The sequence below is a fragment of the Zea mays genome, chromosome 2 (genome assembly GCF_902167145.1).
Source record: "Zea mays cultivar B73 chromosome 2, Zm-B73-REFERENCE-NAM-5.0, whole genome shotgun sequence".
In the NCBI taxonomy this organism is placed as follows: domain Eukaryota; kingdom Viridiplantae; phylum Streptophyta; class Magnoliopsida; order Poales; family Poaceae; genus Zea; species Zea mays.
The window spans coordinates 57,732,228-57,802,997 of NC_050097.1; the positions used below are offsets into that span (position 1 = coordinate 57,732,228).

At 52.5% G+C, this 70,770-nt stretch overlaps 3 protein-coding genes and 1 long non-coding RNA gene across 6 annotated transcripts; 1 reads left to right on the plus strand and 3 right to left on the minus strand.

Moving 5' to 3' along the window:
- Window positions 1-3,960: 3,960 nt before the first annotated feature.
- On the minus strand, window positions 3,961-5,094 carry LOC103646489 (copper transporter 6-like). Its single transcript, NM_001347194.1, has one exon. The coding sequence runs from the start codon at window positions 4,877-4,879 to the stop codon at window positions 4,349-4,351; it is 531 nt and encodes a 176-aa protein (NP_001334123.1). The 5' UTR covers window positions 4,880-5,094; the 3' UTR covers window positions 3,961-4,348.
- Window positions 5,095-10,647: 5,553 nt separating this feature from the next.
- Window positions 10,648-12,096, minus strand: LOC100279468 (uncharacterized). Of its 2 annotated transcripts, none has more exons than XM_008669564.3 (2): window positions 11,428-12,096; window positions 10,648-11,320 (listed from the first exon to the last, which is right to left on the minus strand). In XM_008669564.3, the coding sequence occupies exons 1-2, from the start codon at window positions 12,085-12,087 to the stop codon at window positions 10,880-10,882; spliced, it is 1,101 nt and encodes a 366-aa protein (XP_008667786.1). In that variant the 5' UTR covers window positions 12,088-12,096; the 3' UTR covers window positions 10,648-10,879. The 2 variants fall into 2 exon arrangements, with proteins under 2 accessions (XP_008667786.1, NP_001152151.2); NM_001158679.2 differs by having other exon boundaries at window positions 10,677-11,329; window positions 11,428-11,999.
- Window positions 12,097-35,986: 23,890 nt separating this feature from the next.
- Window positions 35,987-46,781, plus strand: LOC109943996 (uncharacterized). Its single transcript, XR_004856212.1, has 3 exons — window positions 35,987-36,351; window positions 36,634-36,721; window positions 46,101-46,781. It is a non-coding gene; the product is annotated as an uncharacterized lncRNA (long non-coding RNA).
- On the minus strand, window positions 45,399-46,616 carry LOC103646490 (uncharacterized). Of its 2 annotated transcripts, none has more exons than XM_008671215.2 (2): window positions 46,507-46,599; window positions 45,399-46,424 (listed from the first exon to the last, which is right to left on the minus strand). In XM_008671215.2, the coding sequence occupies exon 2, from the start codon at window positions 46,407-46,409 to the stop codon at window positions 46,035-46,037; it is 375 nt and encodes a 124-aa protein (XP_008669437.1). In that variant the 5' UTR covers window positions 46,410-46,424; window positions 46,507-46,599; the 3' UTR covers window positions 45,399-46,034. The 2 variants fall into 2 exon arrangements, with proteins under 2 accessions (XP_008669437.1, NP_001314859.1); NM_001327930.1 differs by having other exon boundaries at window positions 45,858-46,399; window positions 46,507-46,616.
- Window positions 46,782-70,770: the final 23,989 nt, after the last annotated feature.

Sequence of the window (70,770 nt, forward strand, 5' to 3'; positions counted from 1 at the left end):
AGATAGTATGGCTTGGGCGCCACGGCTGATCCTCAAAATCTTCATCCCCACTTTCCACGTCATAACTATCACTGTCATCAGAATCTTCGGACAAACCCTCCATGATCTCCTTAGTAATTTTCTCTGTGTTCGTCTTCGCCATAGATTCATAAAATCCAGCAATGAAAGGATCTGCAACTTTCTTTTCTTCATACAACTTCTTCTCCTCGGTCATCTTCTCCTTAGCCATCTTCTTCTCCTCAGACATGGGGCAAATGTCTTAAACCGAAGCTCAAAAAACTCGAAAACCAGACAAAAGCTAGTGAGCAAGAGCTAGAAATTTGAGAAAATAACGCAAATAGCAGAAATAGTGTATCAAATGATGCCGCTATGGGTTCATATTTATACGCCTGGCGCTTTGCAACTTGGCGGGCCCCGTCTGTCATTGACTGTCGCTATTCTAGCGAAGGGAAGGTGTTTTTTCGGACCTTCGGCTTAAGGCCTTCGTTCACGTCGCAGTCTAAATCTGTTATAACAAATTAATACTGCGAGGGGCTACTGTTGGGAGGCTTCGTCTTCTGAAGGTCCTCAAAAACACGACTAACATGTATCCCAAGTATAATATATGTACAGAAACCTTCAGACATGGGATAAAGCTATACATGATATGAAGAGCGCAGTTCAGGAGAAGGATGAACCAATGCCAAAGCTACTAGTGGAAAAGCTTCGGCTCAGCAGTGGAAAATAAAACCGACTTAAATGGGGAAAAGGTTGTCTAGTCCTCGATAGATTATCCCTAAGTCAATAGTAAATGTCAAGGGCATGAATGTAATTCCACACAGGTTGCGTCCTATGCCTATAAATAGATGAACAGTGACACCATACTGTTCACGCTGACCGATATTCACTCGCGTGTCATATTTGGACCCTTGCCTTCTATCAGGCCGAAGGTACAAATGTAATTCAATATTGTTTATGTCCATTCATGATGATATAATAAAGATATATTAATAATGTCATATGATTATTCATGTTATTTCTCATTCTTTATATGCTTCTACTTCCATTAAGATACACTATGATGATGAAGGTACGTCCTTCACAACCTTCGTCTGAAAATCATTATATCCTAAGGGAGATAATGCTTCGAAGGACGAAGGACTTTAACCACTAACATTTTGTGTTGCCTTGTTCTTAACTCATAGCATTTGAGAACAAGTCCCCAACAGGCTCTTTCTCGCAAAACTTCAATTTAGAACAAATACTATGAAGAGCATGGTTATATTCTGCAACAGATTTAAAATCTTGCAGGCGAAGGTGGTTCCACTCATGGTTGGCGGATGGCCAAATGAGTTCCTTCTGCTGTTCATAGCGCTCTTTGAGAGCTTTCCACAAGTTGTGAGGGCATCGCTCCATAAGGTACTCCTGCTTAAGGTCCTTATGGATATATAGCCTCAAAAGGAAAAGTGATGTGTTCTTTTTCACTTCATTAGCTGAAGCAGTACCAGTGATAGGTGCTGCTATAGCATCAATGATCCCACGAGAAGCAAAAGTTATTTCAATATCTGAAGTCCAAGTTGGGTAAGTATGCCCATCAAGGGCGAGTTCCTCGAACTCTTTGGTTGACATGTTCCTACAGTCATGACCATGGACATCCATTAATTTACGCATAAATTAATAGTCACAATGGTGATGTTATAAGCTCAAATGCAAAAACCTTAAAATTACATGTGATATGAGTTGTCTGAAGGTTCCAAACCTTCTAATTGAATAAACACTTTGAATATTAGTGAGCATTGTATAGATAATCCTCAAATTAATGAGGTAGATCTCCTAGTAGTGGGCAAGAAACTTGCTGCCTAAAAGCACGGTCTCTGGGCTGATAAGTTCATAGATGAACAAACCGCAACCAATGCTTAGGTTTCCACTACCCATGCTCGACTAATTATCAAAGTAAAATTCAAGAACTCTATATCCCGTTATTTTGGATAGCACGTATAGGTACTCATCCCGAAAGATGTAGACCTCATAGAGATAAGCATTGAAAATGCTGCCTCAAGCACGGTCTCTGGGCTACTAAACTCTATAAAAGAATTTAGCGCAGCCAATGCTTAGGACTCTATCTCCCTATGATCTTAATCCAAAATAATGTAATTTTATTTTGCACGAATATTATTAAGTATGAACTTAATAAATGCTATATTTATATGTAAACATAAAAGAATGCGAAAATAATAGCAAGTAGAGATATGTGAATTATAAATGTAAAGACAAAAATAATTCACGAACTAAAGTCTCGTATATTCACAATAAAATAGACAGGTATTTAAAATATATGTAGCAATCCGCAGTCTAAATAACAAATTTAGACGCCTAACATAAGCTTGAACTGAAATTACATATAAAACTTAGTCTTATACTTAAATTTTAGAATTAAAATGGTAAAATAGGCAATATTGGGCTCCTGAAAGTAGCCCAGGCGCCCTATCAGGCGGGCCAGGCACGGCCTGGTGGCCAGCACGCCGGCCCAGCCTGGTTGGCCAGCCCAGGCGGCTCAACAGGGACAACATGCCCATTATATTATGGGGCGGCTAGGGTTTCAAAAGAAAAACCCTAACCGCCCAAGGTCCTCAGCAGCCGCCGCTAGGGGCTGTCCCAGCCCCCAACCGCCGCGCCGCCGGCCTCCAGAAGTCGCGCCGCCATCCTGCGCTGGGGAGCCATGCCCGCCCCCTTGCCTTGCCGTGGCCGAACGCGCGGCCGCCTGGTAGCAGCCGCTAGGCAGCCGGCCGAAGCACCACCGAGCCCGTTCCGGCGTCCGCGCCGTGGAGGGCGCATACGCCCGCACCGAGCGCGCTACCCGCGCGACCCTCGCTGGAGACCGAGCCTGCCGGGTTCGAGCACCCACGCCTGGGATGTGCCGAGCCCGCGCCGCCAGCAGCCAGGGGGTCGCGCCTGCGCCGAGTCCGTGCGTTCCTGCGCCGCGGTCCGCGTGCCGCCTGCGCAGGGAGCCACACCCGCGACCGCCAGTCGATCTCGCGCCTCCAACCGAGTGCGCGCCTGCGCAGGGGGCCACGCCCACGCCCACGCAGGGAGCCGCGCCAGCACCGCCGCCAGGGATCCCGTGTGCTAAGCCTTCACGCCTTGGTCCGCGCGCCCATGCTGTAGGGCCAACAAGGCGTCGGCGGGACACGCGGCCGAGCGAAGCAGGGCCATGCCGCCGCTCCCCCACCCCCCTTCCCCCAACGGCCAACGTGGCAGCAACCGCCACGGGCCGGATCGAGGGCCATTAGGCCCTCCCATTGGAGGAGGAAGATGGGGCCACCTCGTTTGTGCGGTGGCCAGTGAAGATGACGCGTCCTTGTGGAGCGTCGATGGCGTGAGGGCCTGAGGGGGATGCTCATGACGGGCAGCGATGGTTCCAACAACCACCAACGCCGGCGGAGATGGGGAACGGTGTCCAACGACCCCTGCAGTGGGTGGAGGCAGCAGTGGTACCGCTAGATCGACATCCATGGGGGCGGATGCAGATGACCCCGCGTCACCCATCGGCACCGGTGGTGACGGGGACGCAGTGGGGAGGCCACACTCCACCGCTGGCAGCGGAACCACCACTGTCCACCCGTGAAGCACACAGAAGTGCACTTTTTGCACTTGCACCCGGCGTTCGGGGATCTCGTGCACTGGTGGAAGCGCTGCGGCTTGTCCAGCGGCGAATGCCTCCAACATCGCATCATCAACAATGTGCAGAACTTCACGCATACGACTTATGCGCATGGAAATGGTTTGCTCCATACCTTGTTGTTGATTTGCAGATCGTTGTTACTGTTCTTGTCAAGAACAACAAGTGTTTTTCCTTCTTCTTCCTCTGATCTTCCTTGAGACAGTGCTGATAATGTGTTGAATTATTGCAGTGCTCAGTGGCAAACAAAGAGAGAGACAGAGAGAATGAAAATGACAAGACTAGAGATCTTTATTGCACAATGTCATGTATATATATACAGGGGATACAAAGTCTCCCAAGGGGTGTGTCCCTTGGAAATAAGGGTCAGTTCATCACAGAACAATATTTTGTAACACTTATAATACTTTTGCCATAACTTTAGTGGTTTTGATATATTATCTATCATTACTAAACTAATAAAAACTTTTTAACCCACGTAGCCTGTTTCGTTACCTCATAATTTATAACAAACTTAGTATATAAGATAGATTAATCTAGAGAGATTAAAGAAAACGTGTGGCGTGGGATGCAAAGGCTCCATCTAATAGGTCATGATTTTGCAAAGACTTAGAATAAGATGTTAATCTTGCGAAGACCAACAATAAAAACGCTAAATTTCTAATTTTCTCGTGCATTTGCCCTGCAGTCTTATGCCTTGGAGACATCCGGAGGGTGGACGTCCATGCCACCGAGCTCGCGATCACGGGCGGCGGCCGCGGCGGCACTCCCGCCCCGATTGTGCACCCTGCTCCGCGCGATAAGGAACCCGAGCGCGTGGCCGGCCACGGCGGCGAGGAGCACTCCGCCGTTGAACGACATGACGGCCAGCATGACGAGGTAAGCCGTCCCCATCCTGGCAGCGTGCGCCGCCGTGAGCAGCGCGGCCGAGGACGCCGGCACGCGGCCTGCCCCCGCACCCGCGCCACGGCGCGCGACGCAGCGCGAGGCCGCGGCGAGCGCCTCGGTGAGCGCGGCGAGCGCGAGCACGAGGAGGAGGCAGAGCAGGTACGCCCCCGCGCCGCGCGCGCCGGGCCATCCCGGGAACAGCACCACCGCGCGGTTGCCCCAGAAGAAAGACATGTGCATCATCGGCATGCGCGAGGCCGGAGCTGCAGCCGCCGCCTTGCCCGCGCCCGCCGGCGCCATCTCCATCGGGGCCATGCCCTTGATTTGTTGCATCTTTGGACCGGATCCGATAAGGACGAGTTCTAGGCTACAGCGAAGCAAGCGGAACTGTGCAACCAAGTAACCAACTCCGGTCGAAACAGGCTGAACTAAACAAAAAGGCCTGAGGCGCGCGAGGACGTGACCAGGGGGGACAGCGAAGCAGGGTTTTGGCCTCGGGCACTGGCAGCGCCCGTCTCGTGACCGAACTGAACGCAGGCACACCGCACACCGCACACAGCTGACCCAGGCCTAGGAGGGAGCCGCGCATTTGTACGCGCGCGTGAGGCCGAAACCGTCGGGTGGTTCTGGTTCACCTGCGGCCCGTGCCGTGCCAACAGCGTGGGCGTGGCACTCCTGACGGCACCGTGTGAAAGTGTTGCTGGCCAGCCTGGCCCCGCTACGGCGCTACACGTAGTCAGGCTGCCATCGGGAACGAGTGATGTCCCCACCTGGCAGTGGCACTTGTCCTGTGCTCCTGGGTGGCTGCAGCCGCCTGCAGGAGACCTCGAGGGCTAGTTTGAGAGGCAAGTTCCACACTTCCGAATCGCACGGCGGTACCGTAGGTCCGGCAGCGTCTCGGCGTGTGGCCCGTGCTGGAATCTTTCGGAGCCCAGCTGTCATAACTGCGCCTTGTTGTGCGCAGTGGCGGACCCAGGAACGGATGACAGCCTAGGCGAGAATACGGTGTGATCTCCACGCCTGTGCTCGTGCCACGTGCTGCTTGCTTCCGTGCACTATGCTCGCGTCTTGCCCTCCATTGCAGCCGGCGAGCCAGCCCAGGCCACCGCCTGCGGTGCCTGGGTGGTGAGTCCGCCCCTGGTTGTGCGGGTTCAGCCGTTGGGCTTTGGCCGGAACCATTAAGTCATTAATAATACCCTTTCCGTCCTTGTAACCACTTTTATTTTTTTCTATAATATAAGATTATAAAGTGTGCTCTATTTAAAAATATATACATCGATACAATATTATTGAGAGAATTAAATATATTTCTTTGCCTTTAAATAGCTGAACCAGAGGTGGTTATAGTTTATATATTGGGATGGAAGGACCCTGTGGTGGCTGATGGAAACGATAACCTCCTTCACTAAGACTATCTACAACGTCCTCTCTTAATTTTTCCTCCTATATCGCACTATGCAGCCACATCACTTAGATTCCACCATCTACTCTTCTAACTCCCGCAACGGTTCTCCCTAAATTCTCTCCCTTTATCCCACTACAAACACAAAATATCATTTCCATACTTTTTCATCATCTATTATCAATTTTTCCCCAATAACCAAACAACGGCGTACATGAATAGCGAGCCAAGAGGGCTACACAGCGCTCAAACGCTTCTGGCATAGTACTGTTGGCTCCACTTGTACTGTAGCGTCGAGGGAAACACATAGCGTACGTCGTGGCTAAGCTTAGCGGTGTTCCTGTAGCCGTTGCAGCATTGTAGGGGAGCGGACACAACAGGTGCTGCAGGTAGTCTAAAGCCAACCGCTGGACCTTGTAGCCTACATTTAGATTATTTATAGGGTATTTAACTCTTAAATATTAATCCATGCCCTTACTAGTCTGCAATTTTACAGCTCGCTTCTCCTCTCTCTTCTCTTCTCTTCTCTTCCCTCTCCTCTACCTCAGCATTTATGTCGTTTATAGCCTCTTATTATATTTGCTCTTAGGGCATGCAGAACCCTAAAACTTTGAATCAGTTTTTCAAGTATAATAGACAATTAAGAGACCGCATAGCCTTAACCCTAGATTATAAATGCATTTGAAAAACAATATATATATATATATATATATATATATATATATATATATATATATATATATATATATATATAGAGAGAGAGAGAGAGAGAGAGAGAGAGAGAGAGAGAGAGAGAGAAAGACATGAGGAAATGTTGCTGTTGCCGCCGCCGCGTCGCGCGCGCTACCAAGCACCACCAGCGCAATGAAATGGGGGCGTGGGGCGGATCGGAGGGAGGTGAGCAGTGCTCTACACGCTGCGCTGCAGCTAGCTATAGCCTAGCCCGTCCTGCGATCTGTTTGGGGGCCGCGGCCGGCGGCAGGCAACGATCAGGAGGCGCGTCCCCGACGGGCTCTTGTGCTGCTGCAGAGGTGGCATGCCTGCCTTGCGTCAACAGGCGGGCCGTGCAAGCAAGCAAGCACCTGTTGGCCTGTGAGCGTGTGGCTCCATCCAACCGTCCAAGCATCGCAGCAGCGGTCTAGAAGGCTAGAACTAGAAGCTGCAGTGTTCTCCAGTGCCAGCCAAAGAGGAGAAGAGGCGAAGAGCTGTGAAGAGGTTTTATACTTGGGATTGGAAGGACAGTTGAAAGTGGTGTAGTACTACCGCCTCTGCCTGTTGTAATGCGGTAAAACAAAATGAAGATTCGTGCGGGCTGCGGGCCGGGGGCTGTAGAAGTAGAACTAGAACTTGGAGTCCAGAAGTTTTAAAAGTTCCTTCGAAATCTACCCCCGCATGTAACTTTTTTTTTACATGGAAATGTGACTGACTCCTGACGACCGGTCAACATGAGGCTCGCGTTGGCTGCCTGCTCGCTTGGATCGGACATTTGGACGGACGGAAGCAGCTGCAGAGTATGATGAGGACGATATCGTGCAGTCGTGCTCGTGGCGTGCGCCATGTCCTGTGAGATCGTCAAACCAAGGTAAACAAAAACAGCTATAAGGTTCGTTCATGCAACCGCCGGTGCCGGAGCCGGACACCGAGAGGGACTGCCGGACTGCTGGTAGCGGGCGACGTGGGGACAAGCCGACGACCAGCAGGAGTACCTCACTTCATCCCGTAAGGCGTATTTTAATTAATACTGTATCAGAAGGTGTTCGGTAAGATCACAGTCGTTTACCTATCAATTTCTCTCTCTCTCTCTCTTACAACATTCACTCGTATCAGTTGTTGTAAGAAATCATAGCCGTATCGAAGTATTTTTCTGAAACCATCCTCTTAACTTTTAATATAACTTCCATACAGTAAGTGGGTATATACTCCGTATTAAACTTGAATAATTAATCGTTAGTCAAGCTCAGATCCTAATTTGCGCCATAAAAAAAGGGGATGGTGTGTATTTCAGCTAGCGACGGGAATCGTCCCGTCCGTGGACGTGGGTGGGTACCCGCCGTTTTCGTAACAACGGATTGGTCAGCGAACATGTACAAATGCTGCCCCAGCGTCCATATAAGGGCTTGTTCGGTTATTCCCAAAACACATGGATTGGATGAGATTGGAAAAAAATGAGAAGAGATTTGACTTGTTTGGGTTTCAAACCCATCCAATCCCACTCAATCCACATGGATTGAGAGCTAACCGAACAAGCCCTAAAGGTTACGATCCTGTTTGGATTTCTGCATAAAACACCATAACTTGACTAACATTTCTGCGTAAAGGTGGATTATATAATCAAGATAACTAGACTATGATGATCTATAAATAGGTCATTAGATGTTTAAATAATCTATGAGCTGGATTATATAATCATATAAAGAAACAAACTTGGCCTTAGTTTTTTTAAATTCGAACTATTAAACTTAGGTATGTTGGGAAAATAAATTCTATAGACACCAGAGCCGTCCCTAGATCGATGACACGTACAGTCGCACAGATCTCGAAGCATGTTGGTTGCTTAGCTCCAGCTCAGCTCAGCCCAATCGTACGGCCCCGATCTGTCCGGCTCGTCGTTGCGGCTACTTCGCTTCGACTAGAGTCCTGCTCGCCACCGTGGGCCTCCGCTGTTGCCGCCGATTCCATCTTTTCCAGCCGTCGTTGCCATCACATATACATCACAGAGTTCACGAAATCATCACATACATCATAGAGACCATATATCTCATAAAGACCACAAATCTCACAAGTTTTTCACAAACATGTCTAAGTTAACACTCACAAACATAGAAAAACTGGTATTACAAAAGGTTATTAGCTAGCCCAATAACGTTTTTATGCATTAGTTGTACTCTAATACCCTCTTGTATAAATAGAATGCCCTCGACATCAGAGAAACGCCATTGTATTTTAAAAGTTGATCTATTGTTTTGAATTCTTTATATTTCAACTTTTTAGCAACTCTATGGTAGAAAAAAAGGTGTCTTACAACTTTAACATGTGTTTGTACAGTTCTCTCGTAAAATTTGGCTAAATATTTTATGTTTTTTATTTTATTTTAAGAAACGATGTGTCATAATGATGTGCGGTGTTTTACTTGCGTGGACATAAACTGATAAACACCATCTAGGTATGCCTTGAATAGAGGGGATTATTGGAAACTTGGTATCACGAAAGGTCTTAGCAAAGCTCAATAATGTTTTTATCTAGTAGTTGTACTCTAATACCCTCTCGTGCGAATACAATACCATCAATATCATAAAAACACAAATTTGTGGTTATTTGCGATTTAAAAGATCTATTGTATTGAATTCGTTGTTCTATAATTTTTTTTCTAATTGTATCATGACAAGCATGTGTCTTACGGTATTTAACAAACATTGGAGAGTGCTTCCATACATTTTGGTGATGTTTTTCAAGGACTTCATTTTTTTACAAGAAATGTTGCCTAATGTTGTGCGCTGTTCTACACGACTTGACAGAAAACATTATAGATGTATACCTTCAGTACAAGGATTATTTGGAACTTGATATCACAAAAAATCTTTAGCATAGCCTGTAAATTTTTCATCCTCCACCAGCATCATAATACCCTCTGGTGCAAATAGAATGCCATCGGCATCAGAGAAACGCCATTTATGGTTTAAAAGGTGATATATTGTTTTGAATTATTTATATTCCAATATTTTAGCAACTCTTTGGTAGAAAAAAGTGTCTTACAATCTTAACCAATGTTTGGACAGTTCTCTTATGAAATTTTGCTAAATTTTCTATCATCATTATTTTATTTTGAAAAACGATGTGGCATAATGATGTGTGGTATTTTACTTGAGTGGACATAAACATTGTCTAGTTATGCCTTGAATAGAGGGGATTATGGGAAACTTAGTATCACAAAATATCATTAGCTCGCCCAATAACGTTTTATCCACTAGTTGTACTCTAATACCCTCTCGTGCGAATACAATGCCCTCAATCTCATAGAAACATTATTTTTAGTTTCAAAGGTGATTTATTGTTTTAAATTATTTGTTCTACAACATGTTTTTCCAAATATATCATGACAAACATGTACCTTATGATATTGATCAAACATTGGAGAGTGCTTTTATACGTTTTTAATTTGTGTAAAAGAGTTAACTTAGGATGATGTATCTAGGTGACACAGATTATAAGATGATAGCCCCATCAATCACAACCACATATTGTCGAGCTTAATAAAAACTATTAACATGCTAGACCCCCTTAAGGGTTGTCCTAAACAATTGACCACAGGTACATGGTGTACAAGTCTATATATGAGAATATAAACTTTACTACATTTAAAAATACATGTGTTAAACGCTGAATATAATAAAATTGTTTATATATTAAGTTTTTTTTAATTATAAGAAAATCATGACATGTTGATGAAGCATTTATACAGAACTGAGGCCAAGACCAACAGTGCTTAATGCTTCTGCAATACTAAAGGACAAGTGTTTGATTCAGCTTTCTGCTTAACTTGGGCCAAGCTGAGCTGCTCAAATGCCATGAAAATCGTTGAGAAAACAGCTAATTGCAGCTGTTGACAGCAACAGACACAGAGACGAACATGCTTCAGAGTTAGTAGACAAGTTTAGTTCACGCGCAAGAGACAGGCATCAAAAGACAAATAAAAAACATGCAGAGCAAATAAAAATGGTCAATTAGTTGTCTAGGCAATTAATCTATTCTGATGGTCAGCATCAGGTAGTTTAGCAACTGTACATCCATGGCACCATTCAGGCCTCACCTCACCTTCCATTCTTCCATAGGCGCACAAAATAATTCACAAAAACCGCTATCTCTGAATGAGACAAAAAAAAAAGATTAGAAATGGCGAACACGGAGCACCCTCCGCCTCAGTTCAGCTCAGCTCAGCTCTTGCAGTCATCCTCGTCAAAGGTTGCCGAGGAGCACTCCTCGAAGGTGATGCACGACGACGAGGGCGACTGGGACGGCAGCGACGGCGGGGATGACGCCTGCGGCTGCATGCTTACGAGAAGGTCGACGAATGCACCGACTATGGCAGCGTGGACACCCTTAGCGTTGAGCTTGAGGTACCACGCCAGGAGCTCCTCCAGGGCCTCCCAGTCGCGCAGCCCGTGCGCCGCCACCATCTCCGCCATGGACGCCCTGAAGTCGCCGTACGGGTCTTTGGACTCCACCGTGACCACCACCGCGCCGCCCTTCGCCGTGACGGCCTCCGCCGGCGGCTCGTCCTTGTCGTGCGGCGCGTCTGTCGTCGCTTGTTCCTCGCTCTTGACGTCCGCCGTGGCCGCCTCGTCCTTGCCTCTCGCCGGCGCCACCGCCACGCTCTGAAACCTCTGTCGAGTTAGAACTTAGAATTAGAACCGAGCCGAATGGTGCCTTCTCGTCGGACGACGGGCGGTACAACAAGACATGCAGAAGCAGAATGCGTTACCTGATTGGGCAAGAACTCTGCGCCGGCCGGTTCGAAGAACAGTCGCTCCGAACGCATGCCGCGCACGACGGCCGTCTCTCGCAGCTCCGTCTCCTTCTCCTCCTCCTCGTCCACCGCCTGCTCCGCAATGGCCTCTCCGAGCAACGACAGTGGGCGCCGGTCGATGCACGCCGCCTCATCGATGGAGGAGCGCCGGAGGACCTGCTCCGAGCCCGAGATCGTGTCGTAGTCGTAGACGGTGTTCACGGTCCGGAACACCGCGGCGGCGTCGTCTTTGGGCCCGCGGAACGAGCTGGTGCGCGGGTGCCGGCACGACGGCCAGGGCCACGCGGACAGCGGCGGCGGGTAGCAGCGCTGGGCGTAGTGCGCGGACGGGGTCGACGGCGGCAGCGAGGCGGAGGGCGGGCAGTGCACGTCGCGGAACTTGTAGAGGATGGCGGCCAGGCCCTTCTTGGCCATGGCGGCGGGGTGGTGGCGGCGCTTGAGCTTGTGGAAGTGGAGGTGGGGAGGGTGCAGAGAAGGAGGCATCGTGCCGCTCTCGAGTCTAGACGAGTGGCCGGCGGGAGCTGGTCTTGCCGTTGCCGCTCTCTTCTGTTCTTTTGTTTTATAGAAGGGCAGAGAAGAAGACGGGAGGAGTTCTTGGTCAATCGTCATGCTCATTTACTGTAGGGGTTGGAGAGGTTTCAGTGAGGAAATGAATACACTGCACCAGCTATTGAATACTAGTAAAACATACAAGACCACGTCAAACTTTTTCTATTTGCTCCTGAAAATCTTTGCCAGGACTATAGATGAGCAAACGGGCCGCCCGGCACGGCACGGCCCAAATTGGCACGGCACGACCAGGCCCACGGGCCAACCAGGCCGGGCCTGCACAGTCCTACGTGCCTGGCCAGAGGCCCAGGCACGGCCCTTCGGGCCGTTTTTCGGGCCGTGCCAGCCCGAAAAGCCCAGGCCCAAAAGTGGATCGGGCCAGCCCGAAGCCCGGTGATAGAAAAACATAATTCAACACAGTTTAAATAGAAAACAGAGAACAAATTGAATTCAGCACAGTACAACAAAATATACAGAATTTTGAGCTGTTAGTGCAATGCCGCCTCATTAAAAACCTTTCTAGGTAAAACTCACACCTCGTGAGAAACCCTAGAAAGGAAAAAAGAGTACGGCCAACTCAGTTTATAATTCAAATGTTCAAAGTTATTACAATTTACAAGCCCAAAGTATCAGGACAGAATATAGATCTAGCCAAAGTATCAGGACAGAATGAGTATCAGGATAGAAAGAGTGAATGACAGATCAAGAATGTTGTGTCCAGACAAAGTATCAAGCCAAACTGTCAGTAGCACCAGCAGCTTCATCCAGCCAGAGGTCCTTGAAGGACTCCTCTAATTCATTATCCACCACAGCATGTTGTGCCCGCTGTTGGCCTAGCTCCCAATCTTTGATGCACACCAACATCTCCACTGTCTCTGAGTTCAAGCGCCGTCGTCGATCCTCAAGAATCCTGCCAGACAAACTAAAAGTAGACTCCGAAGAAGTAGTTGAGGCAGGAACAGACATAATATCTCTAGCCATAATTGAAAGAATTGGATATGTTAGTTTATGCTCATGCCACCAATTTAAGATATCAAAATCATCCTCATAGGCAGCCACATTGTCACTGTCAAGGTAAACAGTTAGCTCACAAATACCCACACCAGGTCCACTACTACCTGAAGAACCTGATGCAGTTGAGGATCTAGAAGAACCTGTTCCTCCAAAAATTTTACCCCAAGCCTGTTTTCTCTTACCTGTCATACCTGATTGATGTGTGGTTCTAGATGGCCTAGCAGCACCAAACTTAGTTTCATACTTGGCATATAGCTTATACAACTCAGTCTTAACATCAGCAAAATAAGTGCTGTAATTATAATTGTTAGATTGAGAAAGCAGTTCAAGAACATTATACAAACCCCTCATTTTAGCTCTAGGGTCTAGAACAAATGCAAAGGAATATAACATTGGTATAGACTTCCAGTACTTCATGAACTTAGCTTTCATTGGAACAACAACATCACTTAGATTAGTATCATGTTCATGTTCATGCAGGTGGCTAGCAAATTCAAGTATGTGATGGATTACCAAAGGACTGGTGGGATAATAAACACCAGACAAGACAACAGTTGATTCATAAAACAGCTCAAGGAACTCCAAAACCTTTTCAGCTACATACCAGTGTTGTTCATTCAGTAGAGGATAGCCATAGTGTGTATTAATGAACACAGAAAACACAGACTTATACGGCAAGAGATGTTTTAGCATAAGATAAGTTGAATTCCATCTAACATCCATGTCTAAACCAAATTTTCTAGATCTACAACCTTTTGCCTTGCAGTAATTACTAAATGAACCAATTCTCTGGTTAGAAGAGTTTAAGAAATTAATAGCAGTCCTAAACACATCTAAATAATCCTTAATCCTTTTCAAGCCACATTTCACTATCAAGTTAATAATGTGACAGGCACAACGCTGATGAAGCACACTATAAGTTTTGTTACTAGTATCTGTTGGATCAACATCAGCACCCAAATAACCAGCAAGCATAGGTGACAATGTGAGCATGGCAGTTGAATTAGAAGAAGCATTATCTAAGGTAACAGAGAACACTTTATCAATCATGCCAAAGTATTGAATCACACAAGCAATGCGTTCAGCAATGTTAACACCATTATGAGACACTTGGATCAATTTAAAGCCTATCACACACTTCTTTAACTCTCAATCAGCATTAACAAAATGAGCAACAACAGTAATGTAGTCTTCCTTGGCATTACCAGACCATATATCAGAAGTCAAGCAAATAGAAGACACAGTAGGAAAAACAACATCTTTTAAGTTCTTTAATTTGTCATTGTATAACTTAACCAAGTCTCTAGCAGTTGTAAACCTAGATACTCTAACATATCTAGGGTTGTGAGCATGCTGAATGTAATCATCCCAAGCATCTGTGTCAGCTATCCCTAAAGGAAGATCAAGTCTAGCAATCAAACGACAAAGCTCAGTTCTAGCCACTTGAGGATCATATTCCCAGTTTCTAAAAGACCCATCAGGGTTCAAAGCAAGTCTAGTTTGAACCATAGCAGCATGATCAGACTTCTTTTTACATGATTTCTGGTGCCTAAGCAAATGTCCAGTGCCAGCATTAGAATTAGCACTCAACCTAGCTTTGCAAAATTTGCAAATACCCGCAATGCGCACCTTCTTACCATTACGGTTTTCTGTGACTTCAGTGAAGTCATCCCAAACAGCAGATCGACGTTTACCAGTGCTAGAAGAAGTCAATGAATCAAGTTCATTAGAGCCAGCAGCATCACTTACTGGTCCGGGATGAGTGCTATCGACACCAAACAAGGCAGCAGCAGCATCTCCCATGTCGTCGACGTCATCGGGAAGCTGCCCTAACTCAACGAGCTCCTCGTTGATGGTTCTAGGGTACCGACCGTTGTCGTCGTCGTCATCCATAACCGCCTTCGATCTCGGCACCGTACCTCGACGGCAGTGGCGGCACTAGCACGACTACGTAGTCGGCCGGCAACCTACAAGCAAGCAGCGAGGCTTAGGGTTAGGGATTGAGATGGCTGACTGGTGGTGAGAAACTGAGGAAGAGTGAGTGAGTGACATACCTGCCAAGCCGGAGCCCGGAGCCGGAGACGGGGGTAAAGTGCACGACGACGGACGACGCGAGAGGGAGAGCCGGAGAAGAGGAGATTAGGGTTAGGGTTAGGGATTGGGATGGCCGACTGGAGAGAGAGCCGGAGAGGGACTTATCTGCCAAGCCGTAGCCCGGAGCCGGAGACGATGACGCGGGACGGCGGGAGGGAGAGAGCCGGAGTCCGGAGAGCGGAGATTAGGGATTTAGGGTTAGGGATTTCACCGATGCAGAGCCGGAGCCTAGAGAGCGGCGCCGCACGGAACGGATCCGGCAGAGACTACGGCGACGGCCGACGCCCGACGGTGAGGCGGTGAGCAGCAGGCGGAGCGAGCAGCGACGGAGAGGTCGAGGGCGAGAGGCGACTGGCGAGCGAGACCGCGAGAGGGAGAGAGCCGAGCGAGCGGACAGCGGAGAGACCGAGAGACGGAGAGTGAGAGACGGAGCGGAGAGTGGGGCCAGCCGCGCAGCCACTTGCCCACTTGAGCGGAGAGAGGGAGAGAGCCGCTGGCCGCTCCCGGGACCGGGCCGGTCCGTGCCTGCCGTTTTTAGGCGGGCCGGGCCGTGCCGCCCGACGGGCGTAGCCGGCAGCCCAGGCACGGCCTGGTGGAATGGTCCGGGCCGGCCCGGGCACGCATCCAGCCGTGCCGGGCCGTGCTTGGGCCGGGCCAAAAAACCGGGCCGCGTGCCGGGCTACCGGGCTCTGGGCTGCATGCTCATCTATAGCCAGGACCGCCCAATATTCATGGGCCAAGTGAAAAAAAGAAATGATTAGGAGTAAATATCGAATACTATTTTCTAAACGTTAAATTCGGCTTGCGTAGGATTAACGTGGTATGCCCAATGGTTAGGGATGACAACATATCGAATTCAGATAGGCACCTGCAGCTATATACATATACACGGTTGCAATTCATATCCATGCCTATGTCTATCGGGTTTCAGATATACATCAAACATGACACATCGGACATGATAGAGTCTAGAGATAATCATTTCTAAGAATTCAATAACATAATTAATCAAATGTCTTCATAAGTCACCATCATATATAATTAAAACTTAATAAAATAATTATACAAATATACAGGACGTTAAACAATTATTATTTTCAACATGTCAACATGAAAGAAGCGCTAGACTAAAAAGAGATGGGAGTTGAGGACTGCTGAGGAAGTGGTGACCGGTGAGGGAGGTTCACCCCCGTCGGACTAGGAGTGCGAAGGGGCATCAACGACGTGGATTGAAGAGCCGAGAGCGGCTGGCACAATTGAGTTGAGGCACATGCAGAAAAGGGCGCGACCATGGACGCCGAAAGGGACGGTCTGCAATGCGCGGGCTACTGACAGGGGCACTAGAGCATGAAAGGGGCACGTGGTGCAGCATAGGAAAGCCATCAGTAGGGAATTTGTAGCGTTAAGACATGGAGGCTTAGGGAGTTAACAGATGTGGAGGGATAAAAACATATAACTATATAACCCTTGGGCAATCGAGGGGGTGAGTGAAAATGGCCTATGCCAAGCAGTCGAAGCTCTCTGTTCTTGTGACAGATTGACAGAGCTCCGTCCAGAGTAGAGAGTAGTTAATTCCTGGCAGAAAGTCATGTGCAACTTTCCGACCTTTTTTCTTTTCTTTTTTTTTCCCTCTGAGATTGACGTGTTTGTTGCAAAGGTCGGATGTGCTCATCGTGTTTGTAGTTCCTTGTCGTGCGGCTCTGGTCACCAGCTTTTTGTTTGAGGTTTTTTATAAGTGCATTTTCTATTACGTACCAAAGCTGCATTTCCTTAGTAAACTATTCTTGCCTGGCTTAGTAGCAGTTTTTTTTGGCTCTTCCCGGCAGATAGTGATGTAATATGGTTCAAAAAATATCCGGCCACATCTAGCTTCGAAGATGGTGAATACTGGTTCAGGTGAAATTTTTTGATATTCAGACTTTTTTCGGATAACAGATACGAATATAGATATTCTGTTTGGATATCGAATTCGAACACAATATGTCTGATATCCGTCGGATATCGAATATCCGGATATATTCTCGGATAAATCTTCTCGGATATTCGGATATCGTATCCGGGTAGCCGTGTGCATTTTGTTGATTTTTTGTAGAAAGAAACTAATAATACACAAATAGCCTCAGAAATTTATGAAATTTTATGGAGGCACAACATATGCCCACTTATAACCCTCCAAAATATCTGGACCATAAAATCCATAATATGCTAGTGTTTCTTTCATTCCACTTTCACTTGTTGCATGAATTACACGTGAAATCACTCTAAGTATCCAAGTTTTAACATAAACGATACTTCATTCTATCATTTTCATGTGGAGACTTGAGGTCATCTATTCTTATATAATGTTTATTAGCCTCGGTAACTTTTTTACATTTTGATGATTTGATGCGAAATAAATTAATAATACGCACATAGCCTAAAGCTTCATGAATTTTCACACAAAAAACTTGACATATGTACACATATAATGCTAAAAAAGATCTTTGGACTTAAGGAGTGGATAAATGATTACAACCATAATATGTGTGGAATGATGTCTTACACGACACCTGACAAAAAAATTCGTTACCGATAATATCTGTGTCCGACTAGTTCCGTATTCGACACACAACTATCTGTATTTGTATCCGAGAACATTCGTACATGAAGTTATCCGTATTCGAATTCGAATAAAAATATAAAAATAAATATGATTTCAGTGATATCCGTTCGTATTTGATTCGATTACATCACTAATGTCAGAAGGGAAAATCCAGTCATTTATGTATTTATTTATTTACTTACTTATTGAGGGAGAGCAGAAAAGCCAACACGGCTGTGATGTCATGCTGCCTAGTACAGGTCTCGTGGGCATTGGGTCCTATTTTGACCGTCTCCCTCCTGAGAGCATTTAATTACAGTGCGCCCTGTGCGTTTCTCTCTGCTTCCCCTGAATCCCACATTCAATATTTTCCCTGGACTACTGCCGGCCGGTTACAGTGCTCTGGTCTGATTTCGATCGTAAAGAAAAAAATGTACAGGATGCCTGGCACCATCCCTGCAAGCAATTGAATGGATGGATGGATGCGAGGTGGCAGGCGCCGGTGCAGGATGCTACTACCATCTCGCATGCGTTTTATTTTATGGTCCTGCAAGTCTAAAAACTTTGCACTGCAACAGGACATTCAGCCATCTGAGTGAACTTCATGCTCAGCTCGGCTCAGCTCAGCTCATCAGGTGTGCGCCGTGCGTGCCTGCGCGTCAGGCGGTGACGTTGACGCGTCATGCCATGCGTGGATTGGATGAACGCACGCACGTCGATCTCGCCATCTCGGACGTCTCTGAAGAAGTGTAAACGGAGACCCGGCCGAGAGCGAGAGGTCCATGCCTGACGCTGACGGGCAATCACAGACACAGGGTTTGGTTGTTTGGTTGGTTGGGCAATGTGACAAAATTTGAAACGCCCCATATATAGTCCATAGAAAAATCTCTCCCTTGGCCTCTTCCCACAGTGGCCGTCGCCATGCCTGCAGCTGTCTCGAGGCGAGCTTAAGACAGACCTCCACACGCGCGAGCGTGTCGTCGTTCTCAAGGGCGAGGAAAAAAGGCCGCGCTCGATCGCTTAACTATTATTATTATTATTATGCGTAGTAGTCCGCCATTGCTGCTTTTCAGGAGGAGGGGAAAAAAAAGAAGCTTTGTGTCACTGTCGTGGTTAAAAGGTACACTACTGTTTGCCACTAGTGTTCTTTTCAAGTCGGTGTCGAGTGGGAGTTGTGCTTGTGCACGTACGTACGTGTCACACAGAGCGAGGCCGCAGCCAGCCACCTAGCCAGTCGGGGCCGTCGGATCAACCGAACCGACGGTGCACCGGAGATGTATTGTCTCCCTGCGAGGCTTTAATTTCCCGGTTCCTGGAGCACACAAGGACAGGCTTCATTAGGTTGGGACGGAATATACAAACAACCGGCCACTTGCACGTACTGGATTGGTTTGGTTCCACAGGGAAAAGCTGCAGCATGATGGCTCTTTCCAACCAGGGCCTAATATAACGGCCTGCAGTTCCCTTGGCGAGAGAGAATGACAAGGAGGGTTTTAGAGGAGCTTAGCTAGCGCTCCATGTTTTTTTGGCCGTGTTTGGCGTTGCCACCTTCTTGTTTGTTCTCTTGTAGTGGTGTTCTTCCTTGCCGAAAGCTTTGTTGTTGTTCAGAGAAGCTAAATTATATGTGGGTGGAGCAAAAGCCGGCCGGCCGGGGTGTCTGTTGTTGCCGGCGTTTAAAAATGAGATGAAACGAAGGAGCTACTAGGAGAGAATTTGAAGCAGGCAAGTGATGTACAGTGTGGTATTTTTTGAGCCGCCGTGTATAGCAGATGTTTAGTGTGCTGCAGCGAGCTGATATATGTGGATCCAGCTAGCCTGCTCAGCTTCTGTCGTATGCTAAAATCCTCCTGTGAGAAATCCTGGGCCGAAGATCAGTGAGTGCGCGAACACTATGATGTATATACAGCAGATCTTCATAGAGAACAGCTTCCACTTGCAGACCAGAAAGTTAATGACGGGGGACGGAATCAGCAACGCTACACGTACGTACGTACGTGCAGCAAGGAATTCACAAGGTCAATGATGCTCCGTCATCTGGAATCGACATGCAAAGTTGACTAGCTAGAGTCCCTTGTCTCTAGCACATCAAGCTGGTAATAATACTATACAAGTAGCTAGCAACCACGCTGTCGCCCGCCCCCTGGGACTCCCACCGATCACCAGCTTCGACGCACGCTGGAACTGAGAGCCTGCTGCCGGCCAGGCCATGTCCATCCATGGCACGCACGCACGGTCGAAACGAGCAGCACCAAGCGTGCTCATTATAGTTTTTCCACTATATATCGGTGCTTGGCGAGTCGAAGTGGCAATGGAAGTGGTGAAAATGGCAAAATGCACATGATCCTTTGAGCCGACAAGAGTGGCCTAAAAAAATCAGAGGTTGCTGCTGGTAGTAGTAGTTGTTGTTGTTGTAGGCCAGGTAGGCCTGTTTTGTTTTGTTGTGGCATGCCAATTATAGGGAGCTAGCATGTAGGCTGTGTTTTCTACTGTATCTATGTCTCGTCGGACCAGCAAGATTCACTGGCATGGCATTGGTCGTTTGCCTAACGTTATAGCTTATCCTCCCCAGATTCCACGATCGTTTCGTTTGTTTATAACCATGCGATTCCTTTTTTTCTCTCTCCATTGTTTTGTTTATCCCTAGGTAATTTCTTCTCGTGTCTGGTGGAGGAACGTAACGCACCGAGAATCATACAGACCCCCTCCCTCGCTCCCTCCTCCGTTCCAAAATAGTATCCGTTTTATGTTTATATTTCAATACATAACGATGAATCTAGACACATCTATAAAACACATATATCAGGCATTATATGAATCCACCGCTACTCTCAAACGAATAGTAAGTTGGGATAGAAGGAGAGAGTATACATGGTAAAAGATGCCGAGGTTTGCCAGCAAACCACCAAAAAAATAAACCAACCACACTGGCCTAACAAAAAGATCATCAATCCACACACTAGGGTAACGAACTGCTAGTTACTGGATAAACTAGTAAGGAACCGTCAAAACTCTTGCTCACGAGGGACCCCGGACCCTATCAAATAGGACCGGGTCCGGCAAATCACCTGCAGATACTTTTGGAACGCGCCTCTAGGCCACTAGCCGACCCTTATCGAACGGGGCACGAGCATCCACTCGGATCACCCGTTAGCAACTCACTGGCGCTTTCCCCCCTCCTTCTTGCGAAAAGGCGACGAAGGGGCGTATGAAAAAAGCCGAGTCAGTCCTTGACCGTCCTCTCGCTCTGTGCGGAGGCTCGGGGGCTGCTCTCGCAAACACGGCTCCGGCCAAACCGTTGACAGCGTCAACATACCAGCCCGAGAATTCAGAACCTGACTATGCACCCGGGCAACGACCAGTTCGCATGAGGGAACAACCAGACCGGCCAAGGCGTCACGAAAAGCGCTAAGACCTCGGAGGAGTCAAACCACTCATCCGAGGCCTCGGGGGCTACACCCGGCGGGTGCGCTTACGCACACCCACCAGAACGAAATGCAACCGAGAAAGGCCGGTCCCCTTGCAAAAAAGTGCGACAAAAGCCTCCAAGCGAGCACCAACACTCCCTTCGAGACTCGGGGGCTACTGTCGAGGACCATAATTAGGGGTACCCTCAAGACTCCTAATCTCAGCTGGTAACCACCATCAGCACAAAGCTGCAAAGGCCTGATGGGCGCGATTCTGGTCAAGGCTCCGTCCACTCAAGGGACACGATCTCGCCTCGCCCGAGCCTAGCCTCAAGCAGGAACAATAGACCAAGGCAGATTCACGCCTCGCCCGAGGGTCTCCTCAAGCAACGGGCGCACCTTCGACTCGCCCGAGGCCCAGTTCGGGCAGGCTTCACGGAGAAGCAACCTTGGCCAGATCGCCACGCCAACCGACCGTATCGCAGGAGCATTCAATGCAAGGATCGTCTGACACCTTATCCTGACGCACACTCCTCAGTCGACAGGGCCGAAGTGACCGCAGTCACTTCGCCGCTCCACTGACAGATCTGACAGGAAAACAGCGCCGCCTGCCTTGCTCCGACTGCTGTGCCACTCGCCAGAGTGAGGCTGACAACAGCTAAGTCCATCCTCGGGCGCCATAGGAAGCTCCGCCTCGCCCGACCCCAGGGCTCGGCCCCCGTCTCGGCCTCGGAAGACGGTCTCCGCCTCGCCCGACCCCAGGGCTCGGACTCAACCTCGACCTCGGAAGACGGTCTCCGCCTCGCCCGACCCCAGGGCTCGGACTCAACCTCGACTCCGGAAGACGGTCTCCGCCTCGCCCGACCCCAGGGCTCGGACTCCACCTCGACCTCGGAAGACGGTCTCCGCCTCGCCCGATCCTAAGGCTCGGACCCCACCTCGACCTCGGAAGACGGTCTCCGCCTCGCCCGACCCCAGGGCTCGGACTCAACCTCGACTCCGGAAGACGGTCTCCGCCTCGCCCGAGCCAGGGCTCAAACTCAGTCTCGACCTCGGAGGAGTCACCGCCTCGACCGACCTCGGGCTCGGACCGACCATGTCATAGGGGGCCCATCATTACCCTACCCCTAGCTAGCTCAGGCTACGGGGAACAAGACCAGCGTCCCATCTGGCTTGCCCCGATAAAACAGGCAATGATGGCACCCCGCGTGCTCCATGACGACGGCGGTTCTCAGCCCCTTACGGAAGCAAGGAGACGTCAGCAAGGACCCGACAGCCCCGACAGCTGTACTTCCACAGGGCTCAAGCGCTCCTCTGACGGCCACGACATCACATGAACAGGGCAGCAACACCTCTCCGACAGCCACGTTGGCACGTACATAGGACTCTGGCTTTCCCCTGCTAGACATGTTAGCACATTGCTACACCCCCCATTATACACCTGGGCCTTCTCCTTACATCTATAAAAGGAAGGTCCAGGGCCCTCGTACGGGAAGGTGGCCGCGCGGGAGGACGGGCCAACGCACAAGGCTCTCGCTCTCTCTCTCTCCCTCGCGAACGCTTGTAACCCCCTACTGCAAGCGCATCCGCCCTGGGCGCAGGACAACACGAGGCAGCGGTTTCCCCTTATTGTCTTCCCCCTTGTGTTCCGTCTCGCGCCGACCCATCTGGGCTGGGACACGCAGCGACAATTTACTCGTCGGTCCAGGGACCCCCCGGGGTCGAAACGCCGACAGTTGGCGCGCAAAGTAGGGGCCTGCTACGTGTTGACGAACAGCTTCTCGTCAAGCTCCAGATGGGTAGTCTCCAGCAACCTCTCCAGCCCGGGACGCTGCTCCATTTCGGGAGTCTTGAGTTCATGTCCCTCGACGGCAGCTACGACATGATACTCCTTCCTCCGCCGCGCGACGATGACAATGGCGGCCGTCAGCCCGCCCGCCGGCGGCGGAATCGACGACGTCTTCCCCACGTGGCGGAAAAGCAACATTCGGGTTTGTCGCGTCACCCTCCCCGCCGACGGAGGAGGAGGCGGGGCAGCCATGGCCAAGCAGGAGGCGGCACCTCGTCGGCTGTCGAGAGAGTCGACGGCGCCGGCGCCCCAGCGGGGGTCACGTCGGGCGTTGACCTCGCGTCTGAGACGAAGACGAGTGTCGTTTCCCTGCAACGCGCCAACCCCAAGCAGATGGACGACGCCAGCACGCTCGCGAAGGGCTTGCTGGGCATTAGCCTCGTACCTAAGATAACGGTGCAGTCCGTCCCTGACGCGACTTCGTCACCATCCGTCGATCAAGAGGTACCGTTCGTTTCCCATCCTGTGCCTTTTAGATTCAGCTTCGACCCACCGAGCGATCCTGCTTCAGTGGACGCTTTCTTAAATGCATATCCAAACCTTCCGGGGTACCATATATGGTCAACCTGGGACCGACTGACGGCCGTCTCGACCTACGGGCCCCCGGGTTCCGAGGAAGGTTGGGATTTCTCCAGGCTCGGTAACCCCAGTGCCATGCGGGACTTCATGACCGCGTGTGACTACTGCCTCTCCGATTGCTCCGATAGTAGCCACAGCCTCAGGGACGAGGACTGTGGCCCAAGTCACGAATGTTTCCACGTCGATCTAGGGGGTCTCGACGAAGGCAACCACCTTGGTATGCCGGAGGACGGTGATCCCCCTAGGCCTGCGCCTCGCGTTGACATCCTTCGGGAGCTAGTTGTGGTCCCAGTCCCTGCGGGGGGTCAGGACACACAGCTCGAGCAAATCCGCGAGATGCAGGCCAGGCTCGACGAGGAAACAGGACAACTTGTGCAGCTCCGGCAAAATATCGGGCAGGAGTGGGCAGGCCGAGCACCGGCCGGAGAAGCGCGTCATTTGGCCCAGGACGTCCAGCACTGCATCACCGACGATGCCAGGGCAAGGTTGCCCCCGGCTTCCAGTGGGGTCGGCCAGAACCTGGCAGCAGCAGCAATACTACTCCGAGCGATGCCAGAACCATCCACCACCGAGGGGCGGCGTATCCAGGGAGAGCTCAAGAATCTCCTGGAAGATGTCGCGGTCCGACAGGCCGAAAGCTCTGCCTCCCGAAGGCAGGGGTACCCCCGGAGCATCGCGCCGCGACTTCCCGATTCATGCGGGAAGCCTCGGTCCACACCGGGCGCACGCGGAACACAGCGCCTGCGGCCCCGGGTCGCCTCGGCAACGAGCACCACCGCCGCGACCGTCGAGCCCACCTCGACGAGAAGGTGCGCCGAGGCTACCACCCCAGGCATGGGGGACGCTACGACAGTGGGGAGGATCGGAGCCCCTCGCCCGAACCACCCGGTCCACAAGCTTTCAGCCGGGCCATACGACGGGTGCCGTTCCCGACCCGGTTCCGAACCCCGACTACCATCACCAAGTACTCGGGGGAGACAAAGCCGAAACTGTGGCTCGCAGACTACCGGCTGGCCTGCCAGCTGGGTGGAACGGACGATGACAACCTCATCATCCGCAACCTTCCCTGTTCCTCTCCGACGCTGCCCGAGCCTGGCTGGAGCATCTGCCTCCTGCGCAGATCTCCAACTGGGACGACCTGGTCAAAGCCTTCGTCGGCAACTTCCAGGGCACATACGTGCGCCCTGGGAACTCCTGGGATCTCCGAAGTTGCCGCCAGCAGCCGAGAGAGTCCCTGAGGGACTACATCCGGCGATTTTCGAAGCAGCGCACCGAGCTGCCCAACATCACTGACTCGGATGTCATCGGCGCGTTCCTCGCTGGCACCACTTGCCGCGACCTGGTGAGCAAGCTGGGTCGCAAGACTCCCACCAGGGCGAGCGAGATGATGGACATCGCCACCAAGTTCGCCTCTGGTCAGGAGGCGATCGAGGCCCTCTTCCGGAAGGACAAGCAGCCTCAGGGGCGCCAGCCGAAAGACGTCCCCGAGGCGTCCGCTCAGCGTGGCGCGAGGAAGAAGGGCAAGAAGAAGTCGCAAGCGAAACGCGACGCCGCCGACGCAGACTTTGTCGCTGCCGCCAAGCACAGGAACCCTCGGAAGCCTTTCGGAGGCGCCAACCTGTTCGACAAGATGCTCAAGGAGTCATGCCCCTATCATCAGGGTCCCGTCAAGCACACCCTTGAGGAGTGCGTCATGCTTCGGCGCTACTTCCACAAGGCCGGGCCCCCGGCGGAAGGTGGCAGATCCCACAACAATGACAAGAAGGAGGATTACAAGGCAGAGGAGTTCTCCGAGGTCCACGACTGCTTCATGATCTACGGTGGGCAAGTGGCGAACGCCTCGGCTCGGCACCGCAAGCAAGAGCGCCGGGAGGTCTGCTCGGTGAAGGTGGCAGCGCCAGTCTACCTAGGCTGGTCCGATAAGCCCATCACCTTCGATCGAGGCGACCACCCCGACCGCGTGCCGAACCCGGGAAAGTACCCGCTCGTTGTCGATCCTGTCATCGGCAACGTCAGGCTTACCAAGGTCCTCATGGACAGAGGCAACAGCCTCAACATCATCTACGCCGAGACCCTCGGGCTCTTGCAGATCGATCTGTCCTTGATCCGGGCCGGCGCGGCGCCCTTTCACGGGATCATCCCCGGGAAACGCGTCCAACCCCTTGGGCAACTCGATCTGCCCGTCTGCTTCGGGACTCCCTACAACTTCCGAAAGGAAACCCTCACGTTCGAGGTGGTCGGGTTCCGAGGAACCTACCACGCAGTGCTGGGGAGACCATGCTACGCCAAGTTCATGACGGTCCCCAACTACACCTACCTCAAGCTCAAGATGCTGGGCCCCAACGGGGTCATCACCGTCGGCTCCACGTACCGACACGCGTACGAATGCAACGCGGAGTGCGTGGAGTACGCCGAGGCCCTCACCGAATCCGAGGCCCTCATCGCCGACCTGGAAAGCCTCTCCAAGGAGGTGCCAGATGCGAAGCGCCACGCCGGCAACTTCGAGCCAGCTGAGGCGGTTAAGTCCGTCCCTCTCGACCCCAGCAACGACGCCTCCAAGCAAGTCCGGATCGGCCCCGAGCTCGACCCCAAATAGGAAGCAGTGCTCGTCGACTTTCTCCGCGCGAACGCCGAGGTTTTTGCGTGGAGTCCCTCGGACATGCCTGGCATACCGAGGGATGTCGCCGAGCACTCGCTGGATATCCGAGCTGGAGCCTAACCCGTGAAGCAGCCTCTGCGCCGATTCGACGAAGAAAAGCGCAGAGCCATAGGCGAGGAGATCCACAAGCTGATGGCTGCAGGATTCATCAAAGAGGTATTCCATCCCGAATGGCTAGCCAACCCTGTGCTTGTGAGAAAGAAAGGCGGGAAATGGCGGATGTGTGTAGACTACACTGGTCTAAACAAAGCATGTCCGAAGGTTCCCTACCCTCTGCCTCACATCGATCAAATCGTGGATTCCACTACTGGGTGCGAAACTCTATCTTTCCTCGATGCCTACTCAGGGTATCACCAAATCAGGATGAAAGAGTCCGACCAGCTCGCGACTTCTTTCATCATACCTTTTGGCATGTACTTCTACATTACTATGCCATTCGGTTTGAGGAATGTGGGTGTGACATACCAAAGGTGCATGAACCACGTGTTCGGAGAGCACATTGGTCGAACGATCGAGGCTTACGTCGATGACATCGTAGTCAAGACGAGGAAAGCCTCCGACCTCCTCTCCGACCTTGAAACGACATTCAAGTGTCTCAAGGCGAAAGGCGTAAAACTCAATCCCGAGAAGTGTGTCTTCGGAGTCCCCTGAGGCATGCTCCTAGGGTTCATCGTCTTCGAGCGGGGCATCGAGGCCAACCCGGAGAAAATCGCGGCCATCACCAACATGGGGCCCATCAAGGACTTGAAAGGAGTACAGAGGGTCATGGGATGCCTTGCGGCTTTGAGCCGTTTCATCTCGCGCCTCGGCGAAAGAGGCCTACCTCTGTACCGCCTCTTAAGGAATACCGAGCGCTTCACTTGGACCCCTGAGGCCGAGGAAGCCCTCGGGAACCTAAAAGCGCTCCTTACAAGCGCGCCCATCTTGGTGCTCCCCGCTGCCGGAGAAGCCCTCTTGATCTACGTCGCCGCTACCACTCAGGTGGTCAGCGCCGCGATCGTGGTCGAGAGACGAGAAGAGGGGCACGCATTGCCCGTCTAGAGGCCAGTCTACTTCATCAGTGAGGTACTATCCGAGACCAAAATCCGCTACCCGCAAATTCAGAAGCTATTGTACGCGGTAATTTTGACGCGGCGAAAGTTGCGACACTACTTCGAGTCTCATCCGGTGACTGTGGTGTCATCCTTCCCCCTGGGGGAGATCATCCAGTGCCAAGAGGCCTCGGGTAGGATTGCAAAGTGGGCGGTGGAGATCATGGGCGAGACAATCTCGTTCGCCCCTCGGAAGGCCATCAAGTCCTAAGTCTTGGCGGACTTCGTGGCTGAATGGGTCGACACCCAGCTTCCAGCAGCTCCGATCCAACCGGAACTCTGGACCATGTTTTTCGACGGGTCGCTGATGAAGACAGGAGCGGGTGCGGGCCTGCTCTTCATCTCACCCCTCGGGAAGCACCTCCGCTACGTGTTGCGCCTCCATTTCCCGGCGTCCAACAATGTGGCCGAGTACGAGGCTCTGGTTAACGGGTTGCACATCGCCATCGAGCTAGGGGTCCGGTGCCTCGACGCTCGTGGCGACTTGCAGCTTGTCATAGACCAAGTCATAAAGAACTCCCATTGTCGCGACCCGAAGATGGAAGCCTACTGCGATGAGGTTCGGCGCCTAGAGGACAAGTTCTACGGGCTCGAGCTCAACCACATCGCTCGACGATACAACGAGACTGCGGACGAGCTGGCTAAGATAGCCTCGGGGCGGACAACGGTTCCCCGGACGTCTTCTCCCGAGACCTACATCAACCCTCAGTCAAGACCGACAACACGCCCGAGCCCGAGAAGGTCTCGGCCCTGCCCGAGGCGGCCTCGGCACAGCCCGAGGCACCCTCGGCCCCCGAGGGTGAGGCACTGCGCGTCGAGGAAGAGCGGAATGGGGTCCCGCCTAATCGAAACTGGCAGACCCCGTACCTGCAATATCTCCACCGAGGAGAGCTACCCCTCGACAGAGCCGAAGCTCGGCGACTGGCGCGGCGCGCCAAGTCGTTCGTCTTGCTGGTTGACGGAAAGGAGCTCTACCACCACAGCCCCTCAGGCATCCTCCAGCGATGCATATCCATCGCCGAAGGTCAGGAGCTATTGCGAGAAATACACTCGGGGGCTTGCGGCCACCACGCAGCACCTCGGTGGCCAACCGCGGTGGCCGACGCCACTAGGATTGTACGCACCTGCCAAGGGTGTCAATTCTATGCAAGGCAGACGCACCTACCCGCTCAGGCCCTATAAACAATACCCATCACCTGGTCGTTTGCTGTGTGGGGTCTGGACCTCGTCGGTCCCTTGCAGAAGGCACCCGGGGGCTACACGCACCTGCTGGTCGCCATCGACAAATTCTCCAAGTGGATTGAGGTCTGACCCCTAAACAACATCAGGTCCGAACAGGCGATGGCGTTCTTCACCAACATCATCCATCGCTTTGGGGTCCCGAACTCCATCATCACTGACAATGGCACCCAGTTCACTGGCAGAAAGTTCCTGGACTTCTGCGAGGACCACCACATCCGGGTGGACTGGGTCGCCGTAGCTCACCCCATGACGAATGGGCAGGTAGAGCGTGCCAATGGCATGATTCTGCAAGGACTCAAGCCAAGGATCTACAACGACCTCAACAAGTTCGACAGGCGATGGATGAAGGAACTCCCCTTGGTGGTCTGGAGTCTGAGGACGACGCCAAGCCGAGCTACGGGCTTCACGCCGTTCTTTCTAGTCTGTGGGGCCGAGGCTATCTTGCCCACAGACTTAGAATACGGATCCCTGAGGACGAGGGCGTACGACGACCAAGGCAACCAGTCCAGCCGAGAAGACTCACTGGACCAGCTGGAAGAGGCTCGGGACATGGCCTTACTACACTCGGCACGGTATCAACAGTCTCTGCGACGCTACCACGCCCGAGGGGTTCGGTCCCGAGACCTCTAGGTGGGCGACTTGGTGCTTCGGCTACGACAAGACGCCCGAGGGCGCCACAAGCTCACGCCTCCCTGGGAAGGGTCGTTCATCATCGCCAAGATTTTGAAGCCCGGAACATACAAGCTAGCCAACAGTCAAGGCGAGGTCTACAGCAACGCTTGGAACATCCGACAGCTACGTCGCTTCTACCCTTAAGATGTTTTCAAGTCGTTCATACACCTCGTTTACATACGCAAATAAAGTCTAACCATCAAGGAAGGGTCAGCCTTGCCTCGGCAAAGCCCGATCCTCCCTCGGGGGCTAGAAGGGGGGAACCCCCTCTGCGTCAAAATTTTCCTCAGAAAAAGTCTTTCTGCCAGAACATCTTTCGTGCTTTTCGACTACTTCGATAGTGGGATCCTGAAAACGATGGAGTACACGTAAGCAGCAAGGCCGACCGAGCCGAGGGACTCCTACGCCTCCGGGATACGGATACCTCACTCATCACCTTCTGCGATAAGTAACTCACGCTCGGATAAGCGATTCCACTGACTGAACAAGTCTTAACGCTCGAAAACTTTTCTGCCGAAACGATTTTTCATGCCTTCTCGGCTATATCGATAATAGAATCCTACGGACGAGTAAGAGTACACGTAAGCGGCAAGGCCAACTAAGCCGAGGAACTCCTACGCCCCCGGGATACGGATACCTCACTCATCACCTTCCGTGATAAGTAACTCTCGCTCGAATAAACGATTCTGCTACCGACAAACAAGTCCTGATACTCGAAACAAGAGGAAAAGAAACACAGCTTTACAACACGACGACGGTATGTTTGGGCCTCGGCGGCCGCAAAAAACATATACACACTATAGACAAACTGATCATGCAGGATCAGACATCAGTAGGGGGAGCAGCAGCACCCTCGACGTCAACTCCACCTTCGGCGGAATCCGACCCGGCCTCGGACGGCAACACGGTCGGAGGATCTCCATCTTGAAGGAAGATGTCAGCACCGCTCCTAGGCCATCGTCGCCGGGGTCTCCTCCAGGAACCCGGCCCGAGCAGACGGCTCGACCGGCCGCTCCGTAGCCTCAGCCAGCTGTCCCCCGAGGACATTAGCCCGGCTCATGGCCTCGACAACCCGACTCCGGCGTTGGTCCCGCCAGTGGACGGCTCGGCCAGGCTCCGGCCGACGAAGCTTCTTTTCGAGCCAACTCTGCCTCTGTCCATGCTGACACCGCTGCCTCCGGCTCCGGCTCATCGCAGAGCGGCTGAGGGTTTCTTTAACTGGGCAAGAGAAGCCTTGGGCGGAAAGGCCGACCGAGCCGAGGGACTCCTACGCCTCCGGGATACGGATACCTCAGTTGTCACCTTCCGCACGAGGCAACTCACACTTGGTTAAGCGGTCCAGCTAGCCGACAGGCGAGTCTGGTGCTCGAAAGGAGGAAGAAACACGACTTTACGCCCAAATACACACATGTTCAGGCCCCGACAGCCACAATGAACAGACACCGACACTCAAGGTGCCATTACAGACGGAACTCCGGTTCCACCCCAACAGGTACGAACAACCCCCCACGTTGGAGGGCCTGCGGGACGACAGAATCCCAGGTGGCGCGCCGTCGCCCACTCCGGCAGCAGCGGCAACGACCTCCGCTCTGGGCGACCAAACAGCAGCAGCGATGACCTCAGGGCAGACGTTGCTACGATAAGGCCCTCACCCACGTCCCCACTCGAGGGGCGAGAACAAGCTATCAAAGCCAAAGAGCCGAAGCCCGGAGCGCGGATGGCAGCGGCGATCTCGTCGGTGACGAGGACTTCTTCAGCCACCACCACCTCAGCACCGACGATGGCAGCCGTCTGCCCACCGGCAGATCCCCACTCGGGTCCTCCCGGACGGGCGAGCACCGACCTCCGCGCAGAGGCGTCGTACCGGAGCAAGGGCAGGACAGCCCAAGAACACGAACGCCGCCCTAGCAGCGCACGACGTCTTGGGCGGCCCCCCGGTGCGCACGGCGCAACAACCGCCCGTACGACGGGTAGATAGCCGCGCTCCGCCCAGCGATGGGAGGTGGCACCGGAAGCTGCGCTAGAGCCAACTGAGCCAGCGAACCGGGCACACTAGAGCTGACGACGCTTGCGGCCGATCGGCCCCGTGTTGTCGAAGTCCGCCCCTTCCGCTAGGCAGGTGAGCACCCTCTCCCCTGAATGCTGAAGGAGAAGGTGGCCCACGAACCCGCGCGGGAGGTAGAGCTCCGGCTCAGCTCGCCCTCCGCCCCAGCAAGGATGATGAAGATCCTTCAAGCTGAGGGCAGGGCAGAGGTCGCAGCCTGGCTTGCTTCTCCCCACCATCAAGCTGGTGGTCACCGTCTTGGGTGACCATCAGCGAGGGGATGCAGCCGAGCTGCCTGATGAAAATCCTTGAAGCCGAGCGATGGCTGAAAGGTACCAACTTCCGCGAAGTTGCGCTCCTCCAACAGCAGCAAGACGAAAGCAACGCGGGCGCTCCCCATCCGAGGGCTCGGAAGGTGGAAGGGCGCAATGCATGAGGGGAGTGCGAAGGCCTGGTTGCCATCCAAGGGGGTCGCCCCCTTTTTAAAGGCGACTCTCCCCACTTGCGTCCTCAGCCGTCACGGACTGAGTCTTCACCAACACGCTCCAAGGTCCTCCCCCTACGACACGGGGGCTGGGTCCCACGCGTCATGCAAGCTGGCCCAGGACAGAAGGAGCCAAACCGCCACGTGCGGATCGCATAACTGCCCAGCGGTTACAAGCACTCCTCCACTTTCGCCCAGACCAGCGGGTGAAAGGGCAGACCGCCATGCAGGCGGCATGCAACCGCACCAATGGGGCGCACCCTTTCGACTTCGACGCGTCCAGCATGGAGGCCCAGGCCCACACGTCATGTAACCGGCGCGCCGGTTACTACGTGCGAGAAACTGCACCGCCACTTGCGCTAGTACCGCGCCTTCTCGACTGCGGAACCGGTGCCGCGACTCGAGGCAACCCTGCGCATGGCCCAACAGTGCCAACCGAGCACATCGGTCACGGGTCAGTCCGCCGCGGGAGAAGGCGCGACGATCGATATGGCCAAAAGTGGGCCGGCAGTAATGGCGGCGGCAGGCGGGTGGAAGCAGCAGTCAAATCGTCTGCCGGCTCACGTCCCCTCCTCGGACAGCGAGAGAGCCCTCTCCCTCGGCGTGAAGACGACGCGCCCGTGTTTCGTTCCTCGAACGGCTCGCGCATGCACAACGGCTGCCCCGCCAACCACTCGTCCCGTCGCATTAACTCTGCGACAGGGCAGGCGACACCTTTGGCAGGCGAAGCGGGCGACGCTTCACCTCTGCCATGATAACCGCGTCAAAAAAGGTGTGCCACGTCGTTCAATTTCGTATCCTTTTCCTCTTCCCCTTTCTCTCTCTTGCTACAGGGACCGGGAAAGGGGATACTCCGGAAGGGATCCTTCTCCGCGAAGGAAGCGGGCCCCGAGCCCTCCTACTGATCAGAGGTTCGAAGGCTGGCCCCTCAGAAGGGTTCGACAGCCGCCTCAGAGCACTCGGGCTCCACGCCCACTACTGGTCAGGGGTTCGAAGGCTGGCCCCTCGGAAGGGTTCGACAGCCGCCTCAGGCCACTCGGGCTCCGTGCCCACTACTGATCAGGGGTTCGTAGGCTGGCCCCCGAAGGGTTCGACAGCCGCCTCAGAGCACGTAGAGCGAGGGATGACTCTGGGTACGTCCGATACATGGCCGAGGCTCGGGCTATGCTCCCGAGGTACCCTAGGACATTTCTGAGACCAACAGGAGCGATTCTGTAACGGAATCCCATCAGAGGGAGGCATCGAGCCCTCGGACCCTATCAAACGGGACCGGGTCTGGCAAATCACCTGCAGATACTTTTGGAGCGTGCCTCTGGGCCACTAGCCGACCCTTATCGAACGGGGCACGAGCGTCCACTCGGATCACCCGTTAGCAACTCACTGGCGCTTTCCACCCTCCTCCTTGCGAAAAGGCGATGAAGGGGCGTATGAAAAAAGCCGAGTCAGTCCTTGACCGTCCTCTCGCTCTGTGCGGAGGCTCGAGGGCTGCTCTCGTAAACCCGGCTCCGGCCAAACCGTTGACAGCGTCAACATACCAGCCCGAGAATTCGGAACCTGACAATGCACCCGGGCAACGACCAGTTCGCATGAGGGAACAACCAGACCGGCCGAGGCATCACGAAAAGCGCTAAGACCTCGAAGGAGTCAAACCACTCATCCGAGGCCTTGGGGGCTACACCTGGCGGGTGCGCTTGCGCGCACCCACCAGAACGAAATGCAACCGAGAAAGGCCGGTCCCCTTGCAAAAAAGTGCGACAAAAGCCTCCAAGCGAGCACCAACACTCCCTTCGAGGCTCGGGGGCTACTGTCGGGGACCATAATTAGGGGTACCCTCAAGACTCCTAATTTCAGCTGGTAACCCCCATCAGCACAAAGCTGCAAAGGCCTGATGGGCGCGATTCCGGTCAAGGCTCCGTCCACTCAAGGGACACGATCTCGCCTCGCTCGAGCCCAGCCTCGGGCAGGAACAGTAGACCAAGGCAGATTCACGCCTCGCCCGAGGGTCTCCTCAAGCAACGAGCGCACCTTCGACTCGCCCGAGGCCCAGTTCGGACAGGCTTCACGGAGAAGCAACCTTGGCTAGATCGCCACGCCAACCGACCGTATCGCAGAAGCATTCAATGCAAGGATCGTCTGACACCTAATCCTGACGCGCACTCCTCAGTCGACAGGGCCGAAGTGACCGCAGTCACTTCGCCGCTCCACTGACTGACCTGACAGGAAAACAGCGCCGCCTGCCCTGCTCCGACTGCTGTGCCACTCGCCAGAGTGAGGCCGACAGCAGCTAAGTCCAGCCTCGGGCGCCATAGGAAGCTCCGCCTCGCCCGACCCCAGGGCTCGGCCACCGTCTCGGCCTCGGAAGACGGTCTTCGCCTCGCCCGACCCCAGGGCTCAGACTCAACCTCGACCTCGGAAGAGGTCTTCGCCTCGCCCGACCCCAGGGCTCGGACTCCACCTCGACCTCGAAAGACGGTCTCCGCCTCGCCAGACCCCAGGGCTCGGATTCAACCTCGACTCCGGAAGACGGTCTCCGCCTCGCCCGACCCTAGGTCTCGGACTCAGCCTCGACCTCGGAGGAGTCACCGCCTCGCCCGACCTCAGGCTCGGACCGACCACGTCATAGGGGGGCCCATCATTACCCTACCCCTAGCTAGCTCAGGCTACAGGGAACAAGACCGGCGTCCCATCTGGCTCGCCCCGGTAAAACAGGCAATGATGGCACCCCGCGTGCTCCATGACGACGGCGGTTCTCAGCCCCTTACGGAAGCAAGGAGACATCAGCAAGGATCCGACAGCCCCGACAGCTGTACTTCCACAGGGCTCAAGCGCTCATCCAACGGCCACGACATCACATGAACATGGCAGCAACACCTCTTCGACAGTCACGTTGGCACGTACATAGGACTCTGGCTTCCCCCTGCTAGACATGTTAGCACATTGCTACACCCCCATTGTACACCTGGGCCTTCTCCTTACATCTATAAAAGGAAGGTCCAGGGCCCTCGTACGGGAAGGTGGCCGCGCGGGAGGACGGGCCGACACACAAGGCTCTCGTTCTCTCTCTCTCCCTCGCGAACGCTTGTAACCCCCTACTGCAAGCGCATCCGCCTTGGGCGCAGGACAACACGAGACCGCGGTTTCCCCTTACTGTCTTCCCCCTTGTGTTCCGTCTCGCGCCGACCCATCTGGGCTGGAACACGTAGTAACAATTTACTCGTCGGTCCAGGGACCCCCGGGGTCGAAACGCCGACACAAGGGGTAATAGATATAAAATAGATTGATTGGATGTTGGATTAGCTCAATGGATCGTGATCCTCTAATGCAGAGCATGATCTTATATATCCTAGTAAGAAATCCCCCTAAAATTTGCAGCCTTTAAGTTTTCCACGAGTTTGGAAGAGTTAAAAATTGGGATATTTGGACTTGTGAAAGTTGGAGGTTTCAGACTTGCACGGGACAAAAAGCCTTCTAGGGTTGTAACTCTTTCACCGGAACTTAAAATCTGATGTTTTTATTTTGACCATCTCAACAAGAGGAATACAATGCTGGAATCCATTTTATATTTTGATGACTTCATAAGATGAATAATTTTGGTTATCAACAATATATGACTAGATAATATACTCCTATATCCTAAATTAAAATTCGTTTTGTGGTGTTAATGAATTCATACAATAGTTGATGGATGTGTTTTATATATGTGTCTAGATTCATCATCATTTATTTAAATATAGATATAAAAATCAAGAGCTAAAACGAATACGACATCCATTCACAAATATATGACGTCGTTGAATTTATTCAAAAACTTTAATCACTCATCTTATTTAAAATACTTATTCGAAAATATAAAAATTTAAGTCACACCCAAACAACCTTGACTAATAAAACAAATTACAACAAAAATAAAATAATAATTCACGATTTTTTTGAATAAGATGAAGGGTTAAAGTTTTTGAAAAAAGACAACGATATCATATATTTGTGAACGAGTATTTATTATATCAACGTAGCTAGAAAATTTAACGAGTGGAACGACGAAGTAATTTCTTCACCAGAGAAACACATACAACGGCTCGTCTACAACTCGTTAAAAAAATGCGACCCCTTTTCAATTTTGTAGCTTTCCATGTTTGACTGTTCATCTTATCTGCCACCTCCGGACTTGAAATAATTTTGCACTTCTATCACAAATTTGATGATCCATACCTGCTGATGATTTGGTGGGCCGCACAAAGAAAGGCGCCAGCCAAATCATGCTCCTCTAGTACTCCAGCCACGGGCCGGGCCAACTGTGTCGGAGCGACGAACCGTACCCCAAGTTGGGCTAGACTCAGATTACCTGGTCCCATGCGACGAGCCCATGTCCAGCCAGCGGTTGCCGGTTGTGACCGTCGTCGTTGGAAGGCGACGCGAAGCGGCAGTGCAGTGCTCGTCTTCGTCGGCGCGTCGCCGTCCGGAGGGCGGAGGCCAAAGCTTGTACTTGTCTTCGGCGGAGGGGATTCTGAAATCGAGGTGCGCAACTAGGAGAGCCAGTTGCCACGGTTGCGCTTTTGCTCATCATCGGAGGCGGTTGAAGTGTCGATGTTTCTGTGCCTTCCTGGGGGTATTCTGGAGGTATTTTCACCTGTATTTAATTTTTTAAATTCAGCCCTAGTTTGAGCTATTTGTAGTCTTTTAGGGTGGGTATTTTAGCTAACGTATTACTTCCAGTTCATACAACAACACTAGTTTTAAGCTACAATTCGTGCATTATTTGCAATTTACGTCTCTTGTGCACGTCTCCAGTATTGCTGTTTGATTGTGCCAAGTCTGTCAGGCCGGGATTGCTTTTCTCCTCCCGTATCTTGTAGTCCCGTTTAGATTTTTTCATGTGATGATTTGATGTGATCTCTGCAGGATCATAGCTGACAACTGCTTGTGATTGCAAACACAGCCAAACTTGTCGGCATTAGGACCCTTGGTGGATGAATGGGGTCTGCATTAGGTGAATGTTCTTGTTTTTCGTCTTCAGATGTTGTGCTTAGGCCCCATATGTTCCATTGGAAGTATCAGGAATCAGGATAGTTGCAGCCAATGATTTATTTAATTTTCTTTTCTCCTTTTGATTGCAAGCAATAAGGGAAATTGGACTTAAGGGCTTCAGCCATTTTTTAAGTGGACTTGTTTATCCAACTCGAGGCCTGCTCTTTGTGAATGATCAGACCATTTATGGGCATTGGTAATATTAGGGGTGGTAATGGGCTCTAAACTTTATACTATAAAATTTAAGGAACGGATTGGACCCTATTTCTATTCATTTTGAATTAAAACTAATTAATGGCTCAAACAAATTGTGAAGAAATATTTGGATCGTGATCTATTACTGCCCCTAGGTAATATCTTTCCTGTAAGGTGGTGTTAGTGCATTGTATTGATGAACCTGGAGACATAAGTAGTGCTCGAAAGGGTGCAGTAAACATGTTCAGACTTCTGAGTGTATTTTTTTGTGGTAATATCATTTTCTCATGGCAAGGTGTGGCTATTAGGTGAATTTCAGGTTGGGATTAAAAAATTCCATCCCACACTAAAGCACGGATCTAAGATCCGGCCCCGGTCACAGTCGTTCTCATATGGCCTACGGTGCCACTGTGTATGGGGGGAGCATGGGTTCGGGGCTTTTCTCGACCTGCTCGAGAAGGCCTTCTTCTTAATATAATTTCCTGTGGTTGTCTTACACCCCGTAGGTCAAATTTGTGGATATGATAATCTAAAGGTGTGCATCTAACGTGTACTTTCCAAATAGTTCTAAGATAATGTCGAATATTGTCAGGACTTCAATTTTGGTAGACTACATATTAATACACCCAATTTCTTTATTAAGCAAAAAATGCATTTAATTAGAATTTACGATAAGAAATTGCATGTGTTAGTTTCAGTTCAGTTATAATACATGTTCAAGTGGTCTAACTCCCAATTCCCTTTCCTGTTGAGTTTTATATGTTATGTTGAATTCTACACAGTTTTAGATCAATTATTCATCTATTGCACATTCAGTGCTGTTAGGCAATAGGCTTTGTTACAGCCTCTTGGAATACTGGGCTGTAACTTGAGAGGAATCTTCTTGATGCTTGAAGAAACATGCAAGATCACATGTTATATTTACTTTTTTATTTGTATAATATGTTAGACTACCCGTCTAGGGTTTGGGGTTTTCCCCTTGTAATTACCATCTCACCCTCACTGTAATGGGCCTGGCCCATATACTGAGTCTATTAATACTACTCCCAACCCTGTTTAGGGTTATGGGTTCACATTCCAACATGGTATCACAGGGCTAGGTTTAGGGTTTTTTTTCTTTCTCTGTTTCCAGCCGCCGCCACAGCCGTTGGCCCCTCCCAGCCGCCGCCGGCTCCAGCCGCCTGGCCTCCCTCCCCAGCCTCCCAGCCGTGCGCGCGTGCCTCTCCCAGTCCCAGGCCGCCGCCGCCATCTCTGCTCCCTCTGTTTCCTCTCTCGCTCGCGCTTGCAAGCCTGCAAGCGGCCGAGCCACTCCCGCCCGACGCGCCCTGCTCGCTGCCTAGTCCCGTCGCCGCGGGTCGTCGCCGCTCGACCCGACCGCGCTGACGCCGTGCGCCGCGGCCAAGCCGCCAGGAACGCCGCCGCGCCGTTCACCTGCGCCGCCCCGACGTTCGCACCCTGCGCCGACTGCACGACCCCGCCGCTAGGAACCCGTCTCCGGACCGACGTCCGTGCCGACCGTGCAGCAGTGCTGCGCCACCCAGCCGCGTCCCCGCCCGTACGCCGCCACCAAGCCGACCGCGACCGTCACCCCCCTGCTGCGCCATCGCCCCGATGGACGCGGACAACGTCGCCACCACTGCGGCCATGCTGGCCGCCATGGGCACCACCAGCCCCGCCACGCACCCCCCATTGCCCCTGCTGCAATCAGCAGCGAGCTCACCCATGGAGGGGCCCCCTACATCGCCGGCCTCGGGCCACTCCACGTCGCTTCCACGCTGCCCCTGTGTCGCGGCTCCCCGCCGGGTTTTCCCGCCTTCGCTTCCCCAACCTGGAGCCACACCGTCGCGCCCTCCGTACTCCCCGCCACCGACTCCCCGCTCGTCGGCACCCTCGCTACGATCCAGGCTGCAGTGACGGCCTCGCGGGAGCGCGAGCGTGCCGCCTCCCTCGCCCTGGAGCGAGAGTGTGCCCTGGGTGCCGCTCTGACCACCTAGATGGCCACCACGCAGCGCCTCCTCGGTCGCTCGCCGGTCGCCCCTGTGGAACCCCCGGAGGACCCCCTCGCCTCTGACCTCGACGCTGACCTCATCGCTGCTCTCCACGCTCAAGCCGCTGGACTGCACAACATCCGGGCCCTCGTGTCCGTGGTGTTGGATCCGGCGTCTTCCCACTACCCCCGTTGGCGAGGACAGGTCCTTCTCACGCTGCGGCGTTTCGTCCTCGACGATCACGTCCTTGTCGACCACGACGCTCCGTCGCCTCGCTCCTGGTGCCTCATGGACAGCGTTGTCCTCTCGTGGCTCCACGACACCATCACCGTTGAGCTCCAGGACATCATCCGCGACCAGGCGGACACTGCGCGCCAGGCGTGGCTCGCTCTCGAGGACCAGTTCCTCGGGAATCGGGATGCTCGGGCGCTCCACCTCGACGCCCAGTTCCACCTATTCTCTCAGGGGGACCTCTCCGTGGGAGAATACTGCCGCCAGATGAAGGGCCTGGCTGACTCTCTCCGCGATCTCGTCGAGCCAGTCGCTGATCGTACCCTGGTGCTGAACCTCCTGCGTGGCCTCAGCCCCCGCTACGGCCACCTGAAGGCTCTCATCAAGAGGAGCGTGCCTTTCCCCACCTTCCACGCCGTGCGGAACGAGCTTCTCCTCGAAGAGCTCACCATGGCGAATGAGGCGCCCACTCCTGCCTCGGCTCTCTACAGCGCTCCTACCAGCGGCCAGCCGCCCTCGGGGGGCCAGGCCACCCGTCCTCCGTCGACCGGGGCTCCTACCCGCCCTCCACCCGCCGTCCCAGTGGCCCCTCGTCCGACTTCCGCGACAGACGGAGGTCGTCGCTCCCGCAAGGGCGGCCGTGGTGGTGGCGGATCCTCTCGTGGTGGTCCCTCCGGCCGGGGTGGCGGCCCCGCGTGGCCGTCCTTCTACAACCCCTGGACCGGGACCATCGCCATGTGGCCAGGCCAGGCACCGAGTGCCCCCCGTCCCTCAGCGCTGGCCCTCCTGACTGCACCTCACTACGGCATGCCCCCGCCACCTCCGTACGGTGTGCCGTCGTGCCCCAGGCTCCGCCCTCGCTCCTGCCCCCGGGGACCCCCACCTCGACGACTTGGTCCCCGTCGGCTGGAGGTTGGGACAACGCCTCCCTCGCTGCTGCTTTCAGCACCATGGCGATGACCCCTCCCTCCTCCGACTGGGTGATCGACTCCGGTGCCTCCTACCATACCACTCCCACTGTAGGCATGCTCTCCCGCTCTCATTCCCCCCTTTCCTCTCACCCATCCTCGATCGTCGTTGGAAACGGTTCCACTCTGCCCATCACCTCAGTAGGTGCCGCGGTTCTCCCTGGACCGTTTTACCTCAACGATGTTCTCGTAGCTCCCCACATCACTCACAATCTCCTTTCTGTCCGTCGTTTCACCACTGACAACTCCTGTTCCATTGAGTTTGACCCCTCTGGTTTTTCTGTGAAGGATCTGGCCACCAGGACCCCTCTCGCCCGCTGTGACAGCTCGAGACCGCTCTACACGCTCCAGCCCTCCACAGCCGGCGTGTCTCCACCTCCCGTCCTGGTCTCCACCACCTCCTCCACCACTTGGCATCGTCGTCTCGACCATCCTGGACCCGACGTCTTGACCAAGATTACCAGTAGTCTAGATCTTTCATGTAGTAGGGGACATTTTGAGGGCCTCTGTCATGCTTGTCAGTTAGGTCGACACACTCGTCTCCCATTTACTACTTCCTCTTCTCGGGCTGAGCAGGCTTTTGACCTGGTTCACTGTGATCTTTGGACCTCCCCTGTACTCAGTCTTTCTGGTTATAAATACTATTTGGTGATTTTGGATGATTTTTCCCATTTTCTCTAGACCTTCCCGCTTTGGTTGAAGTCGGACACATTCACCACCCTCACACACTTCTTCACCTGGGTTTCCACTCAGTTTCGTCGCCCGGTCCGTGCTCTGCAGTGTGACAATGGCCGCGAGTTCGATAACAACGCCTCTCGCTCTTTCTTCCTCACTCACGGCGTCCAGTTGCGTCTCTCGTGCCCCTACACCTCTGCACAGAACGGCCGAGCCGAACGCATGATCCGCACCACCACCAATATGCTCCGCTGCCTCCTCTTCCAGGCGTCTCTCCCTGCCAGCTACTGGGCAGAGGCCCTGCACACTGCCACCCACCTCCTCAACCGTCTTCCCTCGAAGGCGGTGCGCCACCCTACCCCTCACTTCGCCCTATACGGCACAGCCCCTTCCTATGACCACCTTCGCGTGTTCGGCTGTGCCTGCTACCGTAACACTTCCGCTACCGCTCCACATAAGCTTTCTCCTCGCTCCACCCGCTGTCTATTCCTTGGCTACTCTCCTGACCACAAGGGGTACCGGTGTCTGGACCTCACCTCCCACCGCATCATCATCTCTCGTCGTGTCATCTTCGACGAAGATGTGTTTCCCCTTGCTGGCTCCACCCCACCCACCGATCTTGACTCCCTCCTCGAGTCTGATCCGATTCCTCCCCCACCTCCGACTCCCCGTCTTGCGCCGTTACCTGCTCCTCGTGCGGCCACGACGACCTCTTCCGCGCCACGCGCGGCCCCGTCGACCCCGCCTGCGCCACGCGCGGCCCCGTCGACCACGCCTGCGCCACGCGCGGCCCCGTCGACCCCGCCTGCGCCACGCGCGGCCTCGTCGACCCCGCCTGCGCCACGCGCGGCCCCGTCGACCCCGGCTCGCTTCGCCAACCCCGCACTCGTCTACCATCGCCGCGGCCACGCCACTACCTCGGCGCCCCCCGACTCGGGCCCGTCGACGAGCGCACCCCGTTTCACCGTCCCCACCGTCGTCTATCACCGCCGCGAGCCGGCCACACCCGCCGCTCTCGACGTTCCGGCGGTTCGCTCCGAGTCGTCCGTTTACCACCCGGTCGCCATCCACCGCGACCCCAGGCACGTCCACCCGATGGTGACTCGGCGCGCTGCTGGCGTTCTCCACCCCGTCGACCGGCTGATCCTGGCAGCTGCTACGTCTACCACTCCACCCGACGCTTCCCCGGTGCCCTCCTCCGTTCGCACTGCCCTCGCCGACCCACATTGGCGTCGTGCTATGGAGGAGGAGTACGCGGCCCTCTTGGCCAACCACACCTGGGACCTGGTGCCGCGTCCACCAGGCACCAACGTGGTCACCGGCAAGTGGCTATTTCGCCACAAGCTGACCTCGGACGGCTCCCTCGACCGCTACAAGGCCCGTTGGGTCCTTCGGGGCTTCACCTAGCGCCCCGGAGTGGACTACGACGAGACCTTCAGCCCTGTCGTCAAGTTCGCCACTGTTCGCGCCGTCCTCTCCCTCGCCCTCTCCCGCGACTGGGCGATCCATCAGCTCGATGTCAAGAATGCCTTCCTCCATGGCACTCTGACGGAGACTGTCTACTGCAGCCAGCCCACCGGCTTCGTCGACGCTGACCGTCCGGATCTGGTTTGCCGGCTGAATCGGTCCCTGTACGGCCTCAAGCAGGCGCCACGGGCTTGGTACAGTCGCTTCGCCTCCTACCTGGCCTCCATCGGCTTCGTCGAGGCCAAGTCGGACACGTCCCTGTTCATCTACCGGCGCGGCGACGACACCGTCTACCTCCTGCTCTACGTCGACGACATTGTGCTCACGGCATCCACCGCCGACCTTCTACACCGCACGATCGTCGCCCTTCAGCGGGAGTTCGCGATGAAGGACCTGGGGCCCCTACACCACTTCCTCGGCATCACCGCCGAACGTCGGCCTCGGGGTCTCTTCCTCCACCAGCGCTAGTATGCCATCGACATCCTGGAGCGGGCTGGCATGTCTGACTGCAAGCCCTGCTCCACGCCTGTCGACACTCAGGCGAAGCTCTCTGAGGACGACGGGCCTCCGGTCGCCGACGCGACGTCATACCGGAGCCTCACCGGCGCGCTCCAGTACCTCACGTTCTCCAGGCCCGACATCGCCTACGCCGTCCAGCAGGTGTGTCTGCATATGCACACTCCGCGGGAGCCCCATCTCACTGCGCTCAAGCGGATTCTGCGCTACCTCCGTGGCTCCCTCGACTACGGCCTCCTACTCCGCCCATCCTCGACGTCTGAGCTCGTGGTCTACACCGACGCTGACTGGGCTGGCTGTCCCGACACGTGCCGGTCCACCTCCGGTTACGCCGTGTTCCTGGGCGCCAATCTCGTCTCCTGGGCCGCCAAACGGCAGCCCGTCGTCTCTCGCTCCAGCGCTGAGGCCGAGTACCGTGCCGTGGCCAACGGTGTGGCAGAGGCCTCCTGGCTGCGCCAGCTCCTCCACGAGCTCCACAGTCCCCTCCAGCGCGCCACTCTCGTCTACTGCGACAACGTCAGTGCGGTCTACCTCTCCACCAACCCCGTGCAACATCAGCGCACGAAGCACGTAGAGATCGACCTGCACTTCGTCCGCGAGCGTGTCGCTGCCGGTGACGTTCGGGTTCTCAGTGTCCCCACCACGCTGCAGTTCGCCGACATCTTCACCAAGGGGTTACCGTCGAGTGTCTTTTTAGACTTTCGATCCAGTCTCAACATCTGTACAGGATAGAGTTGCGACTGCGGGGGGTGTTAGACTACCCGTCTAGGGTTTGGGGTTTTCCCCTTGTAATTACCATCTCACCCTCACTGTAATGGGCCTGGCCCATGTACTGAGTCTATTAATACTACTCCCAACCTTGTTTAGGGTTATGGGTTCACATTCCAACATAATAAATTCAAATGAATTGCTTATTTGATTAACTTCTTATTTTTTATCATTAATATCTGGAATTAAAAAATTCTGCATTATGTATTGTTTGTACTTGTGAAAGGGTCTCTAGCCTAGTGGTTAAGGCTTTCAATTAGCACCTCCAAGTCCCAGGTTCGATTCCCCTCGGCGGCGAATTTTCGGGTCTGGTTAAAAAAATCCCGTCGTTGTGCCCTATTCGCTCTTGGGTTACGATGTCCTGTGCACCACTCTCCGGTTAGGTCGTTGCATAGTGGACGGTTGACGCTGGCCTATTAGTGATGGGGGCCAGGGTTCAGGGGTTTTCTCGGTTGGGACCATTGTTTCGGTCTCTTCTTAATATAATACCAGAAGGGTGGTCATTCCCTCTTCGGCCGACTTTTTTTTTTGTATTGTTTGTGCTTATGTGATAGAAGACACATTTAGCCTCAGCTTGAAAATATCCATGCCTCCATGGAGCTTCATTTTGTGGCACAACCATTATGTACTTATTGATATATTCACCGGTGTTGACCTTACTTGCATTTCTTTTTGCTCATTATTCTTTGTAGTTCAAAAGATTCATTATTCCTCTTGTTCCTTAATTTCTCTCTTCTCCTGGTTTAGCCTTTGTTTCACTAATGATCTTGCAATTATTATTTATATCGAAAAACATAAATTGTGAGAATGGAAGAACACATTAATAAATACTCCCTCACTTCTAAATGTAAGGTGTTTAAGTTTTTTCCTACCTCGTAAGCCAAACTTTTTAGCCTCTAATCAAGTTTGTTGAAAAACATATTCATGTCTATAACTATAATACCAAATATATGCATTATCAAGAAATTAGTTTATGAGGGATTCAATGAAACTAATTTGGTGTTGTAGATGTTGGTGCATTTTTCTATAAACTTGATCGATTTAGAGAAGTTTGATTCAGGACTAAAATAAACACATTACATTTTGGAACAGATGGAGTAGTAGGTAATGTCTCAATATTCCTTTATACGTTTTTGCACATTCTTATGTTCTTTGGCTTATCAGTTACTCTGGTTCAGTTCCATGCAGATGTTCGCACTTGCCTATTTTCTAGTGCTTTAGGTGTGTTATAAATCGGTAACTTGGTTGATCATTTGAGAGTTGATAGTTGAGACCTTGTGGTCGCTAGTTGTCTCTAACAAGGCAAGTACACATAGGTCGTTACTTCAAACAAAACAGCTGCATGCATGGTAACTGTTAAATTAGCTACTTTTTGTGTTTTACTGTCATAAATATACTGTAATACACTTTGGCACGACATTCTTCTTTGTTTCTTGTTTCATTCTTATGTTGTTCATGTTTCTTTCTTCTTTTCCTATTAACAGGTCATTCCTTTTTTGTTGTCTTGTCACTGAACTACTGCATTACAACCTGAAATAATGTTGTTTTCGTCAATGAATGAAGTGAAAGGGACAAGCTTGTTATTTTGAGTCAACACGAATTAATGGGCACATACTATATAGGCACATGTTCTTTTGATCTTTCTCCTTTCGATGTGATTCAAATCCACTTGTAGTATCTGATACTGATGATCTGAACTTAACCTGAGGCGTCTTTATCAAGTGAACATAAATATATTGGCTTGATAAAGATGACCAAAGCAGCATTAAGGCTGTTGCGTAACAATGTTCATATTCAGATGGATGCACCATGGAAACAGAGTGACACATGCTGAAATTAATTAGTATTTATTGCATGGCGTCACACCAACTTTTTTTCAACCTTTTTTAAACATGTCTCTTTCCAATTGAAATTTCATCACCATTTCAATACTTGATGTCTTTATGGGTAGTTGTCATGAAGCACAGATCTTTTCGTTGCAACTATGGGCGCAGTAGTGCCAATAGATCAGTTCAGCTAACCTGTGATGCTAACATCCCATTTCTGGGGTAGATTGTCTTCCAATGTTATCCCCTTCTTCCAATGTTGAGATTGAATCCGAGACTTGGAAGCTTGGATTTGAAGCTCCTATGAATGATAGAATGAAGTTACGTCTCAATTTCACTCTATCAGGGTGAACTTTTCTTATCTTGAAACGAAAAGATAGGAAGTCTGGTCCTATGTCTAAACAAAACTATTACATTTAGAGACACAAAGGAAGGAAACAAGGATTAAAGATATCGCCCTCACTCAGTGTATCTGTGATATATCAAAATTGTGATACTAACGTATGGGTGCTAGCTTCGCAATTTTAGAATGGATATATCACAGTTACACTGAAGAAATGACTAGACAAATAGAACTACTGGACCTAGGACTTCATATAACTTTTTTTCTTGATGTCGTGCCGCCTATGGAACCATATTGCTCATCCCCTCCTGCTCCTCCTGCTGCTATTATTACTGTTGTTCTTACTGTTGTTGTTGTCCTGCAGAAAGTCAAGGAGAACAGGGCTCTTGCACTGGGGGCACCGAGGGTCATCTTGTGGGAGCATGACGTAGATGAAGCAGCGAGGACAGGCAGCAAGAACCATGGATGTGGCCTCAGGGCTGTTGGACCACTGCAGGCCATGCTCGTTCTCTGACGATAGGCAGGAGCTCGGGGATGACTCCTCATCAGCCATCGCCCTCCTGGAGGAGTCCCCTGTTGCAGGAAGTGAGAGGTTCAGTTTCAGGTCAAGGCCCCTAGAGCTCTTCCTGTTGCTGCGGCTCATCCTTTGGAGGTATGTGCTGTCTGCATCCATCAAACGTTGGATCAGCTGATTGAGATACACACTTCAGGATGGATGCTATACTGTCACGAGGATTAGATGCCTAGATACAGATAGTGAGGGGACTTACTGTTTTGCAGAGTGACGAGGCGCTGGATGCAAGCAGGTGGAGATGAGAGCGATGTGAAATGCTCTGGAAGGAGAGGGCTATGAGCTTTAGAATGCTCAGAGGTGTTTCTCTGGTGTTGCTGGAGAAGGGATAGATGGTATTTATAGGGGGTGAGGATGGGAGGTCAATTGGTTTTCTTTAATGTGACATAAGAGCTACGCTCCCATTTAATTATTACTCACTACTATCTCATAGTAGTAGCAATAGTACAATTGTACGCATTTTATTGCCTATCATATTCATGGTTGGGGAGTGGCGAAGGAATAGGATTGAATATGTGTTGGGTGGAAGAGAAGTGCTAGGTGAGAGGTTTTGTGGTGGCCTGTTGGGTCATATGCAAAAGATCAACAAATCTGAACGAGGAAAAACAGGACCTGGGACACATGCCTACAGTTGAGCATTTGCTTCTTCGCTCGTTGCTTTTTACACAACATTAACAGGTACTGGGAAACTTTTACCTGGTGCTTAACAAGTTAATTCGTATTTTTTTATTGTTAATCAGTATTTTTAGCCTGCTAGCAATGCAAAGTATTTGCTCCACAGCATTTTCTGGATTCAGGCTTCTTTCTTATTGCATTTGGGCGAGAGGTTAAACTTGCTATCTATATTTAAAAAATGTTCCAAATTTTTTAAAATGACTGACATCCCACAGATTTTAGGAACAATATCTTATGTGCCACAGGAAAGTTGGTTGGGCCAATTAGATAATTATGACAATGATTATTTGTTGTGTAGTTGAGTGTTGGAACCACTAATTTTGTTTGCTTTTGATTATTTGTAAAGCTTGTACAGTTGAAATTTGACTGGCTTCCAATTTATTTCACAACTTGATGTGGCCATGAATGGAATTTATTGGGCACAGTATTGCTGAAAGAGCACTAAATGGGCTTGAATGTTGAGCCAATTTTCTTGTTTATTTGAATAAATGAGGCTCTTCAATATGGATGGAGTATGCTGGGTAGCTTATGAAATTAGGTATTTAGGTCTTTGAATGGCGCAAGGCAAGGCCTGTGCACCCATGCATTGCCCGGTGCGCATCTTGATACAATGGCTAAGAGATAAGCAAACTCATTAATGTCGCTTTGTTTGATGCACATAGGAGCAGCCTCCTCTAATGCCATCTCCCACCCTATGAATTGCAGCTCTGGGATTTTGCTCGTTTCCAGCTTGCAGTGTTTAAATGCTGACAGCGTATGTATTAAATTCGATGGTTGACTTGTTAGTATTCTGGAGATATTGCATCCTGGGTTTGCGACTTAATCGCCTTTCGATTAAGAAAAGGGCGAAAATTTGTTCCTCAAGTCATAGTAGCAACCCACTAATGTAATCCCCCAAGATTGCTTCCATATCCCACCTTGGTTAATGATGATGACACACAACTCACTTAAAGTTGTTTTGGTTTGTGTGTTGCATTGGGTCTGGTCAATGGTACTGCCTGCTAATATCTACTACTACATGGTTAAGAGAGAGTCATCTGTGCATTTCTTTTTTCCTGTGGCTTTGCTGGAACTAATCCCAGCATTAATGCCACTTTTGGGGGCAAATAGAAGCAGTAATCAATGGTTTTGGGATCCAGAGCCAAATTGTATTCGCCTTGGGTTCAAAGATTAAAATTCGCTTTACCGGATCGCATATTATTTTGCCACCATTCACCATGATTCGATGCTGACGTGTTTAACATTGCACTTGAATGCAAGTTCTGCCCAACTACGGAGACATGAGGGGTTGACCTGAATCTGGGCTCAGGCTCATAACTGTGGCACTAGGTTTGTATTAGTACAGGATATGGTTTAAAAATGATTTTCATGGATTAGTTGTGATTAGTTTGTGTTTTGAGACCAATGTGCCCTTTGATTTCATGGAGCGGTCTAAGGTGTTAATTAAAGTTTTTTTTTGCTAGTTTGGAAACTTAAATCCATTTGAGATCCTCCTTATCATATCCCAGGGTAGCAACCTCGAAAAGTGTCATTTGAATAAGATATTTAATTATTTACTAGCTAGTTGTTTGTACATTGCTACGTTTTTTATATATCACGTAGGTATACCTTGTGTAAATGAGATATTTATTTGAAGACAATTATATTTTTTATTTCCAAATTATTAGTATATATATATACTTATAATATCACTCTTTTATATAACACCAACAAATATGCGGTGTAGTGGTAAAAGTTGAATAATCGCGCCTAGGCGGGTGGGGCTTGAATTCCCACCATGCCCGCTGTCGGCGTTTCGAGACGGGGGGTCTCTGGGCCGACGAGTGAAATGTCGCCGCGTGCCCCAGCCCAGATGGGTCGGCGTGAGACGGAGCGCGAAGGGGGAAAAAGGCAGCCGGAGCGAGAGAGAGGTGGAAATCCCGCGGTCTTCGTGTTTGTCCCGCGCCCAGGTCGGGTGCGCTTGCAGTAGGGGGTTACAAGCGTCCACGCTGGAGGGGAGCGAGCGGCCTCACGCGAGCGCCTGTCCCGTCCTCTTCCCTGCGCGGCCAACCCTCTCTAAGAGGGCCCTGGTCCTCCCTTTTATAGGCGCAAGGAAAGGATCCAGGTGTACAATGGGGGGGGTGTAGCAGAGTGCTAACGTGTCTAGCAGAGGAGAGCTAGCGCCCTTAGTACATGCCATCGTGGCAGCCGGAGAGGTTTTGGCATCCGGTTCGTGCGGTGTCGTGGCCGTCGGAGGAGCACTGGAGCCTGGCGGAAGGACAGCTGTCGGGGCTGTCGAGTCCTTGCTGACGTCCTCTTGCTTCCGTAAGGGGGCTGAGAGCCGCCGTCGTCGTAGAGCGTGCGGGGCGCCATCATTACTTGTCTGGCGGAGCGAGCCAGATGGGACGCCGGTCTTGTTCCCCGTAGCCTGAGTCAGCTTGGGGTAGGGTAATGATGGCGCCTCCTGTTGATGTGGTCGGTCCGTGCCCTAGGTTGGGCGATGTGGAGGCTCCTCCGAGGTCGAGGTCGAGTCTGTCTTCCGAGGCCGAGGTCGAGTCCGAGCCCCTGGGTCGGGCGAGGCGGAGACCGTCGGCGGAGGTCAGGGCTGAGTCCGAGCCCTGGGGTCGGGCGAAGTGGAGTTCGTCTTCAGGGGCTGAGCCCGAGTCCGAGCCCTGGGGTCGGGTGGAGCGGAGTTTGCCGTTAGGGCTGGACAAAATACTCGTGGCTCGATAACTCGCTCGACTCGGCTCGGTAGTGGCTCGACTCGGCTCGACTCGTTTTTATTTTGTAGCCAGCTGAGCCAGCATTGTAGCTCGGTGTTAAAACGAGCTAGCTCGAGCCAACTCGCGAGCTGGCTCGCGAGCCAAGCGAGCCAACCACAGAATGGGCCAGGCGCGACCGCGTGGGGCAAAGCAGCCCACTCAGCAACTCGCCAACTCCCGCAGCCCACTCGGCCTCTGCCACACGGCCCACACGCAGACACACACGCTAAGCGGCTAAGGGCCTAAGGCAGTAAGGCACACACGCACGCACACAACACAGACACTGGACACAACACAAGCTAACTCGACGGACGTTCTTGAGTTCTTCAAACCCTAACCCTAGCCGCCTAGCCGCCGCCCACCGCCGACCGCCGTGCCACCGACTACCGCCGACCGTCGTGCCGTGCGACTAGCAGCCCGCGCCGACCGCCGACCGCCGTGCAACCCAGACGCTGCGACGGTCCATCGCCGACTGTTGTGCGCCCGCGCACGGCCCACTGCGCACAGACGCTGCGAGTAGGAGCCTACGACTGCGACGGCCACTGCTGAGTGCTGAACTGCTGACCGCCGTTGAAGTGATGGAGGACGAGCACCAGAAGCAGGAAGTCCACAACCAAGTGCGTCCATCACCTGCAAGTCGCGGATCAAGGGTTAAAATAATGGGGAAGAAGCCATTACCATCAGCTATGCAAGGTAATCGTGGGCGGGGCCAAGTTCGTCGAGGTTCTGGCTCTCAATCGATAACTCAAATTCCTGCTGTGGTAGCTACATGTACATCTATAGAAAAGGTGTGTTCTGTGTTCACTGGCTAATGTTGTATTTGGATTGATCATTGTCAATGTGTGAATCTGTGATGGACTGATACTTCAAGTCTAATCTGTGATGGATCTGTCATCTGTGTTAACTGTTATGGTTGTTAGTGACAGTGTGAAACTGTGAATCTATGATGAACTCATGGCTATGATTATCAGATTATGGTTGTTAGTGACGCTCAGTCATGTGTATTTTACTAGAGTCATGTTGATATATATTTTGTTTTGTTGTTTAATTAGTTTTTTAAAATATACTATATCTGTTTTTGCTATGGCAAGTAAAGACGATTTTTTGTATGCGACACCATCTTTCTGTTTCCCAATTTTGGGATTCACGTTGATCAATGACTGTTGATCAATGACTATGAAGTCAGTTTTCCGTCGTCTGTCTTGTCTCTTACTTTTACAAGCCGTGAATTGTCTTGACAGTGTGATTGACTGATTGAGAATTTAAATTGAACTCTTGCTGTTTTTAAAGCCTGCCATGCCCTATTTTCAGTGTTTTGTAATGTATGGCTCGTGAGTCAAACGAGCTGGCTCGAGCTACAAAACGAGTCGAGCTGAGCATGGTTTCTAGCTCGCTACTTTAACGAGCCGAGCCGAGCTAGCTCGTTTGATTATCGAGCCATAACGAGCCGAGCTATAACGAGCCGAGCTGGCTCGATATCCACCCCTATTTGTCGTCTTCCGGGGCCGAGCCCGAGTCCGAGCCCTTGGTCGGGCGGAGCGGAGTTCGCCGTCTTCCGGGGCCGAGCCCGAGTCCGAGCCCTTAGTCGGGCGGAGCGGAGTTCGCCGTCTTCCGGGGCTGAGCCCGAGTCCGAGCCCTTGGTCGGGCGGAGCGGAGTTCGCCGTCTTCCGGGGCTGAGCCCGAGTCCGAGCCCTGGGTCGGGCGGAGCGGAGTTCGCCGTCTTCCGGGGCTAAGCCCGAGTCCGAGCCTTGGGTCGGGCGGAGCGGAGTTTCCTATGGTGCCTGAGGCCGGGCCTGGCTGCCTGTCAGCCTCACTCTGTCGAGTGGCACAGCAGTCGGAGCGGTGCAGGCGGCGCTGTCCTTCTGTCAGGCCAGTCAGTGGAGCGGCGAAGTGACTGCGGTCATTTCGGCTCTGTCGACTGGAGGACGTGCGTCAGGATAAAGGTGTCAGGCCACCTTTGCATTAAATGCCCCTGCGATTTGGTCGGTTGGCGTGGCGATTTGGCCAGGGTTGCTTCTTGGCGAAGACTGGGCCTCGGACGAGCCAGAAGTATGTTTGTCGCTGGAGGGGGGCCTCGGGCGAGACGTAGATCCTCCGGGGTCGGCTGCCCTTGCCCGAGGCTGGGCTCGGGCGAGGCGTGATCGAGTCCCTCGAATGGACCGATCCCTGACTTAGTCGCACCCATAAGGTCTTTGCTGCTTTGTGCTGATGGGGGTTACCAGCTGAGAATTAGGAGTCTTGAGGGTACCCCTAATTATGGTCCCCGACAGTAGCCCCCGAGCCTCGAAGGGAGTGTTAACACTCGCTTGGAGGCTTTTGTCGCACTTTTTTTGCAAGGGGACCAGCCTTTCTCGGTTGCGTTTTGTTCCGGTGGGTGCGCGCGAGCGCACCCGCCAGGTGTAGCCCCCGAGGCCTCGGAGGAGTGGTTTGACTCCTCCGAGGTCTTAATGCCTCGCGCAATGCTTCGGCTGGTCTGGTCATTCCCTCATGCGAGCTGGCCGTAGCCCAGGTGCACGGTCGAGTCCCAAGTCCTCGGGCAGGTATGTTGACGCTGTCAACGGTTTGGCCGGAGCCGGGTTTGCGAGAGCAGCCCCCGAGCCTCTGCACAGGGCGAGAGGACGGTCAAGGGCAGGCTCGACTTTTTTTACATACGCCCCTGCGTCGCCTTTCCGCAAGGAGGAGGGGGGGGGGAAAGCGCCATGTTGCCCTCGGAGGGCGCCGAACATGGTGTGTCCTTTGAGCTGCTGGCGGGTAATACGAGTGGACGCCCGTGCCCCATTTGTTAGGGGTCGGCTAGAGGCCCGGAGGCGCGCTCAAAAGTACATGCGGGTGATCTGCCGGACCCGGTCCCCTGTCGACGGGGTCCGAGGGCTCGATGCCTCCCTCTAATGGGATTCCGTTACAAGATCGTTCCCGCTGGTCTCGGAAATGTCCTAGGGTACCTCGGGAGCGTAGCCCGAGCTTCGGTTATGTATCGAACGTACCCAGGGTCATCCCTCGCTCTATGTCTGAGGCGGCTGTGAACCCTTCGAGGGCCAGCCTACGAACCCCTGATCAGTAGTGGGCGCGGAGCCCGAGTGGCCTGAGGCGGCCGTTGAACCCTTTCGAGGGGCCGGCCTTCGAACCTCTGACCAGTAGCGGGTGTGAAAGGGAATTAGGCTTACACCTAGTTCCTAAATAATTTTGGTGGTTGAATTGTCCAACACAAATAATTGGACTAACTAGTTTGCTCTAGTGTATAAGTTATACAGGTGCCAAAGGTTCACACTTAGCCAATAAAAGACCAAGTATTGGGTTCAACAAAAGAGCAAAGGGACAACTGAAGGCACCTCTGGTCTGGCGCACCGGACTGTCCGGTGTGCCACCGGACAGTGTCCGGTGCACCACCGGACAGTGTCCGGTGCACCAGAGGACTCCAACTCAAACTCGTCACCTTCGGGAAAATCCAGAGGCGCTCCGCTATAATTCACCAGACTGTCCGGTGTACACCGGACAGTGTCCGGTGCTCCAAGGAACGGCGCCTCAGGAACTCGCCAACTTCGGGAATTCGCAACGGCTAGTCCACTATAATTCACCAGACATGTCCGGTGTACACCGGACTGTCCGGTGTGACATCGAAGCAACGGATATTTCGGCGCCAACGGCTACCTGCAGCGCATTAAATGCGCCAGCGCGCGCAGAAGTCAGGCACGCCCATACTGGCGCACCGGACACTCTACAGTACATGTCCGGTGCGCCACCGGACATCTAGGCGGGCCCAGAAGACAGAGCTCCAACGGTCGGAACCCAACGACTTTGGTGACATGGCTGGCGCACCGGACATGTCCGGTGTGCACCGGACTGTCCGGTGCACCATACGACAGTCAGCCCCACCAAACGGCTAGTTTGGTGGTTGGGGCTATAAATACCCCCAACCACCCACCATTCATTGCATCCAAGTTTTCACACTTCCAACCACTTACAAGAGCTAGACATTCAATACAAGACACACCCAAGTGATCAAATCCTCTCCCAAATTCCACAAAAGCATTAGTGACTAGTGAGAGTGATTTGTTGTGTTTCTTTGAGCTCTTGCGCTTGGATCGCTTGTTTTCTTTCTCATTCTTTTCTTGTGATCAAAACTCAATTGTAACCAAGGCAAGAGACACCAATCGTGTGGTGGTCCTTGCGGGGAAGTTTTGTTCCCGGTTGATTTGAGAAGAGAAAGCTCACTCGGTCCGAGGGACCGTTTGAGGGAGGGAAAGGGTTGAAAGAGACCCGGTCTTTGTGACCACCTCAACGGGGAGTAGGTTTGCGAGAACCGAACCTCGGTAAAACAAATCCGCGTGTCACACTCTTCATTTGCTTGCGATTTGTTTTGCACCCTCTCTCGCGGACTTGATTATATTTCTAACGCTAACCCGGCTTGTAGTTGTGATTAACTTTGTAAATTTCAGTTTTGCCCTATTCACCCCCCCTCTAGGCGACTTTCAATTGGTATCAGAGCCCGGTGCTTCATTAGAGCCTAACCACTCGAAGTGATGTCGGGAGAACACGCCAAGAAGGAGATGGAGACCGGCGACAAGCCCGCTACAAGCCACGGGAAGGCTTCATCGGAAGAGTCCCGCAACAAAAAGAAAGGGAAGGAGAAGAAGGCCTCCTCCCACAAGTCGCATCGGAGTGGCGACAAGAAAAAGAAAATGAGGAAGGTGGTCTACTACGAGACCGACACTTCATCACCATCTACCTCTGGCTCCGACGCGCCCTCCATAACTTCTAAGCGCCATGAGCGCAAGAAGTTTAGTAACATCCCCTTACATTATCCTCGTACCTCTAGACATACTCCATTACTTTCTGTTCCATTAGGCAAACCGCCAACCTTTGACGGTGAAGATTATGCTAGGTGGAGTGATTTAATGAAATTTCATCTAACCTCACTCCACAAAAGTATATGGAATGTTGTTGAGTTTGGAGCACAGGTACCATCCGTAGGGAATGAGGATTATGATGAGGACGAGGTGGCCCAAATCGAGCACTTCAACTCCCAAGCCACAACCATACTCCTCGCCTCTCTAAGTAGAGAGGAGTACAACAAGGTGCAAGGATTGAAGAGCGCCAAGGAAGTTTGGGACGTGCTCAAAACCGCGCACGAGGGTGATGAACTCACCAAAATCACCAAGCGGGAAACGATCGAGGGGGAGCTCGGTCGCTTCCGTCTTCGCCAAGGGGAGGAGCCACAAGATATGTACAACCAGCTCAAGACCTTGGTGAATCAAGTGCGCAACCTCGGGAGCAAGAAATGGGATGACCACGAGGTGGTTAAGGTTATTTTGAGATCACTTATTTTCCTTAACCCTACTCAAGTACAATTAATTCGTGGCAATCCAAGATATACACTAATGACTCCCGAGGAAGTGTTCGGGAATTTTGTGAGCTTTGAATTTATGATCAAGGGCTCACGGAAGATCAACGAGCTTGACGGTCCTTCTACGTCCGAAGCTCAACCGGTCGCATTCAAAGCGACGGAAGAGAAGGAGGAGTCTACACCGAGTAGAACACCCATCGACGCCTCCAAGCTCGACAACGAGGAAATGGCGCTTGTCATCAAAAGCTTTCGCCAAATCCTCAAGCAAAGGAGGGGGAAGGATTACAAGCCCCGCTCCAAGAAGGTTTGCTACAAGTGTGGTAAGCCCGGTCACTTTATTGCAAAATGTCCTATTTCTAGTGACAGTGACAGGGGCGATGACAAGAAGGGGAGAAGAAAGGAGAAGAAGAGGTACTACAAGAAGAAGGGCGGCGATGCCCATGTTTGTCGTGAGTGGGACTCCAACGAAAGCTCTAGCGACTCCTCCGACGACGAGGACGCCGCCAACATCGCCGTCACCAAGGGACTTCTCTTCCCCAACGTCGGCCACAAGTGCCTCATGGCAAAGGACGGCAAAAAGAAGAAGGTTAAATCTAAATCCTCCACTAGATATGAATCCTCTAGTGATGAAAATGCTAGTGATGAGGAAGATAACTTGCACACTCTTTTTGCCAACTTAAACATGCAACAAAAGGAGAAATTAAATGAATTAATTAGTGCCATCCATGAAAAGGATGATCTCTTGGACTCCCAAGAGGACTTCCTAATCAAGGAAAACAAAAAGCATGTTAAAGTTAAAAATGCTTATGCTCTAGAAGTTGAAAAATGTGAAAAATTATCTAGTGAGCTAAGCACTTGCCATGAGACAATCGACAACCTTAGAAACGAAAATGCCAATTTATTAGCTAAGGTTGATTCGAATGTTTGTGATATATCAATTCCCAATCTTAAGAATGATAATGATGATTTGCCTGCTAAGATTGAAGAATTGAACATATCTCTTGCTAGCCTTAAGATTGAGAATGAAAAATTGCTTGCTAAGGCTAAGGATTTTGATGTTTGCAATGCTACTATTTCCGACCTTACAACTAAACATGATATATTGCATGCTAAGGTTGTAGAATTGAAATCTTGCAAACCCTCTACATCTACCGTTGAGCACACTTCTATTTGTACTAGATGTAGAGATATTGATGTTAATGCTATACATGATCACATGGCTTTAATTAAACAACAAAATGATCATATAGCAAAATTAGATGCTAAAATTGCCGAGCATAACTTAGAAAACAAAAATTTTAAATTTGCTAGAAGTATGCTCTATAGTGGGAAACGTCCTGGCATCAAGGATGGCATTGGCTTCCAACAGGGAGGCAATGTTAAACTTAGTGCCCCTCCTAAGAAATTATCTAACTTTGTTAAGGGCAAGGCTCCCATGCCTCAGGATAATGAGGGTTACATTTTATACCCTGCCGGTTATCCCGAGGACAAAATTAAAAGAATTCATTCTAGGAAGTCTCACTCTGGCCCTAACCATGCTTTTATGTATAAGGGTGAGACATCTAGTTCTAGGCAACCAACCCGTGCTAAGTTGCCTAAGAAAAAAACTCCTAGTGCATCAAATGATCATAATATTTCATTTAAAACTTTTGATGCATCTTATGTGCTTACTAACAAATCCGGCAAGGTAGTTGCCAAGTTTGTTGGGGGCAAACACAAGGGCTCCAAGACCTGTGTTTGGGTACCCAAAGTTCTTGTTTCTAATGCCAAAGGACCCAAAACCGTTTGGGTACCTAAAGTCAAGAACTAAACTTGTTTTGTAGGTTTATGCATCCGGGGGCTCAAGTTGGATTATTGACAGCGGGTGCACAAACCACATGACAGGGGAGAAGAAGATGTTCTCCTCCTATGAGAAAAACCAAGATCCCTAACGAGCTATCACATTCGGGGATGGAAATCAAGGTTTGGTCAAAGGTTTGGGTAAAATAGCTATATCTCCTGACCATTCCATTTCCAATGTTTTTCTTGTAGATTCTTTGGATTACAATTTGCTTTCCGTTTCGCAATTATGTCAAATGGGCTACAACTGTCTATTTACTGATGTAGGTATCACTGTCTTTAGAAGAAGTGATGATTCAATAGCATTTAAGGGAGTGTTAGAGGGTCAGCTATACTTGGTAGATTTTGATAGAGCTGAACTCGACACTTGCTTAATTGCTAAGACTAACATGGGTTGGCTCTGGCACCGCCGACTAGCTCATGTTGGAATGAAGAATCTTCATAAGCTTCTAAAGGGAGAGCACATTTTAGGACTAACAAATGTTCATTTTGAGAAAGACAGGATTTGTAGCGCATGCCAAGCCGGGAAGCAAGTTGGCGCCCATCATCCACACAAGAACATCATGACAACCGACAGGCCACTGGAACTCCTACACATGGATCTATTCGGCCCGATTGCTTACATAAGCATCGGCGGGAGTAAGTACTGTCTAGTTATTGTGGATGATTTCTCTCACTTCACTTGGGTGTTCTTTTTGTAGGAAAAATCTCATACCCAAGAAACATTAAAGGGATTCTTGAGACGGGCTCAAAACGAGTTCGGCTTAAGGATCAAGAAAATTAGAAGCGACAACGGAACGGAGTTCAAAAACTCACAAATTGAAGGCTTCCTTGAGGAGGAGGGCATCAAGCATGAGTTCTCTTCTCCCTACACCCCTCAACAAAATGGTGTAGTGGAGAGGAAGAATAGAACTCTATTGGACATGGCAAGAACCATGCTTGATGAGTACAAGACTTCGGATCGGTTTTGGGCCGAGGCGGTCAACACCGCTTGCTACGCCATCAACCGGTTATATCTACACCGATTCCTCAAGAAGACATCTTATGAACTCATAACCGGTAAAAAGCCCAACATTTCATATTTTAGAGTCTTTGATAGCAAATGCTTTATTCTTGTTAAAAGAGGTAGAAAATCTAAATTTGCTCCTAAGACTGTAGAAGGCTTTTTACTAGGATATGATTCAAACACAAGGGCATATAGAGTCTTTAACAAGTCCACTGGACAAGTTGAAGTTTCTTGTGACGTTGTGTTTGATGAGACTAACGGCTCTCAAGTAGAGCAAGTTGATCTTGATGAGATAGGTATTGAAGAGGCTCCGTGCATCGCGCTAAGGAACATGTCCATTGGGGATGTGTGTCCTAAGGAATCCGAAGAGCCTCCAAATGCACAAGATCAACCATCCTCCTCCACGCAAGTATCTCCGCCAACTCAAAATGAGGATGAGGCTCAAGTTGATGAAGGACAAGATCAAGAAGATGAGCCACCTCAAGATGACGGCAATGATCAAGGGGGAGATACAAATTATCAAGATAAGGAGGATGAAGAACAAAGGCCGCCACACCCAAGAGTCCACCAAGCAATCCAACGAGATCACCCCGTCGACACCATCCTCGGCGACATTCATAAGGGGTAACTACTAGATCTTGTGTTGCACATTTTTGTGAGCATTACTCTTTTGTTTCCTCTATTGAGCCACACAGGGTAGAGGAAGCACTTCAAGATTCGGATTGGGTGGTGGCGATGCAAGAGGAGCTCAACAACTTCACAAGGAATGAGGTATGGCATTTAGTTCCACATCCTAATCAAAATGTTGTAGGAACCAAATGGGTCTTCCGCAACAAGCAAGATGAGCATGGTGTAGTAACAAGGAACAAAGCTCGATTTGTGGCCAAGGGATACTCCCAAGTCGAAGGTTTGGATTTCGGTGAAACCTATGCACCCGTAGCTAGGCTTGAGTCAATTCGTATATTATTGGCCTATGCTACTTACCATGGCTTTAAGCTTTATCAAATGGACGTGAAAAGTGCCTTCCTCAATGGACCAATCAAGGAAGAGGTCTATGTTGAGCAACCTCCTGGCTTTGAAGACAGTGAGTATCCTAACCATGTCTATAAGCTCTCTAAGGCGCTTTATGGGCTCAAGCAAGCCCCAAGAGCGTGGTATGAATGCCTTAGAGATTTCCTTATTTCAAATGGATTCAAAGTCGGAAAGGCCGATCCTACACTCTTTACCAAAACACTTGAAAATGATTTGTTCGTATGCCAAATTTATGTTGATGATATTATATTTGGGTCTACTAACGAATCTACATGTGAAGAGTTTGGTAGGATCATGACACAGAAATTCGAGATGTCGATGATGGGGGAGTTGAAGTATTTCTTAGGATTTCAAGTGAAGCAACTCCAAGAGGGCACCTTCCTAAGCCAAATGAAGTATACTCAAGATATTCTAAGCAAGTTTGGAATGAAGGATGCCAAACCCATCAAGACACCCATGGGAACCAATGGGCATCTCGACCTCGACGAAGGAGGTAAATCCGTCGATCAAAAGGTATACCGGTCGATGATAGGATCTTTGCTATATTTATGTGCATCTCGACCGGATATTATGCTTTCCGTATGCATGTGTGCAAGATTCCAAGCCGACCCTAAGGAAGCTCACCTTACGACCGTAAAACGAATCTTGAGATATTTAGTTTATACTCCTAAGTTTGGGCTTTGGTATCCTAGGGGATCCACATTTGATTTGATTGGGTATTCGGATGCCGATTGGGCGGGGTGTAAAATTAATAGAAAGAGCACATCGGGGACTTGCCAGTTCTTGGGAAGATCCTTGGTGTCTTGGGCTTCAAAGAAGCAAAATTCCGTTGCTCTTTCTACCGCCGAAGCCGAGTACATTGCCGCAGGCCATTGTTGCGCGCAACTACTTTGGATGAGGCAAACCCTTAGGGACTATGGTTACAAATTAACCAAAGTTCCTCTTCTATGTGATAATGAGAGTGCAATCAAAATGGCGGATAATCCCGTCGAACATAGCCGCACTAAACACATAGCCATTCGGTATCACTTTTTAAGGGATCACCAACAAAAGGGAGATATCGAGATTTCATACATTAATACTAAAGATCAATTAGCCGATATCTTTACCAAGCCACTTGATGAACAAACTTTTAACAAACTTAGGCATGAGCTAAATATTCTTGATTCTAGGAACTTCTTTTGTTGATTTGCACACATAGCTCATTTATATACCTTTGATCATGTCTCTTTCATATGCCATGACTAATGTGTTTTCAAGTGAATTTCAAACCAAGTCATAGGTATATTGAAAGGGAATTGGAGTCTTCGGCGAAGACAAAGGCTTCCACTCCGTAACTCATCCTTCGCCATCGCTCCACGCATCTCTCCATCTTTTGAGGGAGAATCCAAAGCAAAAGGACTTCATCTTTGGTACAATCTTCACTCATTTACTTATGACCAAAGGGGGAGAGAGTTTTTCAAAGGGCTCTAATGACTCCGTTTTTGGCGATTCATGCCAAAGGGGGAGAATGTATTAGCCCAAAGCAAAAGGACCGCACCACCACCTAATTTTAAAAAGAGTTTTTCAATTGGTATGATTCTCAATTGATAAATTTCAAATTGGTATCTTATTGTGTTCAAAAGGAGGAGAAAAGTAGTTTTTCAAAATTGATATGACAACACCCTCTTGAACACTAAGAGGAGAATTTCATCTAGGGGGAGTTTTGTTTAGTCAAAGGAAAAGCATTTGAAACAGGGGGAGAAAATTTCAAATCTTGAAAATGCTTCGCAAAATCTTATTCATCTACCTTTGACTATTCTGCAAAAGAACTTTGAAAAGGATTTACAAAAAGAATTTGCAAAAACACAACATGTGGTGCAAGCGTGGTCCAAAATATTAAAAACAAAGAAACAATCCATGCATACCTTATGAGTAGTTATATTGGCTCAATTCCAAGCAACCTTTGCACTTACATTATGCAAGCTAGTTCAATTATGTACTTCCATATTTGCTTTGGTTTGTGTTGGCATCAATCACCAAAAAGGGGGAGATTGAAAGGGAATTAGGCTTACACCTAGTTCCTAAATAATTTTGGTGGTTGAATTGTCCAACACAAATAATTGGACTAACTAGTTTGCTCTAGTGTATAAGTTATACAGGTGCCAAAGGTTCACACTTAGCCAATAAAAAGACCAAGTATTGGGTTCAACAAAAGAGCAAAGGGACAACTGAAGGCACCTCTGGTCTAGCGCACCGGACTGTCCGATGCACCACCGGACAGTGTCCGGTGCACCAGAGGACTCCAACTCAAACTCGTCACCTTCGGGAAAATCCAGAGGCGCTCCGCTATAATTCACCGGACTGTCCGGTGTACACCGGACAGTGTCCGGTGCTCCAAGGAACGGCGCCTCAGGAACTCGCCAGCTTCGGGAATTCGCAACGGCTAGTCCACTATAATTCACCGGACATGTCCGGTGTACACCGGACTGTCCGGTGTGACATCGAAGCAACGGATATTTCGGTGCCAACGGCTACCTACAGCGCATTAAATGTGCGCCAGCGCGCGCAGAAGTCAGGCACGCCCATACTGACGCACTGGACACTCTACAGTACATGTCCGGTGCGCCACCGGACATCCAGGCGGGCCTAGAAGACAGAGCTCCAACGGTCGGAACCCAACGGCTTTGGTGACGTGGCTGGCGCACCGGACATGTCCGGTGTGCACCGGACTGTCCGGTGCACCATACGACAATCAGCCCCACCAAACGGCTAGTTTGGTGGTTGGGGCTATAAATACCCCCAACCACCCACCATTCATTGCATCCAAGTTTTCACACTTCCAACCACTTACAAGAGCTAGGCATTCAATACAAGACACACCCAAGTGATCAAATCCTCTCCCAAATTTCACAAAAGCATTAGTGACTAGTGAGAGTGATTTGTTGTGTTTCTTTGAGCTCTTGCGCTTGGATCGCTTGTTTTCTTTCTCATTCTTTTCTTGTGATCAAAACTCAATTGTAACCAAGGCAAGAGACACCAATCGTGTGGTGGTCCTTGCGGGGAAGTTTTGTTCCCGGTTGATTTGAGAGAGAAAGCTCACTCGGTCGGAGGGACCGTTTGAGAGAGGGAAAGGGTTGAAAGAGACCCGGTCTTTGTGACCACCTCAACGGGGAGTAGGTTTGCGAGAACCGAACCTCGGTAAAACAAATCTGCGTGTCACACTCTTCATTCGCTTGCGATTTGTTTTGCACCATCTCTCGCGGACTTGATTATATTTCTAACGCTAACCTGGCTTGTAGTTGTGATTAACTTTGTAAATTTCAGTTTCGCCCTATTCACCCCCCTCTAGGCGACTTTCAGGGTGCAGAACCCACGCGCTCTGAGGCGGCTGTTGAACCCCCCCGTGGGGTCAGCCTTCGAACCTCTGATCAGTAGGGAGGCTCGGAGCCTGTTTCCTTCACGGAGAAGGATCCTTTTCGGGGTATCCCCCTTTCCCGGCCCCTGTTGTAAGAGAGAGAAAGAGAAAAAAGGAAAAGGATATGAAATCGAATGACGTGGCGTACCTTTTTTGACGCGGTCATTATGGCGAAGGCGAAGCGTCGCTCGCTTCCCCTGCCAGAGGCGCCGCCTGTCCCGCCGCGGAGTTAATGCGACGGGGCGAGTGGTTCACGGGGCGGCCGTTGCACGTGCGCGAGCCGTTCGAGGAACGGAACACGGGCGCGTCGTCTTCACGCCGTGAGAGAGGGTTCTCTCACTGCCCCAGGATGGGACGTAGGCTTGGCTGACGACGTGACCGCTGCTCCCGCCCGCCTGCCACCGCCATTACTGCCGGCCCATTTTTGGCCGTATTGACCGTCGCGCCTGGCTGGCACTGCTGGGTCGTACGCAGGGTTGCCTCGAGTCACGGTACTGGTTTCGCAGTCGAGGAGGCGTGGCAGTGGTGCGAGTGGCGGTGCAGTTGCTTGCACATAGCGACCGGCGCGCCGGTTGCATGACGCGTGGGTGTGGGCCCCCATGCTGGGTGCGTTGGAAGTCGGAGGGGCGCACCCACTTGGCGCGGTTGCATGCTGCCTGCATGGCTGCCCGCCCTTTCGCCCGCTGGTCTGGGCGAAAGTGGAGGAATGCTCGTAACCGCTGGGCGGTTGCATGCACCACGCACGGCGGTTTGGCTTCTTCTGCTCTGGGCCAGCTTGCATGACACGTGGGACCCAGCCCCCGTGCCATAGGGGGAGGACCTTGGAGCGTGTTGGAGAAGACTCAGCCCACGACGGCTGGGGACGCAAGTAGGGAGAGTCGCCTTTAAAAGGAGGGTGACCCCCTCGAAAGGCGACCATGTCTTCGCGCTCCCTTATGCATCATGTCTTTCCACCTTCCGAGCCCTCGGATGGGGGACACCCGCAATCCTTCCGCCTTGTCGTTGGAGGAACGCAACTCTGTGGGAGTTGGTACCTTTTAGCCATCGTTCGGCTTCAAGGATTTTCATCACGCGGCCCGGCTGCACCCCCTCGCCGGTGGTCACCCAAGACGGTGACCACTAGCTCCTAGATGGGGAGAAGCAAGCCGGGCTGCGGCCCCCGCCTCTCCCTCAGCTTCAAGGATGCTTACCATCCTTGCTGAGGCAGAGAGCGAGGCGAGCCGGGGCTCTACCTCCCGCACGGGTCGGCTGGCCACCTCCTCTTCCAGCTTCTGGTGGTGGAAACCATCCCCCAGCTCTACGGAGGAGGCGTCCTCCAGTCATGCCGGGGAAGGCGAACTGTTGCTGCCCAGCTAGGATGCAACATTCCGCCTTCTTCCTCGTTTTCGTGGCGAGGACGGGAGCGAGGACCTGCCGGTGCGCTTTGGAGCGGCCCGCTCTTTGGCTTTGATGTCTGGTTCGCGTCCCTTGAGCGGGGACGCGAACGAGAGCCTTCCGGTCGCCGCGTCCGTCCTGGGACCATAGCTGCTGCTACAGAGGTCGCTGGCGAGTCGCCCGGAACTTGTCGCCCCGCAGGCTCCCCGGTGTGGAGGTCGTTCATACCCGCGGGGACGGAACCGGAGTTCCGTTTGTAATGGCACCTTGAATGCCGGTCTTTTGTTCATTGTGGCTGTCGGGGCCTGAACGTGTATGTATTTTTGGCGCGGAGCCGTGTTTTTTCCTCATTTTCGAGCACTAAGACTCGCCTGTTGGTTGTCTGAACCGCTTCACCAAGCGTGAGTCGCCCCGTGCAAAGGTGACGAGTGAGGTATCCGTATCCCGGAGGCATAGGTGTTGGGGCGAAGGCAAAGGCGCCACCCTTCGCTCGAAGTCTTTGCTGCAGCAGCTGAGCTAACAGAGACAAAACAGGCAGGGACACCCTTCGCATGTACCGCACCAGACGAAGATTGGCGACGAAGGGCATCCCACAATGCAGCCTCGTCCAGCTCAGAGGCCCACGTGTGATCCGGCCCATCGTTACGGGCCCCGCGTGGCCGCCGTGCTATACGGGCCTAATTTGTAAAGACATCCCTGTAATTACGGTCTGTAACCCCGCTTTATGGGAATATTCTGGGGATAATCTAGGTAGCTGAGGGCACATGCGTCCTTAGCTCAAGGCGCTACACGCTCAGGTACCTATAAATACCCCTGCACAGTGCCCGTGAGAGGCCAGATTAACAGAGCTTTTGCCATCTAGCGCGTGTGCCCTGTTGACACCACTGTTCACCCTTGTTGGATCCCCTTGCGACCGAGAGCAAGTTCCAACAGTAGGAGTCCCTCGGCTCGGTCGGCCTTGCTGTCCGAGGCTTCTCTTGCTTAGTTAAAGGAACCCCTCAGCCGCTCTTCGATGAGCCGAAGCTAGGGGTAGCGGTGTCAGCACGGACAGAGGCAGAGTTGGCTCGAAAAGAAGACTTGGTCGGCCGGAGCCTGGCCGGGTCGTCCGTTAGCGGGACCGACGCCGGAGTTGATCTACCGAGGCCTCATGCCGGGCTGATGTCTTCGGGGGACAGCTGGTCGAGGCCTCGGGGTGACCAGCCGAGCCGCCTGCTCGAGCCGGATTCTTGGAGGAGACCCTGGCGGCGATGGCCCGGGCGTGATGATGACGTCATCCTTCAGAGTGGAGATCCTCGGACCGCGTCGCCGTCCGAGGCTAGGTCGGACCTCACCGAAGGTGTAGTCAATGCCGAGGGTGCTGCTGCTCCCTTCATCTATCGAGATCCGAGCCTACAGGATCGGATTATCTTGTAGCGTGTGTTTTCTGCGGCCGCCGAGGCCCAAACACGCCATCGCCGTGTTGTAAAGCTGCGTTTCTTTTCCTCTTATTTCGAGTATCTGGACTTTTTCGTCGGTAACAGATTCATCTGTGCGAGCGAGAGTTGCTTTTCACGGAAGGTGATGAGTGAGGTATCCGTATCCCAGAGGCGTAGGAATCCCTCGGCTCGGTCGGCCTTGCCGCTTACGCGCACTCTTGCCCGTCCATAGGGTTCTGTCACCGACGCAGTCGAGAAGGCCCGAAGAATCGCTTCGGCAGAGGAGCTTTCGAGCGTGAAGACTTGTTCGGTCCGAGGAATCACTTATCCGAACGCGAGTTACTTATCGCAGAAGGTGATGAGTGAGGTATCCGTATCCCGGAGGCGTAGGAGTCCCTCGGCTCGGTCAGCCTTGGCTGCTTACGTGTACTCCATCGTTTTCAGGATCCACTTTCGAAGTAGTCGAAAAGCACGAAAGACATTCTGGCAGAAAGGATCTTTTTTCGAGGAAAATTTCGACGCAGAGGGGGTTCGCCCCTTTTAGCCCCCGAGGGAGGGTTGGGCTTTGCCGAGGCAAGGCTGACCCTTCCTTGATGACTAAACTTTGCGTGGGAGCGAGGTATATGAACAACTTGAAAGCATCTTAAGGGTAGAAGCGACATAGCTGTTGGATGTTCCAAGCGTTGCTGTAGACCTTGCCTTGACTGTTGGCCAGCTTGTACGTTCCGGGCTTCAGAACTTTGGCGATGACGAACGGCCCTTCCCAGGGAGGCGTGAGCTTGTGCCGCCCTCAGGCGTCCTGTCGCAGCCGAAGCACCAGGTCGCCCACCTGGAGGTCTCGGGACCGGACCCCTCGGGCGTGGTAGCGTCGCAGGGACTGCTGGTACCGCGCCGAGTGTAGTAAGGCCATGTCCCGAGCCTCTTCCAGCTGGTCCAGCGAGTCTTCTCGACTAGCTTGGTTGCTTTGGTCGGCGTAGGCCCTCGTCCTCGGGGAGCCGTATTCTAAGTCTGTGGGCAAGATGGCCTCAGCCCCATAGACTAGAAAGAACGACGTGAAGCCCGTGGCTCGGCTCGGTGTTGTCCTCAGGCTCCAGACCACCGAGGGGAGTTCCTTCATCCATCGCTTGCCGAACTTGTTGAGGTCGTTGTAGATCCGAGGCTTGAGTCCTTGTAGAATCATGTCGTTGGCATGCTCTACTTGCCCATTCGTCATGGGGTGAGCCACGACGGCCCAGTCCACCCGGATGTGGTGATCCTAGCAGAAGTCCAGGAACTTTCTGCCGGTGAACTGGGTGCCATTGTCGGTGATGATGGAGTTCGGGACCCCAAAACGATGGATGATGTTGGTGAAGAACGCCACCGCCTGTTCGGACCTGATGCTGTTTAGGGGTCGGACCTCGATCCACTTGGAGAATTTGTCGATGGCGACCAACAGGTGCGTGTAGCCCCCGGGTGCCTTCTGCAAGGGGCCGACGAGGTCCAGACCCCACACAGCAAAAGGCCAGGTGATGGGTATCGTCTGCAGAGCCTGAGCGGGCAGGTGGGTCTGCCTCGCGTAGAACTGACACCCTTCGCAGGTGCGGACAATTCTAGTGGCGTCGGCCACCGCCGTCGGCCAGTAGAAACCTTGTCGGAAGGCGTTTCCAACAAGGGCTCGAGGTGCTGCGTAATGGCCGCAAGCCCCCGAGTGTATCTCTTGTAGGAGCTCCTGGCCTTCGGCGATGGAAATGCATCGCTGGAGGATGCCTGTGGGGCTGCGGTGGTAGAGCTCCTTCCCATCTCCCAGCAAGACGAACGACTTGGCGCGTCGCGCCAACCGCCGAGCTTCGGCCCGGTCGAGGGGTAGCTCTCCTCGGTGGAGATATTGCAGGTACGGGGTCTGCCAGTTTTGATTAGGTGTGACCCCGCTTCGCTCCTCCTCGACGCGCAGTGCCTCACCCTCGGGGGCCGAGGGTACCTCGGGCTGAACCGAGCGTGCCTCGGGCCGAGCTGAGGGTGCCTCGGGCCGAGCCGAGGGTGCCTCGGACTGAGCCGAGGGTACCTCGGGCTGGGCCGAGGGTGCCTCGGGCTCGGGCGTGTCGTCGATCTTGACGGAGGGTTGATGCAGGTCTCGGGAGAAGACGTCCGGGGGAACCGTTGTTCGCCCCGAGGCTATTTTAGCTAGCTCGTCCGCAGTCTCGTTGTAGCGCCGGGCGATGTGGTTGAGCTCGAGCCCGTAGAACTTGTCTTCCAGGCGCCGAACCTCATCACAGTAGGCCTCCATCTTCGGGTCGCGGCAGTGGGAGTTCTTCATGACTTGGTCAATGACGAGTTGCGAGTCACCGCGAGCGTCGAGGCGTAGGACCCCTAGCTCGATGGCGATGCGCAACCCGTTGACCAGAGCCTCGTACTCAGCCACATTGTTGGACGCCGGGAAGTGGAGGCGTAGCACGTAGCGTAGATGCTTTCCGAGGGGCGAGATGAAGAGCAGGCCTGCGCCTGCTCCTGTCTTCATCAGCGACCCGTTGAAGAACATGGTCCAGAGTTCCGGTTGGATCGGAACTGTTGGGAGCTGGGTGTCGACCCATTCAACCACGAAATCCGCCAAGACCTGGGACTTGATGGCCTTCCGAGGGGCGAACGAGATCGCTTCGCCCATAATTTCCACCGCCCACTTTGCGATTCTACCCGAGGCCTCTCGGCACTGGATGATCTCCCCCAGGGGGAAGGATGATACCACAGTTACCGGATGAGACTCGAAGTAGTGTCGCAACTTCCGCCGCGTCAGGATCACCGCATATTGCAGCTTCTGAATTTGTGGCTAGCGGATCTTAGTCTCAGACAGTACCTTGCTGATGAAGTAGACTGGCCTTTGGACGGGCAATGCATGCCCCTCTTCTCGTCTCTCAACCATAATCGTGGCGCTAACCACCTGAGTGGTCACAACGACGTAGATCAAGAGGGCTTCTCCTGCAGCGGGAGGCACCAAGATGGGCGCGTTGGTGAGGAGCGCCTTCAGGTTCCCGAGGGCTTCCTCGGCCTCAGGGGTCCAAGTGAAGCACTCGGCCTTCCTTAAGAGGCGGTACAGAGGCAGGCCTCTTTTGCCGAGGCGTGAGATGAAGCGGCTCAGAGCCGCAAGACATCGCATGACTCTCTGTACGCCTTTCAAGTCCTTGATGAGCCCCATGCTGGTGATGGCCGCGATCTTCTCCGGGTTGGCCTCGATGCCCCGCTCAGAGACAATGAACCCCAAGAGCATGCCTAGGGGAACCCCAAAGACACACTTCTCGGGATTAAGCTTCACGCCTTTCGCCTTGAGACATCGGAATGTCACTTCAAGGTCGGAAAGGAGGTCGAAGACTTTCCTCGTCTTGACTACGATGTCATCGACGTAGGCCTCGACCGTCCGGCCAATGTGTTCACCGAACACATGGTTCATGCATCGCTGGTACGTCGCGCCCGCATTCCTCAAGCCGAACGACATGGTGACATAGCAGTACATGCCAAAGGGTGTGATGAAAGAAGTCGCGAGCTGGTCGGACTCTTTCATCCTGATTCGGTGATACCCTGAGTAGGCATCGAGGAAAGACAGGGTTTCGCACCCAGCAAAGGAATCCACGATTTGATCAATGCGAGGCAGAGGGTAGGGAACCTTCGAACATGCTTTGTTTAGACCAGTGTAGTCTACACACATCCGCCATTCCCCTCCTTTCTTTCTCACAAGCACAGGGTTGGCAAGCCATTCGGGATGGAATACCTCTTTGATGAACCCTGCCACCATTAGCTTGTGGATCTCCTCGCCTATGGCTCTGCGCTTTTCTTCGTCGAATCGGCGCAGAGGCTGCTTGACGGGTCGGGCTCCAGCTCGGATATCCAGCGAGTGCTCGACGACATCCCTCGGTATGCCAGGCATGTCCGAGGGACTCCACGCGAAAACGTTGGCGTTTGCGCGGAGAAAGTCGATGAGCACTGCTTCCTATTTGGGATCGAGCTCGGAGCCAATCCGGATCTGCTTGGAAGCGTCGCTGCTGGGGTCGAGGGGGACGGACTTAACCGTTTCCGCTGGCTCGAAGTTGCCGGCGTGGCGCTTCACGTCTGGCACCTCCTTAGAGAGGCTCTCCAGGTCGGTGATGAGGGCCTCGGACTCGCTCGAGGGCCTCAGCGTACTCCACGCACTCGACGTCGCATTCGAACGCGTGTCGGTACGTGGGGCCGACGGTGATGACCCCGTTGGGGCCCGGCATCTTGAGCTTGAGGTAGGTGTAGTTGGGGACGGCCATGAACTTCGCATAGCATGGCCTCCCCAATACTGCGTGGTAGGTTCCTCGGAACCCGACCACCTTGAACGTGAGGGTCTCCCTTTGGAAGTTGGAGGGTGTTCCGAAGCAGACGGGAAGGTCGAGTTGTCCGAGGGGCTGGACGCGCTTCCCGGGGATGATCCCGTGGAAAGGCGCAGCGCCTGCCCGGACCGAGGACAGATCAACACGCAGGAGCCTGAGGGTCTCGGCATAGATGATGTTGAGGCTGCTGCCTCCGTCCATGAGGACCTTGGTGAGCCTGACATCGCCGATGATGGGGTCGACAACGAGCGGGTATTTCCCCGGGCTCGGCACGTGGTCGGGGTGGTCGGCTTGGTCGAAGGTGATGGGCTTGTCGGACCAGTCTAGGTAGACTGGTGCCACCACCTTTACCGAACAGACCTCCCGACGCTCTTGCTTGCGGTGCCGAGCCGAGGCGTTCGCCGCTTGCCCACCGTAGATCATGAAGCAGTCGTGGACCTCGGGGAACTCTCCTGCCTGGTGATCTTCCTTCTTGTCGTCGTCGCGAGCCTTGCCACCCTCCGCAGGTGGCCCGGCCCTGTGGAAGTGGCGCCGAAGCATAGCGCACTCCTCAAGGGTGTGTTTGACAGGGCCCCTGATGATAGGGGCACGACTCCTTGAGCATCTTGTCGAAGAGGTTGGCACCTCCGGGGGGTTTCCGAGGGTTCTTGTGCTCGGCGGCGGCGACAAGGTCCGCGTCGGCGGTGTCGCGTTTCGCTTGCGACTTCTTCTTGCCTTTCTTCTTGGCGCCGCGCTGAGTTGACGCCTCGGGGGCATCTTCCGGTGGGCGGCCCTGGGGCTGCTTGTCCTTCCGGAAGATAGCCTCAATCGCCTCCTGGCCAGAGGCGAACTTGGTGGCGATGTCCATCAGCTCGCTCGCCCTGGTGGGGGTCTTTCAACCCAGCTTGCTGACCAGGTCGCGACAAGTGGTGCCGGCAAGGAACGCGCCGATGACATCTGAATCGGTGATGTTGGGCAGCTCGGTGCGCTGCTTCGAGAATCGCCGGATGTAGTCTCGGAGAGACTCTCCCGGCTGCTGTCGGCAGCTTTGGAGGTCCCAGGAGTTCCCAGGGCGCATGTACGTGCCCTGGAAATTGCCGGCGAAGGCTTGGACCAGGTCGTCCCAGTTGGAGATCTGCCCCGGAGGCAGGTGCTCCAACCAGGCGCGAGCGGTGTCGGAGAGGAACAGGGGGAGGTTGCGGATGATGAGGTTGTCATCGTCCGTTCCACCCAGTTGGCAGGCCAGCCGGTAGTCTGTGAGCCACAGTTCCGGTCTCGTCTCCCCCGAGTACTTTGTGATAGTAGTCGGGGTTCGGAACCGGGTCGGGAACGGCGCCCGTCG

Excerpts from the sequence above, each read along its gene's own strand:
- LOC103646489 (NM_001347194.1), bottom strand. The coding sequence starts at position 4,879 with ATGCAACAAATCAAGGGCATGGCCCCGATGGAGATGGCGCCGGCGGGC.
- LOC100279468 (XM_008669564.3), bottom strand. The coding sequence starts at position 12,087 with ATGAGCATGACGATTGACCAAGAACTCCTCCCGTCTTCTTCTCTGCCC. Across the intron at positions 11,321-11,427 it reads CAGAGTTCTTGCCCAATCAG|AGCGTGGCGGTGGCGCCGGC; the intron begins GTAACGCATTCT and ends CAGAGGTTTCAG.
- LOC103646490 (XM_008671215.2), bottom strand. The coding sequence starts at position 46,409 with ATGGATGCAGACAGCACATACCTCCAAAGGATGAGCCGCAGCAACAGG.